This window comes from Apium graveolens, chromosome 9 (genome assembly GCF_009905375.1).
Source record: "Apium graveolens cultivar Ventura chromosome 9, ASM990537v1, whole genome shotgun sequence".
Classification (NCBI taxonomy): Eukaryota; Viridiplantae; Streptophyta; class Magnoliopsida; order Apiales; family Apiaceae; genus Apium; species Apium graveolens.
Window position 1 is genome coordinate 271,484,765 of NC_133655.1, and position 72,089 is coordinate 271,556,853.

General features: G+C 35.1%; 1 protein-coding gene across 1 annotated transcript; it reads left to right on the forward strand.

The window, feature by feature from the left end:
* The first annotated feature begins 19,573 nt into the window (after nt 1–19,573).
* On the forward strand, nt 19,574–52,406 carry LOC141686338 (two-component response regulator 24-like). Its single transcript, XM_074491378.1, has 3 exons — nt 19,574–19,666; nt 51,932–52,174; nt 52,248–52,406. The coding sequence occupies exons 1-3, from the start codon at nt 19,574–19,576 to the stop codon at nt 52,404–52,406; spliced, it is 495 nt and encodes a 164-aa protein (XP_074347479.1).
* Nucleotides 52,407–72,089: the final 19,683 nt, after the last annotated feature.

Consider the following 72,089-nt stretch of genomic DNA (forward strand, 5'->3'; position numbering starts at 1 on the left):
TCTTGAGTTGCTCTCCTTATTTGAACTCTAGAAGACACATCACCAATGATGAGCTCAAAGGATGATCTTTTGTTCATTTCCTTTATTGAGGTAGATTAGCTCTAGATGAAGAGGCCTCATTGTTGTCTTGAGGTGTGACTGAGTTTTGATTATTAGAAACTCCCCCTGAGTTTGTGAATCTTTGATTTGAGAAAGGAGAATTTTCTGTAACTGATCTATTCTGACTTTCAGCTTCTTTTGAAGACCCGACGGATGGTGCATTTTGTGTTCCGATGGATGAGGCTGATTGTCTCCCAACGTACAAAGTAGATTGTCTCCCGACGGATGAAACATTTTACAACTCGACGAATGTTGAATTTTGTATCTTATTAGTAGTAGATTTTTCTGCACTATCCTTTGCCATTATTTCCTGATCACTTTCATCATCACTGTCATCACTAACCATCTCCACATTATCAAATTTGAGACCCTCATGAGAATCTTTATCTAACAGTCCTTCTATATTTTTATCATCAAACACAACATGTATTGATTCCATAACAATGTTGGTTCTTAGATTGTAGACTCTATATACTTTTCCCACATCATATCCAACAAAAATTCCTTCATCTACTTTAGCATCAAACTTCCCATGTTGATTAGTCTGATTTCTCAAGATAAAACATTTGCAGCCAAAGACATGAAGAAAATTTAGAGTTGGTTTCTTGTTCTTGAACAATTGATATGGTGTCATGCATTTTTCTTGATTAACCAAAGAAATATTCTGAGCGTAGTAGGCAGTATTCACAGCCTCAGCCCAGAAATATGTTGGTAACTTTGATTTTTCAAGCATTGTCCTTGCAACTTCAATAAGAGATCTGTTTTTCCTCTCTACCACTCCATTTTGTTGTGGAGTTCTCTCTGCAGAAAACTCATACATTATCCCATTTTTTTCACAAAATGATCTTATCACAGAATTTTTAAACTCAGTTCCATTATCACTCCTGATTCTTCTTACTTTGAAATTAGGATGATTGTTGACTTGCCTTATGTGATTGATGATGATTTCACTGGCCTCATCTTTAGACTTTAGGAAAAAAGTCCAAGAGAACTTTTAGAAATTTTCTACAATTACTAGGCAAAATCTTTTCCTAGAGATGGCACATTGACTGGTCCAAACAAATCCATGTGTAGCAATTGCAAAGATTCTTCAATTGTTGAATCAAGCTTCTTTCTGAATGATGCTTTAATCTGCTTTCCCTTTTGGCAGGCATCACACAGTCCATCCTTAGAAAACTCCACTTGAGGAATGCCTCTAACCTGTTCTTTCTTGACAAGTTCATTCATGGTCTTGAAGTTTAGATGGGATAACTTCTTGTGCCACAACCAACTTTCATCTTGACTTGCTTTACTGAGAAGGCAAGTAACAAATTCTGCATTTGATGAGTTGAAGTCAGCTAGATACACATTTCCTCTTCTCACACCAGTGAGAACCACTTTGTTGCTTCTTTTGTTAGTCACAACCCAGGCTTCTAAATTGAAGGTTACGGAATTGCCCTTATCACAAAGCTGGCTGATACTCAACAAATTATGCTTGAGACCATCCACTAGGGCAACCTCCTCAATGATGACATTGTCTTTTGAAATCAAGCCATATCCTACAGTATAACCCTTGCTGTCATCTCCAAAAGTAATACTTGGGCCAACTCTCTCCTTGAACTCTGTGAGCAGGGTAGAATCTCCAGTCATGTGCCTTGAACAACCACTATCCAGCTACCAAAGATTCTTTCTGTTTCCCTGCACACATCAAAACCAAATCAAGTTAATTTTGGTACCAAAGTTTCCTTGGGTCCTACCATGTTAGCTTTCTTCTTTTATTTCTTAGATTTGATCTCATTTGACTTGGGGATATCTGATTCATCTTTAGTCAGCTGAGTTGGACCTTTGAAACCAGTCATTAAAACAGAATTATCATGCATATTTTGATTAATAGGAAAAGGCATGCTATTTGCAAACATGTTATTCCAGTAAGGCATGCTAAATGGCATTTGAGGCATACTAAATGCAGCATAATAATGATTAGGTACAAATGGCATATTAGCAAATTGTGCATTCATATTCTGAGCATACATATCATTCATAGGTATAGAAGGCATGGCATTCATATTGGGAAAATAAGATGTTACATATATAGGAGTAGGCATGGCAAGTTTGAAATTAACAGACAAATGATTAATACTACCATACTTAACACGGATTTTTCTTGGAGCATACTTATCAGGTGCATAGTTGTTATGTTTGTTAATCCCTACTTTCCTATTTTTATTATTTTTCTTTTTAGTTTCTATTTTAACCTCAATCTTTTCTAATCTGTCATTCAATTGATTGATGGACAGATGACCAACATTCACTTTCTTCTCCTTATTCACTTGACTTGATTCTCCTCGAACAAAGTTTTTGGAAACTGATCCATATTTTTCATTTAACTTGGCAAGTTTGGCTTTGCTCACAGGTTTGCTCACAGCCGACGGATGAGGATTTATGTCACTCGACGAATAATCCTTTTGATTATCCGACGGATGACTCTCATCATCCGTCGAGTCTACATCTGTTAGCAATCCTTCAACCAAATTGGATTCCAGCTTCTTCTTACTCTTTTTCCAGGCTGCATCATAAAAGGACTCAATACCTTGAACTTTAGTGATTTGAGCATGGACATCTCTGGATGATTTTCATGCTTTAATCTTTTCATGTTCTCGTTCAAGCTGCTTCTTCAAAATCTCCTATTTCTTCAAGGACTCAGTTAATTCATCCTTAGCAATCTTATATTCAATTCTCAATTTTTCAAATTCAATGAACTGAGACTCTAGCACATTATTCTTTCACTTAAAAACAAATTATTTTCTTTAATTTTAGCATTTTCCTTAGTGAGGGACTTAAGTGTAATACGCAAGTGATATAATTCAGTAGACATTTCATTGATTACATCCTTACACTCAGCTTTAGATGAATGTGCTAGGTTAGTGGTGATTACCTGATTACTTAAAGAACTTGTTTCTGTTTCATCAACTTGGTCATTAGGGCTAGATTGACATAGCTGACATCTTCATCCTCATCCAATCCATCTTCTGCCCAGTCATTTTCTTGTATAATGAAAGCTCTTTCATTTTGCTTGATCAACTCAAAATACTTCTGTTTATAATCCACATGCTCAAACTTCTTTTTGCTGGAATCTGACTTTCTACACTCACTGGCAAAATGCCTTGCCAAACCACATTTGAAATATTTGAATTTTGATTTATCCACCATGTTTCTGTTTGGCTTAGCTGCTCCAAAGTTGTTCTTGAGCTTGAGCTTGGCAAATCTTCTGGAAAGAAATGCAAGATGTTTATCAATATCATCCATATCATCTTGGTTCAAATGATCTTCAGTTTCAGCTACCAGCCCCTTGCCCTTGTTCTCACAGACCCTTGAAGTAGACTCAACAGCTTCTACCTTCACCTCCTTCTCCTTTTCCAACTCAGCAACCAGTGCTATGGACCCTCCTTTCTTCCTTCATTCCTTCATCCTCTCATCTTGCTCTATTTTAAGCTCATAAGTTTTCAGGATGCCATACAGTCTCTCCAAGGTAAACTCCTTGTAATCCTGAGAATTTCTCAGTGAGATTGTCATTGGTTTCCACTCCTTTGGAAGAGATCTAAGGAACTTGAGATTTGAGTCTTTTGTCTGATAGACTTTTCCATGCAACTTCAAAATATTTAGTAGTTTTTGAAATCTACTAAAAATGTCAGTGAGAGACTCACTATCTTCACAATGAAAGTGCAAATATTGCTGAATTAGCAGCTGCATCTTATTCTCCCTTACTTGCTCAGTACTATCACAGATAATCTGAATTGTATCCCAAACCTCCTTGGATGTTTTGCAGTTAATGATGTTATCAAACATTTCACCATCAACTCTATTGAATAATATATTCATGGCCTTCTTGTCTTTCCTGACTTGCTCAATATCAGGATCTGACCATTCTTGCCTAGGGTTACATAGGCCTCATCTTGAGAATGAAGATGTAGGTGCATCTTCACCTGCCAGTGGTGATAATTGTCTTTGTCCAGAAATGGAATCTTCACTCCAACATCCTTCTTGTTCATCTTGCTGTTTTGTTGTGATCTTTAAACTCTTTGTACTTCAAGAGCTTGCTCTGATACCAATTGTTATTCCCTACCAATACAACAAGAATTACAGAAGGGGGGGGGGTTGAATGTAATTCTGGCTTTTTTTTTAGATTTATGAAAAATGGTTCTAACTCAATTTATATCTAACTGTTTGATTTGCAAAGTGCGGAATAAAGAGTTAAGTAAATAACACACAAAGTAATAAAAACTCAGGTCTTTAAAACTTTCTGGTGGATTTAAATATATATATATATATATATATATATATATAGTGAGAACCCTGTAAAGCTTAAATAGCTCACAGCTGCTTACAAATATGAACAACTAAACTTACAGAGAAATGCTACAGGATTCAACTTACAAATATTTCTCTGAGAATGTATTTGCTTAGTCTTGTTAGTTATTCTACTTGCTACTCTTGATTTATATATCACCAACTTTACATAGTAATAAGACAAGATAATAAAACAAAACCTATCAAGTCTAACTCCATGCTGCTTCACTACTCTATTCCATCATCTTTGAATATCTTCATAATAACATGGAAATGATAATGCTTCTTTGTTCTCAAAATCCTGCTAAACAGGCTTCCACAGTCCTTTTACAAATACTCGGCGCATATAACTGTGTTGTCAGTGTCAACATATATTTGAATTGATCATCCGTCGGGTACATGCTTGTTATCCGTCGGTTAGCCTTGTTGATCATCTGTCGGGTAGCTTTGTTGATCATCCGTCATGTAGCTATTTATCACTTGACTCCATTTCATTTGTTCAGAATTACAAGACATCTTATATTTACATTTAATCAACCTATTCTGCATGTCTACTAGCAGTCTACATGATTCATAAGCTACTACAGAATTTATACAAAGTTGTTTGCAGAAATGTGCTACAGTTACATAAGCTACTCACCCGGTGGATATCAATTAGTCATCCGTCGAGACTATATTTAATCATCCGTCGGGACTATAATTGATCATTCATCGGGTGCTATAAAATTCACTTAGTTAAATCTACTAAGGTGTTTTGTTTAGCTTATCATCAAGTACACAAAATATTCCTAACAATTACTCATAAGAGATGAATGGAGGAGGAAAGAAAAGAAGGAACATACGTCTCTAGGATCTGGGTCGAAATGGCAAGGCATAGAAGGACGTGGGGGACATGAAAAAATGTTAGGTAATGAATACAACATAGGGGGTGAATGTGTTTTAGATTATGTTTAAGCTTTTTGAATTATTATGGATGTGCTGAACAAAGTAGTCTAACTTGCAGAGATAAGTGTTTTAACAGGAATAATAAAAACATGTACAATAATACACTATCTTCAAAACCCACTTAATTTTATATTAAAATCAAGTATGTCTTGCTACAAATTTCTGGGTTCTTTGTTGATAAAGAACTCAGCTTCTTTCTTGAGAGAGTTACAAAATTTTCTAGATCTATTTATTAAAACTTAAACAAAGCATCCAATATTTACTTTATAGAACAAACACAGGTTTTACACAGTATGTAACATCATGTACTAAACCCCACTTTAAGTTAACTAAATCTTTCTATTTCTTACTTAGTGTATCTTTGCAAATCGTGCATGAATGTGACTTAACTTTGTTAGTTAATTTTGCCCTTTGATCTTGTAATCTTCAAGTTGCCTTTGTAGACTTTTCAAATCAGTGATTGATTTATTTATTGATTGATAATCTTGGATATTTAACTGGTCTGCACTTTGTACTTTGAGTTTTATATCAAGATCTCTAGTTTGTTATATAGAGAACTCGACATCTCGATAAGTATTATGATGTATCGAGATCTCTAAGTTCTTTATAAGTGTTTTGACTTGTCGAGGTCTCTGAGTTCTCTATAAGTGAACCTAGCTTGTCGATGTCTCTAAGTTTCTGCATGTAGAATTGACTTGTCGATATCTCTGAGATCTCTATAGGCATTTTGACTTGTTGATATCTCTGAGATCTCTAATGAGAAAATTGACTTGTCCATATCTCCAATCTTCATATCTTCAGTTTAACATGTCAATATCTCTGATTTCTCGAATTCAGGAATGACTTGTCGATATCTCCAATCTTCACATTCTCATTTGGCTTGTCGATATCTCTGAGACTTCTCGATAAGTTATTCTTGACTCCTCGATAAGTCATTCTGGAGTTCTCGAATGACTTCTCTATATCACTTGATCTGTGACTTGTAAATTTCTTGACTTAGAATATTTTTCCTGAAACAGATTTATTCAACTCCAAGTTTCTTCACAATGTCTATGAGGCATGATCTTCATGATCTTCTTCCAGAGTTTATTCTTAGTCTTGAGACTGTTTTCAGAAAAATACTCTAGTCTAATCTATTGACACTTTTACACACTCAAATAACACAATACACAATGCAAACTTAGATTATCATATAACTTACTTAGGGCTGTCACTTTGACTAAGTCTTGTTATAGTACATGCATGTCTTGCACAATAATCTCCCCTAATTTGTGAGGAGATTGCTTATCACAAATTCATGCCTGTTAACAAGACTAACCCCAAGCGATAATGAACAATAAAACATTACATACAAAATTGACAAAAATACAACATTTATACATTAGGTAATTTCTTGAGTTTGAAAGATATATTTATCAGACAAATGTCTCATCTCTTGTTTCTTCTTTAATGAGGTCCTTTAACTTTATAAGTATTTCCAGTTCCTCTATGATTAGTGTCCCTCTTAGAGCTTCTACATGTTGGAGTTTTTCAGGTATTGGATAACCACTCAATAAATCAATCCTAGATTTTGAGAATCTTCCAGCTTTGATGTTTAGAAATTGTCCATCCTTAGTAATTCTGCTCATCCCCTTTTCCTTGAGATCTTTAGATTTTTGTATATACATGTCTATCTCCTCAATATACTTTCTTTTTCTCCCCCCACTTTCAGCCTTGGTTCTTACTCTTCTTTCTTCCCTTTCTACCAACCATTCAGCCAAAACAGATCTCGATGCCTTATTTGCAGTATCTTTGTCCTTGAGTAAGCTTATCACTCTTTTGATCTGTGGGTGAAAATATGTCCATTAAGTTGCTACCAATAAATGTGAAGGATCCATCCTGATAGTAGATTCTTACTTCCCTTAGTGTTACAACACAAACTCTGACCATTTATTCAGCTAATTATTGAAAGTAGTCTTCGTCTAAGATGCATCAGTTCAGAGGTTAAAAATCACTTTGATTTAAACAGTTCCAGATGGCCTTCTCAGTTACTCGCAGTTTCTTTGATTTTCTCCCAACAATTTTTTAATGAATTTCGGTTGGTGGCTTTACAGAAGGTAGGTTTGAGATTTTCTTTAGATATATTTGTCTTGAGGTGATTGCTATTTTTAGTAAGGTATTGGCAATTTGTTTGTACAAGAATTTAGGCTTTGAGGTTTGAGGTGGTTTAATATTTGAGTTTGTTGGCTTAGAGGGTTGAACTTGATTGGTTGGGATATTTAGGGTTTGTTGTTGTGGTTCAGAGGTATCTTCCTTCTTCTTCCTTCTTTTCTTTTCCCCTATCTTTTTCTCATCTTGCTTTTTCTCATCCTGTTTCTTATCTTTGCTACCAGTTGTTCTAGAAGTTTGGCTTAAATTTGAGCCAGAAGGTGGTTGATTATCTTGCTTCTGCTCACCATCATCCTTGTCATCCTTTAAGTTATATTATGAGTTTGGAAATATGGTATCAGCATTCACAAGGTATCTTTCAAGGATTCTAATCATCTCTTCATCTTTAGTTTTCTTGTGCTTCTTATATTTCAGATCATATTGAAGAGTCATTTTCAGTGTCATGTTTCCTCTTACACAATCTTAGGAATATTGAAGATTTTGCATCTTTTAGACTGAGGACAGATGTAGGCCACCCCTTTGCTTGGATAGAGATAGGATTCAGGAAACACATCTATTGGAGCCTTCTTAAGTTCATGTAACAATTGGGTGTCCTCTGGAATAACTGCATGTACCTTGTCAATCACTACATCCAGCTCAGATGCTCTCAATTTTTGAATATTGGAGAGAGATACCTGTAGATACATCTTTCCAATCCACAATCATTCACATTAGCTACAATTCTCTTCTCCAGAAATTTATTAATCTTGACAATCACCACTCTAACAAAATTTATGTTGTTGGCCAATGCTCTTTTGTATGTGATGTAGTTGTTGCGGAGAGACACCCTCAAGCCTGCTAGAAGTTTATTGAATTCTTGATCTTGACAGGGTTCTTCTGCAGCTTTTAGAAGTCTGTCATTTCCAACATCTTTAGATAGTTGAGCTTTTGAAGAACTTTGACCAACTTGATTAGAAGATGTCAATTTTCTAGGCTCTTTTGATTTACCAGCATCCCTAAATTGTTGAATTCTTGTTTCTATCACCCCCATAGTCTTGGGAACATGCATGAGTAGGGGAGTTGAAATTTCTGGTCTCACAGTCTCAGGAAGTGCAGACAATGGAATGTTAAGTTTTCCCATGATGGCTCCCAAAGATACAGAGTTCTGTATTTGTAAGTGTTTGTGGGAGTCCACCAAGGTATGTATGTCTGCCTGTTGACTCTACACTAGAGTAGTGAGAGCTTGCACTTGAGCTGTGAGTGAGTCATTGGAAGACCGCAAAGTTGAAACTTGTTCTTGAAGAGCTTGAATTTGGAGATTTGGAGTTGTAGAAGTGGGTTGTTGAGAGCTTGAGGGTACTGAGGACCCAAAGGTTGCTTCCATAGCTTCCCTTATTCCTTCCATTAGCAGTGCAAAAGGCTCATATCTACTTTGATGAAGCTCGTTTTGTTTGAGCTTTGTAACATTTGAGCTTGTAATTTGTTATTGAACCACCTCATGCAAAGCTATGAAAGACTGTCTGAGATTTTTGACATCCTTTTGTACATTGGTCTCATCAAATCTTGCCATTTGGTCAGCAAAATATTGAAATTTTGAAGTGGTCTTGAATTGAGAAGGAATATAAGTTGCATACTCTATTCAAGTACAAAAAGACCTACTCTATTCAAGTGCAGGAACAAGTACAATTTATCAACTTCTTAAACATTAAGTTGTGTATGCATTGACAATATAAAATTAGGATGTTAAACTCCAAAAAGACCTATTCTATTCAAGTGCAAGAAAAAGATTCTAAATAATGGTAATGGAATTCGAAATCTATTATTGCAGAACCATCAAATTACAAGATTAACGAGTGTTCGTTACTAGGGAGCAGTCCAAATTCATTTTTTTTTTATCATTTTTATTAGATTTTTTAATTTTTTTTAATATTTAATTGCTAAAAATTAATATTCCAGGCTTTAATCTTTTAATGTCCAATTTATACTCATATAATTATAAATAAAATTAAATTTAACTCAAAAAATGAAAAATTTACTAACATTAAAGGGATCCTAATCTTTTTTAAGAAGATATTTTATAATATATATATATATATATATATTTATATATACACTTATACTTTAAAATAATAGTAAAAAGATACTATTTTTTATTTTCTTGGGAGCACGTGTAGTCCATAAGTGAATGGACCCATATTAAGAAAATGAACTAGCATTGTAAATTATTTTACTAAGGTTGTTTGTGTAACTTAATTGGCAATCAATATAGTGTATATAAATTATACTGATAAACAAATCAGAGATGGGTTTAGGTTTTTAATTTAAAAAAATTTAAAATAGATAATTGAAGAATAAATAAATAAATAAAATGCAAACTTTAAACTTACCCCGTGCTTACAACAATATTTTACCGTAGAAGGACGTGGATTTATAAAATCCAAAGATTTGGATTCATTGGAATATCAATATCTACTATCTTATAATTTTCTATAGAAAACCAGTCACAAATATAGATATATTTTGACGTTAAAAAGATCCAAATGCATTTATTATGTTATGCAAAATCCTCATTTATCCTAAAATATATAAAATCCTGAATAAAATCCTCATTAATTTAGAGATTTTAATATGTTATGCATTTATAAAATATTATATCAGGATTTTCTTAATTCACAATCTCAAAATATCCAAATCCTCATCTCTAAGCCTAAAAAACGGAAATTCCTCCATTGCTATTCCTCCAAATCCTGAGTACCATGGAGTTTGAAGTTTCCTCGGTTAAAGATGGAGTGGAAGTTGTAGCTATGTATGAAGCTGGAAAGGGGCATTTCGATGTTATAGTTATGGATTTGGAAATGCCGGTGGTGAATGGTATCCAGGTTAGTTCTTCAAATTATCGAATAATATTTGCCAATATAAATAAATTTAGATGTCTATATTGTTTGATTTCAGGCCACTGCAGAGTTACGGGCCATGGGAGTGGACTGCAAGATAATAGGAGCCACTGCCTGCAATGATGCATCTCTAAAGCAAAGTTTTATGGAGGCCGGGTTGGATCACCTCTTTGATAAACCTCTGGACGTTGCTAAACTCAAAAGCTGCTTCCAGTGAAAAATTAATCAATAGATTAAAATTTAAATATTGATTTTCTAATAACATAGAGTTGTGTTATGTGTGGTAATACAGTGTTATTGTATATTAAATTGTTAAGTTTGTGGTCAATCATAGTGAATATGGACTTGGATAATAGTCATTTGGAATAACAATTTCTTAATATTCAATAAAATATTTTAACTTATAGTTGCATATTTGGATATTTTAATATTTACGTAATTTGTCCTATTTTACCTGACTGTCTTTGATATTTTTAAATTTTCTATCCTACTAGTTAAGAAAGTCATATAAATTGACTGTTTTTTATGTTAAAATAAAATAAATTATTAAAGTAATATTAGTGAAAGTTGTCGATGAAAATTTAAAATAACAATCATATGACCTAAATAATTATTCTTTCGTACTTTTAGCAAAAACTTTTTTAACTTTGTAACTTTTAACCAAATATTGTTAACATATCACTACCACATAAATGGCCTATAGCAACATCAAAAAAAATGTGAAAAATGCTAAAAAATGTTGCCACAAAGCTTAAGGCAACACTTTGGTCAATTTTGAGGGTGTTGGAAATTTGCATGTGACCTTTGATGTTTTACGAACACATTTTACAGAACAATGCCAACACCAAAAATGTGTTGATGTAGACCACTATGGCAACATTATAATGTCAATAGTAACATGTGAACCGGTGTTGACTTTAAGTTTATGGCAACACTCGGTTTTTAAAGGCAACACAAATTTGATGTTGCCTTCATTCTTATGGCAACACAGTCTCAGTCTATAACAACACCAATTTTATTAACATTTCTTATCATTGCCAACACTTACCTGGCTATAGCAACATCTTTTAATTTAATTTTGCCAACATTATTTTAGGTTAAGCCAACATGTTTGGTAAAAAAATTGACAGATTCTTGCCTAAATTATAACATCCCAATATAGTTCAAATCCAACCACAACAACACAAAAACCAAATCCCCAGATGCAAGCCAAGTCAATAACTACTTAGAAAACTTGAATACATACTTTCATTCATACAAGCACTACATAATGTCAATATCAATTCCAACATTCCGACTTGATTCTACTTAAATAAAATGAAGTACTTCATTTACAGTCTACGGCCACAAGAACATTTTTAAAAAAAGTACCATATATGGTCTAATATCGTAAAAGGCATCATTATAACTACAATATACAAGATCAAGGACTGGAATTGCTTGCTCCGGTTGCATCACTTGGTGGCTGCTTACTTGTTCCAGTTGCATCACTTGGTGGCTGCTCACTTGGCGGTTGCAGCTTGCTCAGCTCTTCAATATCAATCTGCAGCTCCGGATTCTTTTTCGCCAACTTGGACAACATCACCTTGATACTGTCTCGAAGCTCTCGAACATTCCGATCCATTTTCTCTTCCATCTCCTGCTTAAGTTCATCCCTGATCTTTTCAGTCAAGCTTGCCAAGTACTGATCAGACACACGTGTTGGGGAATTACCTTTTGACTCCTTTTTTCGAATAAGCCTCCCTACTAAATAAGAGCGGCCGTGTTCCTTCCCAGCACGAACTAATTCATTAGCAGCATCAATATTGCCATCCTTGAGATTTTTCTTAACATCCTCCTGCAAAAAGAAAAGTTAAAATAATAATATATAAAAAATGTAGCAAATATATACATCCTCCTGCAAAAAGAAAAGTTAAAATAATAATATTTAAAAAATGCAGCAAATATATTTAATTACGGAAAGATAACATACAATCTTCTTTTCAACCACATTAGTAGGTAACTTATATTCTCGTTTGGCTTCTCTTTTGCGTGTTTTAACGTAAACATCAGCATCCGATATTGGTACAATTTGTTCAACGGGTTTAGCAAGGCGCTCCCTCTCAATTGCCTTGCATAAATGACAAAGATTTTGATTTAAAAATTGCGGAATTGCGGAAATTATAATAAACAGCGGAAATAAATATTTTGACTTACCATTTTATGGCAGACTTGCGCCAAACTCCTAGGCCCAACAATATGTGCTTCTGTTATCTTGTTTCGGGCCTCTGCATTTTTTCTGGCACTTTCCTATATGACACAATAACAAATTTAATTGGATGATTTGATTAATTATGCGATATTAATTATAAAATTAAAAAGTATTGGATGAATATATTTGTTACCTGGACTTTTTCATCACCCCAATAATTCAAAAGTATCTTAAAATATTTCAAAGGAACCTCCCTAGGCATGTTTTGTAACCTTAACTCATCGGTATCATACTTACTGTAATGATCCTTCTTGATGGAAGCTTTATACCCTTAAACTGATCACGCATTATTATCATTACATATTTATACCCCTCCTTGGAAATTATGTACTTGTCCTAAACACGAAACAAATCAAGTAAAATCAAGTAAGAACCTGATTCAAGAAATTCAAAAAAATCAAGTAAACTGATCCCAATATTTTTCTGATGTGAAATGATGTACTTGTCCAATATTTGCATTTTCACTTGCAACTTTGTAGTTTCATTTTGATCAAAATAAAGCTAAATTCTACGCTTAATTACCATAATTAGTTTTCCACGCAAGGATCCCTTTTCCTAAATAAAGTACTATGATTAATCTTGATTATTTAAATTTCAGTTTGAATTGATCACATTAGATGCTTAATTATGTTTTACGAAGGTGTTTGAAAACTTTCACAATTTATCAATCCTGCCAGAAATTATACGAAGAAATGTAATCTGAAAGTAAATAATGATAACAAGTAATTATCAGAAGATTATTTGAACATATGATATAATAATTTACCTTGACATATTTCCATAAGATTTCTTTATCAGGAACTTCTGACCACGTACGACATGTCAGAGAAACAAACTCCCTTACCGTTGTTCCCAAAAAATTACTAAACTCAGATAGCAAGCGATCATCATCTGATATTGGTTGGCCCAGCTTTGATAGCACGATCTCTCTCTTCTCACCTCGTGTATGGACATGCTTCATTTTTGACTTCCCTCGAGGCTTTTTATTTTTTTCTGCAGGTGCATCTGCTAAAAATTAAGAAAACTGTAAGCATACAATTAATTACCAAGGCGTACAAAATAAGATTGAAATGGACAATATTACCCTGAGCTTGTTGAGACTGAAATATATCATGAAGGGACTCTATTTGACCCTCCATTTCAACCTCCAGTTCAGCCTCCAATTCAGCCTCCTTTTCACGCTTACGTAATTCTAAATATCTCTCCATCGTACCAGGACCGCGATTTTTTAGTTGCTTCAGCTTCTCCACAATAGGAACAATAGGAACTTCAGAAGCATCATTCTCCTGAAAGAGACATTAATTACTAAGTTCAATTTTTTATTTTAGAAAAAATAAAAAATTGAATATTGGTTTACCTCAGGCTCTACTGTGTTCACCGGTTTGTCACATGGAAGTGACATTTTAGATGTCCGAGAACGTGTTTTTGGGCCATCAGTCTTAACCACAACCTTCTCAACCTTTTTCTCACCCTAAACAAAATATATGTTAATAATATAATCGTAATTAAGCATGATGTTGATAATAAACATCATTTAATTCTGAATTATACCTTTGGCTTAACAATATGCTCTTCCTCATTACTTTCTCAGTCCAAATCCTTTTCTGGGCAGCGATATTCACTTTCATCTTCATCATTCTCTATGTTGGGCCTTACATCTTTCTTTTTGATCAATTTTCCAGTCAATGGTTTTATCCCAAGTTCCTTTAATTTCTTCATATTTTCCTCGACATTTTTATTTCTTTGCATTTCATAAGCCTTAGCATTGCCTCCATCAGGTCCTTCCCCAGCCCCTTCCCCCAAATTCTTGTTCGTATCAGGAATTTCAATTCTTTTCATATACTCTGACATTCCCATAAGGTCAGACTTATCAGATTTCCTCTCTATCGCAACTGCTTTTAAAACTTTGTCAGTAGATTGTGTTTTCTTCCGGGACTTGTTCATTTTCCTGGTCTTCTCTTCATTGATATCCTTTAATGTCACAAACTGACGCTTTTTAGGATTATCCTCTTTCGGATTAACGGGGCTTCTTTTGGGCCTTACAATGACATGAGGTTGCATTTGACGCATTGCCAACATATTTTTATCGACATCGCAGTCGATAAATAAGTCCAGTTCAGAAGCCCCGCTTTTGAAAGTATACTCAGTTAAGGTAGCGTCATCAGTAATCAATTCCCAGCCATCACTGTTTTCCTCTTTTTGCACATAAATTCCTCCAATTTACTTATAGCCAAGTTGGTTGACCCACTCCATCAGTTCCGAATATGAGAAGACATCAAGCTCGAAGTTCTTCACTGTATTTACTGTTCCGCCATCATATTTACTTTTGTGGAACTCACCCTTGTGATGTAAATTGAAGGTCATAAAGTCACCTCCCATCCTGCAATTACAAATTTCAAAAATGATTAGTTTAACGCACACACTAAACTTGTAATCTAATTTACTTAAAAAAACAGGGACAAATAAAATTAAACAAAAAATAAACAAAAAAGTAAAACAAGGACAAACTGAACTTGTACTCTAATTTACTTAAAAAAAACAGGAACGAATAAAATTAAACAAAATAGTAAAATAAGGAGCAAGACCATTATACAATCAGACTTATTAAATTAAATAAAATATTAAACAAGGAGCAAGAAAATTAAATAACAATTAGAATCAAGTACAATTCTTAAATTAAACAAAAATAAAGATCATCCATTGCAAAAACAGGGAAAAAATCCATTTAAATCCAAACACAATCTAGAATAAACAATTCAGGTAAAAAACCCTAAATTTTACAAGCTAATATATGTTAATTTTCACTTCTGGAATTCTCCAATCGGAATTTGTTTTGTCGGGACATCATCCCTGAACCAGTTTGCCTTATCATCTTGGTTTTCAACAACTGGAAACCTCCTATCATGTGCAAACTGCCCATTTATGTCATCTTCACTTGGACTATTCTCGGTGTGTGAATCATCAAAGTATGTTGGCAGCTTCTTAATAGGATAATAAATATGATTTTCAACATGATCTTCAATGTAAAACACTTGATGGACTTGTGTTGACATGACAAAAGGGTCTTTTTTTTGGCAAGCCCTGTTAAAGTTTACTCGGGTAAAACCTAAATGATCCTTCTCATCAGCATACCAGGTACACCTAAACAAAACCATATTAAGACAGCCCCAATAGTCAACCTCGATTATTTTCTCAATCAAACCATAATTACTGGTGGTTAAGGCGGTTAGATAAATGCCGCTATTTTGTGTTATGCACTTCTTATCTCTACTTTTCGTATGGAACCTATACCCATTTACTATATATCCTCTGAACCGTCTAGCAACTCGTTTAGGACCTATCGCCAATGACGCAATTTCCCTCTAAACATTCAGTTTTTTTTCCAATTTCAGTCTTGAACCACTCGCACACTTCATCTGTGTGTGTTCTTGCTCTTTTGTACTTGTTCAACTTTGCATTTACATCAAATAATGAACGATGTTGCCTACAATATATAAATATACAGTATGTTAAATAATTTAAATTAAGTTAGCAATAAATACTTAAATTAACATAATTAAACTAGGATTCTAGGACTTACTCAATTAGCGCCTCTACTTCCTTATAATCATAGTTAAACAATATGTATCGATGAGCCGCAGTCCATACATCATCAGACAACTGATAAGCTTTCCCTTTCTGGTTCCTCCCTGAAAGAATTGGATATTCACTGGTTTCATGAATTCTGGTTCCTAACTCATTCACTGAACTGATCTCGTTATCTCGTAGAAATCTTGCACAAAATGTTACACATTCATCTGCCAAGTATCCTTCCGCTATTGACCCTTCTGGCTGACTCTTATTACGAACATATCATTTTAATTTACCCAGGTACCTCTCAATTGAGTACATCCATCTCTGGTGGACTGGACCACCAAGTTCAATTTTATTACATAAATGAACTGGTAAATGCACCATGATGTCGAAAAAGGCAAGTGGAAAATTAATTTCAAGTCGGCATAATATTTCAATAATTTCCTTTTGTAGTTTCTTTACATCATCCACCTCAATTATCTTGGAACATATATCTCTAAAAAACTCACCAAGTCTTATTAATGGAATCGCAGCTTCAGGCTTCAATGCTTTTTTCACAGCGATTTGTAACAAGTATTGCATAATGATGTGTGCAACTCTTGTACCCGAAAACTTTCCTATCTTGGACACATTTGCTAATATTGGAAGCGAAACCATGTGGGAATTTCACATTTTCCAAAACTGAACAAAATATGTCTTTTTCTTTATTTGTCATGCCGAAGTTTGCAGCCCTGATTTCAAGGTACTTCCCATTAGTAGAGGTGGTCGGGTGCAGGATCTTCCTTATACCCATTTCTTGCAAATCTAACCGAGCATTTACATGATCTTTTATCTTACCACTGATATTTAATAAAGTACCGAGAATACTATCATATATATTCTTTTCTATATGCATGACATTAAGATTATGTCGTATTGAATTTTCACTCCAATAAGGTAACTGAAAAAATATCGACTTCTTATTCCAAGGATTAAAGTCACAACTGACTTTCCGTTTCCCCTTCACCTTACCAAAAGTATTCTGTTAACCATCCAACAGCCTCTTGATCATTCTTCCTGATAAAACTGCAGGGGCCTGCCCAACCTCAATTTGGCCATTAAATCTTTTCTTATGTGATCTCCACTTATGATTGGAATCTAGGAATCGTCGATGATTCATATAACACACCTTCCTACTATGTTTCAAATAAGTTGATGATATCTTGTAATTGCATATAGGGCAAGCCAAATATCCTTTAGTACTCCATCCCGATAACATTACGTAACCAGGGATGTCGCTTATTATCCACAATACACTTGCCCTTAATATAAAATTCTGATTCGTCGCTGCATCAAAAGTGGTTACACCTACAACCCAATAACTCTTTCAGCTCCTCCACCAAAGGTTACAAATAGACGTCAATACTATTTCCGGAATGAGTTGGACCTGGTATAAGTGTGGACAAAATTAAATTCCCTGGTTTCATATTTAGCCAGGGAGGTAAGTTGTAGTTCACCACAACAACTGGCCAGGTACTATGACTGCCACTCATTGTATTGAATCCATCAGAAGCTATATCTAATCTAATGTTTCGATTTTCGGATGAAAAATTTGGATATTTGTCATCCATTGTCTTCCAAGCTACACCATTAGCCGGGTGCCGTAACATTCCGCCCTTCTTCCAAGCTACATGCCAAGTCATTAATTTTGTGAACTCTTTAGACATATACATCCTCTGTAGCCTTAGTTTTAAAGGAAAATATCTCATGACTTTTGCCGGTATCTTATCCTTCTTATGTTCTTCTTCCGTATCCCTCCACCTAGAGACACCACAAGTTTTGCATGACACTTCATTCTGATTTTTACCCCAATATAACATGCAGTCATTAGGACATGTATGTATTTTTTGGTAGTCAAGTCCTAAATCCCTAATTATGTATTTAGCGGGATTAAATGAAGTAGGTATCTCAATATCAGGAAATGCCTCCTTTAATAACTGTAACATTTCACCAAATACAGTTTGCCTCACCCCATTAAGACACTTCCAGTGGTACAACCTAACAAGAAAACTTAATCTAGAAATTTTTTTGGAACCAGGATACAAGGGCTGTTTCCCATCTTCGATAAGGCGATAAAATTTCCTAGCATCTGAATTAGGTTCCCTATTGGTGTAAGTAAGGTTCAACATCTGACTAAGATCATCTTCAAACCCTATATTTGTTTCGTAATCCCTCACATCAGTATCACCCAAATTCGAGACGTCGTATATCCATTTTACAACATCCAGGGAAGGACCCTTGCAAACAAGGTGATTAAAAACATCATCTGGACCCCACCATATCTTACTGTTACAATTACCACAAGGGCACTTCAATTCAGCGCCAAATGCATATTTAGCCATCGCATTTTTGACGAAATTTTTGACCCTATTAATATACTCGTCACTTGATCTTGGTAGATTTATCCAGATTTCCTCTACGTCACTCATTACTACAGGTGAAACATTTACTAACTTTAGTTGTTAATTCTATACGTAACAAACATATATACACATATAAATATATTTACACTTACCTATATTATATTATCTAATCATAACAAACTTATTCATAATAATTGTATCTCTAATTATTTATGAATAAATATCCATAATCTGTAAAAATAATATTAACTAAAATTCTTGTCCGAATAGACTAAGTCGTATGTTCAGCTACCATCGTTTCTTAATTAAACAAGGTTAAGTATATAATATATATAATATACTAAAATTTTAATAGCCAAGCTCTGTCCGTATAAGTAAACAGAATATACGACATCAAATTAAACACTTCAATCAAATTTTCAAACACAACACAAAATATCAAACATTATTAACACAGATGGAAAAAATACATATCATAATCCCAATAAATTGCAAAATACATACAAAGAGAAGAAATAGTACTATATGTTCTGTACTATATAAAACAGGGCACACATGTACAAAAAACAGAAAAACGAAAAACATAATCCCCAAAAAATAGGGCACACGTGTAAGCCCAAAATTAACAAATCCCCCAAGAATAAATATAGCACACAACAATTAAAATCCCCAAAAATTAGGGTTTAAACCCCCTCCCAAAATTAACAAATTAAAAACCCCCAAAAATTAAGGTTTAGACCCCCTCCCAAAATTAACAAATCAAAAACCCCCAAAGATTAGGGTTTGTAAACAAATTATAAAAACCCCAAAAATTAGGGTTTATTAACAAATTAAAATTAAGATTTGCACCTTTAATTAGAGAGGAAGAGTTGCGAAACAGAGAACAAACGGAGACTCAGAGCTTTCAAACGGCGAGAGGAAGAGTTTCTACGAACAAATGGTGACCCGAAGCTTCGATGGCGAGAGGAAGTGTTTACGTGCAGAGCTTCGATGGCGAGAGGTTGAACGGAGAGGTTGCGAGTATTTGTGAGAGAGGAAGAGCTTTGACGGTGATAGGAAGAGTTGAACGTAGAGGTTGAACAGAGAGATTTGTGAGTGAGAGAGTGTGTGAGAGTTTGTGTTTGTGAATTTTAGGATAATGATTTTGTGAGAGTGTTCGAGCAGGAGTTTTTGTTTGTTCAGAGTAAACGACATCGTTCTGTCATAAAACGACATCGTTTTTATCACTAACTGAGTGGGTCTTTTTTATTTTGTTTAGCGGGCTTGCTATTTTTGTGATGGTGGGCTTTTTGCCCCGCTTTTTTATACAATTTTTCATTTGTCTAAGGCAACATCACTAAAGATGTTGGCATGGAGAATCTAAGGCAACATAATTGGCAACATTCGACTATGTTGTTGCCATATATCTCCTTTAAAAAATGACAGGTATTTTTATAAAAATATTTTTAAACTGAGATATTTTTGAAAAAGCCCTTTCTTTAACTCATTTATAAGTCAGGCTATTATGTCTATCTCTAGCATGATTTTGTTACCTTTAAAACAAAATATGTAAAAAACACAAATACGGCACTTGCAACTACCAACTAAATTAGTCTAAAGTAAAAAATTAAAATGATAATATTTAATATTTTAGTATTGCAAAACATATTATTTCCGTTCATATAATTGAATGAAAACTTTAAAAATTCTATTTAGGGTCAGATATGCTAAGTAAAGATTTTAAATACTATGTTCGGGCTCGATAATCATCGGGAATGAGAGTGATCTAGTGGTAACATGATTTACAAATCAATTAGTAGCCTCGAGTTCAATATTTTCGAAACCAATATTTTTTATCATTAGTATAAGAGTTCTCATTTATTTACCATAATCTAGCTGTCATTAACTTTGTAAGGTTTTGATCATAAGCTAAGCCGTCCATTTATCTCACAAGCTAAAGCAAATTTTATTTAAAAAATTGCTCAAATTATCCTAAACTTACATTATAAGGAAAAGAGTTTTTTTTAAGTTGTAACAGACCTAAAATCCGTAGGACACCGTACATCAGTTGGAAAATATGAAATTTTGATCATAAAGTTGGACTATCCATTTGAGATCAAATTAGATATGAAATTTCTTAACAGGCTGAAAAGTGAAAACCTATTTCGTAACACCATCTTCCAACATGCCAAATTAGATTATTTATGTGGTCGTATATATCATATAGAGGAGTTGTAACACAATTTTAATATTTAAAATTATATACCACACGCATAAGGAAGGGTTACTTGACCCCTTTGATTTTGAATCATATCCTACATGCGAGTCTTGTCTATTGGGTAAAATGACCAAATCTCCATTTAGTGGACATGGAGAGAGGGCTGCAGATTTGCTAGGATTGGTACACACAGATGTATATGGACCAATGTCTACGCAAGCCATGGGTGGATTTTCATACTTCATTACTTTCATAGATGATAGATCTAGATTCGGATATGTGTATTTAATGAAACACAATTCTGAAGCCTTTGAAAAGTTCAAAGAATATAAACATGAAGTGGAGAAACAAACCAAACACAGTATTATAACTCTTCGATCAGATCGAGGTGGTGAATACTTGAATGGAGAGTTTCTAGATTATCTCAAAGAAAATGGTATAGTCTCCTAGTGGACTCCTCCATATACTCCACAGTTAAATGGGGTATCTGAAAGGAGAAATCAAACTTTGTTAGACATGGTTCGGTCCATGATGAGCTATGCGAATCTTTCAGTATTCCTATGGGGTTATGCATTGGAAACCTCAGCATATTTACTGAATAAGCTGCCTTCCAAATCTGTTCCTCAAACTCCATATGAGATATGGAAAGAAAGGAAACCGAGTTTTAAACACGTTAAGATTTGGGGATGTCCAGCTTATGTCAAGAAAGTTGACCCAGATAAACTGAAATCTCGATCCGTAAAACGTAATTTTGTGGGATATCCTAAAGAGACTTTGGGGTATTACTTTTACACCGATCATCGGGTGCTTGTCTCCAGAGATGCTACCTTCTTGGAAAAGAAGTTTATCCTTGAAGGAAACAGTGGGAGCAAAATTGAACTTGATGAAGTTCAAGAAGCACAAACTACTACGGATCAAGTGGAAACACCTGTTCAGACCGAACAACCTTCTGTGGAACAACCCATTCGTAGGACAGGGAGAGTGTAATATCCCATATATTTTCAAATATTATTATTATTATTTAGAATTGTTTATGTGATTTTATGTGAATTATGGTGAATTATCTGAAAAGTGGAATTGATATCTGAATGTTTATATGTGACATTATTTGAATATTTGAATTTTTATATGTCCAGAATAAAATATAGATAATTGTGGTATTTTTCTGGTAATTTTTGGAGTGTTATATGATTTTATAATGATTTATGAATTATTAATTATTTTCAGAATAATTATAAAATTATTTTATAGAGCCGGGAATCTTCCAACTTCAACCGTTTTGCGTTTTTACCACCCGAAACTCTTCCGAAAACTCCTTCCTAACCTAATCTGGTAATTCCGGACATTTTCCGTGTTCTGACTTTTTCGATCCAGATTACGTTTGACCCGTGCACGGCCCGACACAATATTTTCAATACGCTAATCATTTCGGTAATCAACAAAACCCGTATTCTTAAAAGACGGGATATTTTTACGTTATTTTCGTATATGGTATTTTATAAAAAGCCCAGTTTTGATAATTATCCAATTCTAGTATTAAATTGTATCGTTTTTACAGTTACATAGCGGCTAAGCAACTAATTTAACGATCCAAAATGATCCAGAACGATCCAATATTTCATAAATATAAATAGCCTATTTATTATTTCGTTTATTCCGTTTATTCATTTGCAACCAGTTAAAATACCGTAAATACAGAGAAAAACCCGAGAAACCGATACGTTCACGAGAATCAAAACACGAACGAAGGCGTTATCGAACTCCGATTCGGGCGTGCAGCATATCAAAACGAAGCTCTCGAAATCTTCTTTCTGAATCAATCATCAGTTTCTGCCCAGAAATCACAGTAATTTTCTTATTTAATTATTTATATTCGAATTATTTGATAATTAAATTATGAAAATTTGTTCTTGATGTTTTTGATGTGATTTGATGCTTCCATGTTGTAGAGTATATTTTTCTGGTCAATTTGGTATATAATATGTCAGATTTTGAGTTCTGCATCATGTAGAAAAGTGACTTTGATTCTCGGATATGAAAATTAGGGTTTTGAAGCTTTGAATGTTCTTAATTGGATTTAGACGTTTTTGCTGTGGGGGTTATTTGTTTAAATTGATTGCATGGTTAAGTAGATCGTTGTGCAACGAATCGAATGGTACCACTGGTTTTAACAGACGGTGTCGGGAATGTGGTGATCGGAAAACGGGTCGAAACGGCGGCGGAATTTTCAGGCAATGATTCCGGCTGTTTCGTTGATGTATTGAAAATTCTGGCTGTGTAAATGAGTTTTGGCTCGCCGGAAAAGCTCGGGATCGCCGTTAATGGCGATCGCCGGCAACCGGCGACGGGGACGGGGAAGATGGCAAAAATGCAGGTCGGTACTTGTATTTTTGCTAATCTTGCAAAGAATGGATTTCTGTTTTAAAATATTACAAAAATTAGATTTCTGTTTAAAAATATTTAAGAAATGATAGTTTATTATTTTAAAAATTAGAAAAAAATTTTGTTTATTTAATTCAGAAAATAATTTTTATTATTTATTTATTCAAAAATAAATCGAAAATATTTTATTAATTAATTTTAATTAGTTTTTAATTATTTTAATTAATCGATTAATTTATAATTAATTGATTAATTAATTAAATTAATTATTAATTGATCTTAATTGATTTAATAATTAGATTAAATTTTTTAAAATTGATTTAAAAATTCCGAAAAATAAATTCGAGCTTTAAAATATTATTTTAAATTATTTTCCAAGCTCGATAATTTTTATAAAACTATTTTCGAGTGTTCGAGCCTTATTATTTAATTATTAAATGATTCAGAGACCCGTTTTATTCCGAAAAATGTTCAAAAATTCATAATAAATCAACCGTTTGTCCGTTTTATACGAAGCAAACGCGTACAGACTCAGAAAAATGTTGCGCTTCCAATAAAAATACTTTTAAGACCTAATTTCTTTTGTATTGCAATGTCATTTGATTTGTGCATCAGTTTGAGTCGGTATTTGATCGATAAATGCTAATATTGACCTGATTTTAATTCTGAAGGCCTTAGAATGTATCTTTTAATGATCTGACTTATGTGTAACATGAAATATGTGATTATGTGTTATATGAATGCCATGACTAGGTGTTGCATGATATGCATGCTATCTGTTTACAGTTTTAAAATGCCATGCTAGTTATAAACGATCAGATAGATGTCCAGACGTATAGTTACGTCGATTGAGTTTGGTTCTGTCAATTAAGATAGTTCTTTTGTTTATAGAATTGAGTAGCAAGGAGTGAAGTCAAGTGTTAGACGGAGATAGTAGCCATCAGTTATAAGCTGAGTTATAGTAAGAAGTTATCAAGCATACCAGGCAAGTACCCCTAACTTCACTTATTGTTCAAGTGACGGTTATTTTGAATCATATTATGCAAGTATCTCTATCTTCATTTATCATTCCATTGGTATTGACTCTAAACTTTATTCTTTCAATTTCCATACTATTCTAAGTTCAGAATAGTTCAACGTTTTATATTTTGCTATAAATTACTCTATAAAGTAGAACATTGAATTGAGATTAGCGAATAACTAATTGTTCTAGTTATTTCTCCATCGATTGTCGAGATAACTCTGGACCATGAGAAATGGGGATTTATATGGTTAATGATGTCCTTTGATTCGGCTCCTTTGATCAAAATGTTTTATGGGTTGGATGAATGCGTAAGTGACCGGGACGGACGGTCCAGCGGAGGGCTATGTCTATGTGTTGTATAAAATATTATGACACCATTTTTGCCACAGGCAGGTATATTGCCTTTTTATTTGAGTACTCGTATTTTAGGGACATGTTTCTATGAATCATGACCTTGTGCTATCACACAGGCTGATCAGCATGTGATAGTACGTCCGTCGGAGTTAGATTACAATCTAAAAATTATCATTTATTGTTGATAGCTTGTAAAGCTTTATATTACTGCTTTCATCCCTTTTGTTCAGTTATTATCAGAATACGATTTATCATTTCAAGTACATTTTATATTGCTTACTGAGCATTTCTTTCGCTCATACTTGTTTATCAATCTAATCTTTCAGCTAAGCCAGAGCAGGCTTGAGATCCAGGTTTGCTCAGAAGTCGAGTGCTTGTAAATAGTGGTGTGTATTCCAGATAGACTGTTTTGGGACGCTTGGATAGTCTAGAGGTTTGTAATAAAATTTGAATAATTTGTAAAACTAATTAGACTTATGGTCTGTAATAACACTTGGTTTGTATTAGTGCTTGTTCCATACTATAACCTGTGATCGATCCAGTACAGGTAAAGGGGTCGTATTTATTATATTATTCCGCTATGATTATTTTATTACAGTTTAGTGGCAAGTGACCCCCAAATCTAGACCCCGGGTTTGGAGGGCATCACAGGTTGGTATCAGAGCTACAGGTTATGGTCACTGAAAAAGGCTCAGGATTGTCATAAATGAGTCATAGGAAGATTACATAAGATAGGCACGTGTAGTTTAGCTTTTATAGGATTAAATTTAGGTTATTGGGTTAGATTATAGTTAAGTTATTTAAGTTTCCTGTTTTGCGTTTAGCTTTAGGCCTTGTGTCATTGCCCTGCTATTTTGTTGGTTTAGTTAAGATTTTAAGCAAGGATTTAAAAGGTTTGGATAATTCAGAGTAATTTTCTTTATGCTATTATTCTTGAGATAATAAGCAGGATTATGTGATAATCATGTCGCTTGTGTTAATATGGTAGCAAGTTCATGATATTTTGGGAAGAGATACTGTTTGCAAATTCTGATATGCTAAGAAATTGCTACATATTTGACACAATGCTTGACAGATTATTATATATGTTGCTTGTTTCTTACCAAAGTAATGGCACCAAAGAGAAGGAATAATTCAGGAGAGGATAGTACCGAGAGCCGTACAAATCCAGCGATTATCCAGATATTGGGACTAATGCAGCAGGAGATGTTACATCTTATGCAGCAACAACAACAGCAGCATCAGCAAGCAGCAGCACCACCTGCAGTGACTTTTAAGCAGTTTCAAGCTGTGAAGCCACCTGAGTTCAAGGGAAGTGCTGATCCTGTGGAAGCCAATGCATGGCTCAAGGAAATGGAAAAGGCTTTTGAATTAGTCGGAGCAGGAGCTGAGCAGAAGACAAAGTTTGCAAGTTACTTTCTGAAGGGTAAGGCGAACTATTGGTGGGAATCCACACGAGCATTGGAAGGAGGTGAGTTTATAACCTGGGAGCGATTCACAGAGCTGTTTCTGGAAAAATATTTCCTGAGGTATATGAAGAACCAAATGGAGATCAAATTTTTGAATCTGACCCAGGGTGATCTTACTGTGGCTGAGTACGAGGCTAAGTTTACTGAATTGGCAAGGTTTGTGGCAGACCAGGTTGATACAGATGAAAAGAAAGCAAGAAGGTTTGAGCAGGGATTGAAATTTTGGATTCAGAACAGAGTGGCCATGTTTGAGTTGACTTCATATGTGGCAGTGGTTCAGAAAGCAATGGTGATCGAAAGTTAGAGTGACATGTCTCAGAAAAGAAAAGATGGGAAGAAAAGAAAGATAGAAACCTCAGAAGGAGGTCAGCAGCTATGTAATTTCCAGAGCCGTTTTAACAGAAGGCCATAATTTTAGGGTAATAGGAATATGGGATTCAGAAGACCACAATCAGGAAATGGAGGACAAGGCAACCATTTTCAGAATTCAAATCAGCAGAGGCCCAATCGTTCACCAATACTAGATTGCCAGTTTTGTGGTAGGAAGAACTTTGGGAATTGTAATGCTAATGTGACGTGTTTCAAGTGCGGCAGGAAGGGACACTTTGCTAATGTGTGTCAGAATCAGACTCAAGGTCAAAATATGGGAACTGGATGTTATAAGTGTGGAAAGCCAGGACATATCACCAGGAATTGCCCAGCACAAGGTATGACGAGTAAAACCCCAAGGCTTACAGGTGCTCCATCTCAGAATGTGCCAAGGAATGAAGGACCACTAGCAAAGGACCAGCCAAAGGCCAGAATATTCAACATGACTATGAAAGATGCTGTTCAGAGTTCAGACGTGGTTGCAGGTACGCTTCCAGTCAACTCCGTAGATGCTAAAGTTTTATTTGATTCTGGAGCTACAAGGTCATTTATTTCTCAAGATTTTGTCGATAAACTGCATTGTGAAGTTAAATTGTTAGAACAAGCATTAATAATAGAGTTAGCTAATAAGGACCAAGTTTTTGTCGACCGAGTATGCCCGAGGTGTGATGTTGAGATATGAGGACATCATTTCTATGCCAACTTGATACCTTTTAAGTTGGGAGAATTTGATGTTATTTTAGGAATGGATTGGTTGTCAGAAAATAACGCTCAGATTGATTGTAAGAATATGAAAGTAAGACTTCATACCTTGGATAGTAAGAAGAAGGTGATATTTTGAGGAAATAGGCAAGAGACGAAGTTCTTAACGATAGCTCAAGTGAAAAAGTTATTGCGTCAGAATTGCGAAGCATATTTGGCCCATGTGGTAGACACCAGCAAAGAAGTTCCAGCACTAGAAGTGATTCCAGTTGTCAACGAATTTTCAGATGTCTTTCCAGAAGATCTACCAGGATTACCTCCCGACAGAGAAATTGAATTTGCGATTGACTTAGCACCCGGAACAGAACCAGTCTCTAAAGCTCCATACCGGATGGCACCAGTGGAGATGAAGGAATTGGCAACTCAGCTGCAAGATCTTTTGGAAAAAGGAGTTATAAGACCCAGTGTATCCCCATGGGGGGCACCAGTACTGTTTGTCAAGAAAAAAGACGGGAGTATGCGACTGTGTATTGACTATCGAGAATTAAATAAGCTGACCATTAAGAACAAATACCCATTGTCGAGGATCGATGATTTGTTTGACCAATTGCGAGGCGCTGTATGGTTTTCTAAAATAGATTTAAGATCCGGATATCATCAACTGAAGATCAAGCCTGAAGACATTCCGAAGACCGCATTTAGAACCAGATATGAGCATTATGAGTTTTTAGTGATGGCATTTGGATTAACCAACGCACCAGCAGCTTTCATGGATCTGATGAATCGAGTATTTAAGAAGTATTTGGATAAATTCGTGATCGTGTTCATAGATGATATTCTGATCTATTCCAAAAAAGAAGAGGAGCATGCACAACATTTGAAGATAGTTTTGGAGATACTACGACAGGAGAAATTGTACGCAAAGTTTTCTAAGTGTTAATTTTGGTTAAAAGAAGTACGATTTCTTGGGCACGTGATTAGAAATAAAGGAGTGGAAGTGGATCCAGCAAAGATTGAAGCCATAATCAACTGGGAGAGGCCAAAAACACCAACGAAAGTAAGAAGTTTCCTGGGATTGGCAGGTTACTACAGAAGATTTGTACAAGATTTTGCAAAGATAGCTACGCCATTGACAAAGCTTACCAGGAAGAACCAGCAATTTGAATGGGATGAGAAATGCGAAGAGAGTTTCCAGGAATTAAAGAATAGATTAGTATATTCTCCAGTGTTAGTCTTGCCAGATGATCAAGGAAATTTTGTGATTTATAGTGATGCATCGTAAAAAGGATTGGGATGTGTTTTGATGCAGCATAACAAGGTGATAGCCTACGCTTCAAGACAGTTGAAACCACATGAAGAGAAGTATCGAACTCATGATCTTGAATTGGAAGCTATAGTGTTTACATTGAAGATTGGGAGGCATTATCTTTATGGGGAAAAGTGTGAGATCTACACGGACCACAAGAGTTTGAAATATATTTTTACCCAGAAGGAATTAAACATGAGACAACGAAGATGGTTAGAACTAATCAAGGATTACGACTGTACTATTAACTATCATCCAGGTAAAGCAAATGTGGTGGCCGACGCTCTGAGCAGAAAAGAAAGGTTAAATATGATAACTTCATCAAAGGAGTTGATCAAGGAATTTGAGAAGCTAGAAATAGAGGTTAGTATCCCAAGTTTGTCTACAGAGGTATTGTGTGCAATGTCTTTTCAACCAGAATTATTGGAGAAGATAAGAAGATGTCAGGAGGAAGTAATGAGCCATGAACGAGACAGTTTGACAGGAGAAGAGATAGGGAGTCAAAAGGATGATAAAGGGATATTAAGATTTTCTTCCAGAATAAGGATACCCAACGTAGCCGAGCTGAAAGATGAAATTCTTCGAGACACTCACAACTCCAAATATTCTATTCATCCCGGAAGTACGAAGATGTACTGAGATTTAAGAGAAAACTATTGGTGGCCAAGCATGAAGAAGGAAATTACAGAATGGGTAAGTAAATGGTATACTTGCCAGCGAGTTAAAGCAGAACATCAAAGGCCCAGTGGACTGATACAACCGTTGGACATTCCAGAATGGAAGTGGGAACATATCGCGATGGATTTCGTAGTTGGATTACCGAGAACCAGGGCAAATCATGATGCTATTTGGGTTATTATCGACAGATTGACGAAGTCAGCGCTTTTTCTTCCTATCAACGAAAGATTCTCAATGGATAAATTGGTTGGATTATATCTTAAGGAAATTGTGACACGACATGGAGTTCCAGTATCCATAGTTTCAGATAGAGATCCTCGATTTAATTCAAGATTTTGGAGAAGTTTTCAAGATTGTCTCGGAACAAAGCTGGATATGAGTACCGCGTATCATCCGCAGACGGATGGTCAAAGTGAAAGGACGATTCAGACTATTGAGGATATGCTAAGGGTATGTGCGCTAGATTTTGAAGGAAGTTGGGACGAACATTTGCCATTGGTTGAATTCTCCTACAACAACAGTTATCATGCCAGTATTGGAATGCCGCCTTATGAAGCTTTGTACGGGAGAAGATGCAGATCTCCAATATGTTGGGAGGAAGTTGGTGAGAGAAAGATTTTGGGTCCAGAATTGATCCAGCAGACGAAGGAGAAGATAAAACTCATTCGGAAAAGATTAACAGCAGCTCAAGACCGTCAATGTAAATATGCAGATCCTACCGAAAAAGATATGGAATTTGAAATTGGAGAAGCAGTGTTATTGAAGGTTTTACCTTGGAAGGGTTTATAGAGATTTGGAAAGAAAGGAAAGCTGAGTTCGCGTTATGTTGGCCCTTTTGAGATTTTGAGGCGTGTGGGAAAAGTTGCGTACGAGTTAGCGTTACCACCTCACATGCAACATATTCACAATGTGTTCCATGTGTTAATGTTGAAGCGTTATTTTCCTGATTTGAACCATGTGATAGAATACGAGCCAATCGAAATCCAGCCAGATTTATCTTTTGTAGAGCAACCAGTGCAGATTTTAGATAAGAAAGAAAGAGTACTTAGGAATAAGTCTGTATCTTTAGTGCGAGTCTTGTGGAGGAATCCCAAGGTTGAAGAATCGACTTGGGAATTGGAAAGCGAAATGCGATCCAAGTATCCTCATTTATTTTCCTAGACTGATTCTGAGGACAGATTCCTGTTAAGGGGGGTAGATTGTAATATCCCATATATTTTCAAATATTATTATTATTATTCGGAATTGTTTATATGATTTTATGTGAATTTTGGTGAATTATCTGAAAAGTGGAATTGATATTTGAATGTTTATATATGACATTATTTGAATATTTGAATTTTTATATGTCCAGAATAAAATATAGATAATTGTGAAATTTTTCTGGTAATTTTTGGAGTGTTATATGATTTTATAATGATTTATGAATTATTAATTATTTTCAGAATAATTATAAAATTATTTTATAGAGCCGGGAATCTTCCAACTTCAACCGTTTTGCGTTTTTACCACCCGAAACTCTTCCGAAAACTCCTTCCTAACCTAATCTGGTAATTCCGGACATTTTCCGTGTTTTGACTTTTTCGATCCGGATTACGGTTTGACCCGTGCACGACCCGACGCAATATTTTCAATACGCTAATCATTTCGGTAATCAACAAAACCCGTATTCTTAAAAGACGGGATATTTTTATGTTATTTTTGTATATGGTGTTTTATAAAAAGCCCAGTTTTCATAATTATCCAATTCTCGTATTGAATTGTATCGTTTTTACAGTTACTTAGCGGCTAAGCAACTAATTTAACGATCCAAAACGATCCAGAACGATCCAATATTTCATAAATATAAATAGCCTATTTATTATTTCGTTTATTCCGTTTATTCATTTGTAACCAGTTAAAATACCGTAAATACAGAGAAAAACCCGAGAAACCGATACGTTCACGAGAATCAAACACACGAACGAAGGCGTTATCGAACTCCGATTCGGGCGTGCAGCATATCAAAACGAAGCTCTCGAAATCTTCTTTCTGAATCAATCATCAGTTTCTACCCAGAAATCACGGTAATTTTCTTATTTAATTATTTATATTCAAATTATTTGATAATTAAATTATGAAAATTTGTTCTTGATGTTGTTGATGTGATTTGATGCTTCCATGTTGTAGAGTATGTTTTTCTGGTCAATTTGGTATATAATATGTCAGATTTTGAGTTCTGCATTATGTAGAAAAGTGACTTTGATTCTCGGATATGAAAATTAGGGTTTTGAAGCTTTGAATGTTCTTAATTGGATTTAGGCATTTTTGCTGTGGGGGTAATTTGTCTAAATTGATTGCATGGTGAAGTAGATCGTTGTGCAACGAATCGAATGGTACCACTGGTTTTAACAGACGGTGTCGGGAAGGTGGTGATCGGAAAACGGGTCGAAACGGTGGCGGAATTTTCAGGTAATGATTCCGGCTGTTTCGTTGATGTATTGAAAATTCTGGCTGTGTAAATGATTTCCTGGCAACGTAGTGAACAATCCCTGTTGATTTGGTGTATTTCTGGGTCGGTTTTGGCTCGCCAGAAAAGCTCGGGATCGCCGTTAATGGCGATCGCCCGCAACCGGCGACGGGGACAGGGAAGATGGCAAAAATGCAGGTTGGTACCTGTATTTTTGCTAATCTTGCAAAGCATGGATTTCTGTTTTAAAATATTACAAAAATTAGATTTCTGTTTAAAAATAATTAAGAAATGATAGTTTATTATTTTAAAAATTAGAAAAAAATTATTTATTTAATTCAGAAAATTATTTTAATTATTTATTTATTCAAAAATAAATCAAAAATATTTTATTAATTAATTTGAATTAGTTTTTAATTATTTTAATTAATCGATTAATTTATAATTAATTGATTAATTAATTAAATTAATTATTAATTGATCTTAATTGATTTAATAATTAGATTTAATTATTTAAAATTGATTTAAAAATTCCGAAAAATAAATTCGATCTTTAAAATATTATTTTAAATTATTTTCCAAGCTCGATAATTTTTATAAAACAATTTTCGAGTGTTTGAGCCTTATTATTTAATTATTAAATGATTCGGAGACCCGTTTTATTCCGAAAAATGTTCAAAAATTCATAATAAATCAACCGTTTGTTCGTTTAATATGAAGCAAACGCGTACAGACTCTGAAAAATATTGCGCTTCCAATGAAAATACTTTTAAGACCTAATTTCTTTTGTATTGCAATGTCATTTGATTTGTGCATCAGTTTGAGTCGGTATTTGATCGATAAATGCTAATATTGACCTGATTTTAATTCTGAACGCCTTATAATGTATCTTTTAATGATCTGACTTATGTGTTACATGAAATATGTGATTATGTGTTATATGAATGCCATGACTAGGTGTTGCATGATATGCATGCTATCTGTTTACAGTTTTAAAATGTCATGCTAGTTATAAATGATCGGATAGATGTCCAGACGTATAGTTACGTCGATTGAGTTTGGTTCTGTCAATTAAGATAGTTCTTTTGTTTATAGAATCGAGTAGCAAGGAGTGCAGTCAAATGTTAGACGAAGATAATAGCCATCAGTTATAAGCTGAGTTATAGTAAGAAGTTTTCAAGCATACCAGGCAAATACCCCTAACTTCACTTATTGTTCAAGTGACGGTTATTTTGAATCATATTATGCAAGTATCTATATCTTCATTTATCATTCCATTGGTATTGACTCTAAACTTTATTCTTTCAATTTCCATACCATTCTAAGTTCAGAATAGTTCAACGTTTTATATTTCGCTATAAATTACTCTATACAGTAGAACCTTGAATTGAGATTAGCGAATAACTAATTGTTGTAGTTATTTCGCCATCGATTGTCGAGATAACTCCGGACCATGAGAAATGGGGAGTTATATGGTTAAGGATGTCCTTTGATTCGGCTCCTTTAATCAAAATGTTTTATGGGTTGGATGAATGCGTAAGTGACCGGGACGGACGGTCCAGCGGAGGGCTATTTCTATGTGTTGTATGAAATATTATGACTCCATTTTTACCACAGGCAGGTATATTGCCTTTTTATTTGAGTACTCGTATTTTGGGGACATGTTTCTATGAATCATGACCTTGTGCTATCACACGGGCTGATCAGCATGTGATAGTACGTCCGTCGGAGTTAGATTCCAATCTAAAAATTATCATTTATTGTTGATAGCTTGTGAAGCTTTATATTACTGCTTTCATCCCTTTTGTTCAGTTATTATCAGAATGTGGTTTATCATTTCAAGTACATTTTATATTGCTTGCTGAGCATTTCTTTCGCTCATACTTGTTTATCAATCTAATCTTTCAGCTAAGCCAGAGCAGGCTTGAGATCCAGGTTTGGTCAGAAGTCGAGTGCTTGTAAATAGTGGTGTGTATTCCAGATAGACTGTTTTGGGACGCTTGGATAGTCTAGAGGTTTGTAATAAAATTTGAATAATTTGTAAAACTAATTAGACTTATGGTCTGTAATAACAGTTGGTTTGTATTAGTGCTTGTTCCATACTATAACCTGTGATCGATCCAGTGCAGGTAAAGGGGTCGTATTTATTATATTATTCCGCTGTGATTATTTTATTACAGTTTAGTTGCAAGTGACCCCCAAATCTAGACCCCGGGTTTGGAGGGCGTCACAGAGAGTGTCTCGCCAACCTGAGAGGTATTATGGCCTTGTCATTGAGAATGACAATGAGTTGCCAATCATTGATGATAATGACCCTGTGACCTATAATGTGGCTATGTGTAGTGTTGATTCAGAGAAATGGCATAGTGCCATGAAATCCGAAATGGAATCTATGTATACCAACCAAGTATGGACTCTGGTTGAGGCGCCTGAAGGTGTTAAGCCCATTGGGTGCAAGTGGGTATACAAAAGAAAGATTGGAGCAGATAGCCAGGTGGAGACCTAGAAGGCCAGGCTCGTGGCAAAAGGATTCAAACAAAGGCAAGGGATTGACTTCGATGAAACTTTTTCGCCTGTAGCCCTGTTAAAATCAATTCGGATTTTGCTTGCGATTGTTGCTTACTACGACTATGTGATCTGGCAAATGGACGTGAAAACGGCCTTCATCAATTGGGAAGTTGAGGAGGAAGTGTATATGACACAACCAGAGAGTTTTCTTTCCAAGGGAAATGAACACCTAGTGTGTAAGCTGCTGCGAACCATATATGGTTTAAGGCAAGCGTCTCGTAGATGGAACATCCATTTTGATGAGACAATCAAAGAGTTTGGTTTTATCAAAAACATAGATGAACCATGTATCTACAAGAAGGTTACTGAGAGCGCGGTAACATTTCTTGTATTGTATGTAGATGACATACATATTATAGGAAATGATATACCGATGCTGCAATCAGTCAAAGTATGGCTATCAAAGAACTTCACCATGAAGGACTTGGGAGAAGCATCCTACATTCTCGGTATGAAGATCTATAGAGATAGATCTAGAAGAATTATATTTCTTACCCAGGGTACATACATCCAGAAAGTGCTTAAAAGGTTTAGCATGGAAAACTCCAGAAGAGGTCTCATACCGATGAGCCATGGAGTGTCCCATTCCGAAAAAATGTCTCCTAAGACACCTGAGGAAAGAGAGCGTATGAGTATGATTCCTTATGCTTCAGCAATAGGATCTATCATGTACGCGATGTTGTATACTAGGCTTGATGTTGCTTATTCAATTAGTGTGACGAGCAGATATTAGTCCAATCCAGGTGAAGACCACTGGAAAGTAGTGAAAAACATCCTTAAGTACTTACGAAGGACTCGGGACATTTTTCATGTTTTTGGTGGTGAATCTGAGTTAAAAATAGAGGGTTATACTGACTCTAGTTTTCAATCAGAAAGTGATAAAAAATCTATGTCAGGGTACGTGTATACTCTGAATGGTGGTGCGATTAGTTGGAAGAGTTTCAAACAGTCTACAACGGCTGACTCCACAGCTGAAGCAGAATATATAGCTGCAAGTGAGGCTAAAAAGAAGCCGTTTGGATGAGGAAATTTGTTTCTGAGTTGGGAGTTGTTCCTAGCGTTAAAGAGCCTATTGTGTTGTATTGTGATAACAACGCAGCAATAGCACAAGCCAAGGAACCTAGGTCTCATAAAAATTCCAAACATGTCATGCGGCGCTTTCATCTGATTAGGGAGATTGTTGAAAGAGGAGATGTCAACGTCGAGAGAGTTGACACACATAACAACATAGCAGACCTTTTAACAAAGCTACTTTCTCAAAGTCACTTTGATCGTCATAAAGACAATATGGGTATTAGATACCAGAGTGATTGGCTTTAGTACAAGTGGGAGATTGAAAGAGATATGTCCTAAGTCCAATCATGTATGAGGATTTAGGAATAACTTTTATGTAATCTATTTTGATTTCATTGATATTAATAAAAGACTTGTTTTGTTTTTATTACGGGCTCTATCTATTTTAAGTGTTTAAATAAGATATACCACAGTTTAGAGTAAAGCTTTTTATGGATTGTGATGAGATCATAATAATGAGACCTAAAAGATGATAACTCTAAACTTAAATAGTTCTTGGTCGTAGGATTACTAACTGGTAATTAATAATCCGCAAAGATCGGTGCATACTATGCTTGCTTCATTATGAAGGATGTCTGTTCTCATAGACATTTGTGTGGTGACACTATAGCTAGTATGTAGGTGCTTATTTTAGAATAAGTTCACTGAACATGACTCACACAGCTGAACAACTGATGGAGTTCACTCACGTGTCAGCAGTTGTTCACATAGTGATAGTTGTACAAGTATCCTTAGATTTGAGGTCATCATAGTCATCTTGTGTACACCGAACTATGCTTTGGTTTAGTTCTTAGTCTCCAGGGACAATTATAAGGGCTCTACTGGGTATAGAAATTTGTACACGAAGATAGTGTATGATCAATAAAGGATCTACCCCTTCCAGTGAAGGAAGATAATGTTCAATGCTGATCCACTTATGCTAGTTCAGGAATCTCTGGCCAGAGTGAATGAAATTAGAAAGGAGTTTCTAATTTACATTAAATAGAACTAAGTATAGTGAATGGGAAAATAAGTGATTAAATAAGATAGGCTTGACACAAGTTCCATGCATTGTATTTATTCGTGACATTGCAGGGTAGAAGGAATTGATTGTACGGTAACTACTCACTGAATAGGTTCTTGGTATTCTAAGCAGTGAATTCGTATTATCCGGATAGTCGCGATATGCTGAGAAGTATCCCTCATGATGTACAATAAATATGATTAATTAATTAATCATATTTAATGAATTAGAGAATTTATATAAATAATGATAAAATAGTTTTATTATTATTTATTTCTACTACCGGCTTAATATTGAATCTACAGGGTCACACCATAAAAGAGAATGATTTAATGGTGGATGAATTAATTAATAATGGCTGATAATTATTTATTTATGAAATAAATAATTAATTGGCAAATTTAATAATTGATTAAATAAGATTTAATTGATTATAAATCAATTAAGAAAAAGTTCTTAATATTATTAATTAAGAATTTAATTTTTGGAAATTAAATCAAGTGAGAAAATTATTTCTAAAGTATTTAGAAAAATGATTAATAATTAAAAGATGTTTTAATTATTAGTGAGAATAATAAAGGGTTAATAATAATATTTTATGGGAAAATTTTCAGCTGAAAATTTTGCATATAAATATACTATTATAAACCCTATTTTTGCCTCAACCTAAAAATTTGCGTAACCCTAATTCTCTCCACCTCGTCCTCCTTTATTAAATCAATTTCTTGGTGGATACCGGTGGAGTGCTTCACACTTGAGGAGAAGCTGCTAGGGATTTCCGTTCATCATTCTTGGATCGCTATTAAAGACCTCCATTTTTCCATTAACGTAAAGCTTCTTAAGGTAAACATACTGAACTACGAATTAAATATTATTTTTTGCATGGATCCTGCGAAGGTTTTCGGTTTTTTAAGATTTAAATTTATGTTTTCGTTGCGTTTATGTGCTAAAAACCCTTCACAAGTGCAAAGATAAGTGATGAGACGTAGCTAATTCCAAACTTTGAACTCTGCATGAGGAAACAAATTACAACAAACTTGATTTTCAAGACCCCTATCAAGTCTTTCTTGAATTTAATTCGGCTTCCCGCTAGATTTTTCCCGAGTATATTTATCACCCACAAAACCTAAATCCCTTAACCCACATTCATTCACCATATCTACAAAACCTTGAAGTAAATGAAATGGATAAGGTCTCCTACCTCTTTTTTTCGTCTGCACTCATCATATCGTTAAAATCCCCGATAATGCACCATGGAAGATTTGACCTAGCTGCCAACTCCTTCAATATATCCCATGATTCTTGTCTCTTCCCTCGCTCTGGGCACCCATAAAAACCAGTATACCGCCATCTCCCTATTTGATCATTAACAACCTCGAAATTAATATAATGCGTACCGCCTCCTTTTATTTCACATCCTCCATCATTCTTCCAAAATAGAGCCCAACCTCCACTATGACCTTGGGCATCAATCGACCATCAACCTGCATAATTTATGGTTTTACAAACTTTAACTATTTTATTCTGCTTTGATAGAGTTTCGGACATGAAAATAATATTAGGCTTTATTTGATGGGTAAGTTCTTTTAAGAAACGAATTATACGTGGTTTACCTAACCTACGATAAGTTCTTTTCACATATCGAGCTCAGTTGAGTTTACTTCCGAGTCCACCTTTAAGTCCACATTATTTTCCTCGTTTTCCCGCCTACGTCTTGAATCAATAATAACAATTTCACTTTCATTTTTTTTTCCGCTCATTTTTATGCCTTCCTTAATTATAGAACCAATATCCTGTAATTTACTCCTTCAATTTTCTTGACTGAACTGAACTACACCTGTCTCTCCTATAATCTTGGCTATACGTCCATCTATCTCCATGAATCTCTCACCCGAGGCCCATTATTCATGGCGGTTGTTGACTGGAAGTCGCCAGAATTCGATCACCAGCTCTATCCTCCCTCACCTCCATTACGCAACCAAGGTGCTCCAATATTTTGACTTTTCCCACCTCTAACAGGAACTTCTAACCATGTCCCATACGATCTTTCAATAACTTTATCAAAATTTGCATAGACAATCCCACAATCTCTATCAGAATGACCTATCAAGCCACACACAAAGCAGAAACTACTCAATCGTTCATATTTAAAATTCACCCATGTCCACTCATCACCCTCCCTTTTAACTTTCATTCTTCATTTTGGTGACTTCTCAACATCCATTATAACCCGAATACGGTAGAACATTTTCCATCCTGCATTTAAATTCTGAGGATCTGTTTTAACAAACGCACCCACATAGTTCCTATACTCCCCAGTAATTTACTTGATAGCATAACTATGGGTATATCATAAACTTGAACCCATATCTCCATTTTGTTCAACTTAGCCAGATGAGCGTCTTCACCATTTTCTAATATATGATGCAACAGTAAACTTTGTTCAAAAGTTCAAGTTCCTCCGTCAATCATTTTTTGAAGATCCAGACTCTGAAAGAATACAAATAAGTACCGCCATCTACTAAAGTCATGAACCTCCACACCCTCCCTTGGTCGCCCACCATAGATGCAAGAACATTCTACATAGCCTGGAAATTATTGTTTTTCTTCGATGAAAATCTCCCAATCAATATAAACGTTAGTTGTTGCTGCACATTCTCCGTTTCCCCTACAATTACTATGGCGCCCTCCAAACCCGGGTCAGAAGTTTGGGGTCCCCACACACACACCTTATTAATAACATGCTTATGCCAATGATAAAAATAATAATAATATGCAGTGACCCTACTTACCAACTACCACGGACCACAACAGGTTAAAGTATGCACACAAGCCAAACATACCTAATTATATTACAAACGTTCAAATCCCAACTATTCCAAACTCAGAACTGAGTATTAAACATTATTACAAACTTTTACAAACTTAAATTATTCCAAAAGAGGCCTACTAGCTTAGATCGATCAACCCGAACCCCTAGTTCTCGCGCTGGACTGGGGATCCTCGGTACCAACCGGTTCCTTTTTAACTGGAAAGAACGTAAACAATATCGCATAAATGAGCTAACTAGCTCAGCAAGTCACAATGACAAAACTGAGAATAATGATCATCAGGTAAATATGGTTATGATATCAAGTGAACTATTGATTATGATTTAGAATTGGATATTATATTTTTATTTTAAAAACCAAGGTTAGGTTGCTGATCAGTCACGCACTAACCCCCGAGCAAAACACACATCACTGCTCTAACAACTGGATCCAAGACACACATTGGCCTAACTTGACCATTATATGGTCTGACCACGAATCTGGTGCACAATTTTATTAAAATAATCCAATTCTACCATAATAAAGGAATAAGCAGTAATAAACCATGAACAGGATCATTAACAAGAGTGAAAGTTCAATAATGAAAATGGTTCCAATCTGTAAAAGGATCAATATGGCATTTCCAAAGCTTGGCTACTAGGTAGTAAAAGAATTGGATAACAAAGGAATCAATATTTCAGGGTTCCAAGGATTTTTTCTTTCAAAGCATAAGATACAGTGGTTTGATTGTGTATGCAATTTGGTTCAGTGTTTAATATTTAGTTTGTATGTATTTGTGGATTAGTATCGTAAATTTGAGGTTCGTATTTGGGTATACAACAATTAATGGTCTAGAAAGAATCAGGTTTACGGCTCAAGATCAATAACTGGAATCAAGGTTTAGGGTTCAGTGCTTCAAAGCACTCGCAATATAAAACCACAATATCAATCAATACAATATCTCGAGAAATTTCAGAACACTTGCCTGGTACTACCTTACTACACTGCACTCGCTTCCAATCACAACCGTCTTATTCCTAAACTACCTGTTTCCCTTTCCTACGTCTTGCCACTTCTGCTCACATATCATATGCATCTATCAATATTTAACTCATACGATTCTATTCAACACATACTTCTATTTACCCTTCGTTTCACCCAAATCCGATTAATGGATTGAAAGTTACGCAATAAACAAGTAAATTTCGAATATACAGACCGACAGTCAATCAACAAGTCACATATAACATATAGCACGTCACATAATCAATAATATATCATTTATAAATAAGTCTCGGGTCATAAGCAAGCTTTCTGGTATTTAAAATGATTTTAAAAACATTTTTCGGAAGTAAAACGGGCCGTTGGATCAATTTCAGAATAATAAACAGGGTTCGGTTAGTCAATTCTGGCTTTGAAACTATTTTATAATAATTATCGAGCCTTGGAAATAATTTTAAATAATATTTTAAAGCTCGAAACTATTTTTTGGAATTTTTAAATCATTTTTAAATAATTAAATCCAATTAAATAATTAATTAAAATCAATTAATAATTAATTAAATCAATTAACCAATTAATTTCTGAATTAAATAACCAATTAATCAATTAAAAATTAACTGAAATTAATTAACTAACTAATTCAGATTTATTTTTGAATTAAAAATAATTTTTAGAATTAAAATAATAATTTTTTGGAATTTCAGAAATTAAAATCGAATTTTTATAATAAAAATAAATAGGAAATAAGATTTTTGAATAATTTTAAAACAGGAATCCTATTTTTGAAAACTCTGGAAAGTTCAGGGACTGAACTTCATCGTTTTCAAAAGATGAGGTACTAAACTGCAATTTTAACAAGGGTTGCCCGAAAAACTTCGGGGATGGACGGAGAATGCGTTCCCAGCATCCTCACCCCACTACAAGCTCCAGATAACATCTACAGACAACCAGGAATCGATTCATGCAATCAAAACATATCAATAACCCCAGACATGGCCGGAAATTGGCCAAGAACATCGCCGGTTTCCGGCGAAACAAATAAAACTTAAAAAGACAACTCCCTACGATTCAAGCATCCTCTGTTAACGAGCTATATACCAATCGATTGCAAATTTCATAAGGAACATAATCCACTATAAATCAACAGCTAATAACCCCTAAATCAAAAAGCCCCAAATTTCAATTGAAAACATTCATACAGGTTATAAACCCTAATTTCAAAATTCGAAAATCAAACTCAATTTTGAACATGTTATTGAACTCCAAATTAGACGTATGACATATGAAAATCATCAGAAAAACAAGCTCTACAACATGCAAGCATCAAATCATACAAATAATCATCCGAACAAAAAATCATATTTTTAATAAAATTAATTCGAAAATAAATATTTTTTCAGAAAATAAACCTTGATTTCTGCAGTGATTTGGAACACAGAATCTGATAGAACACCTCAAGACCTTTGGATTGAGTACTCGAGCTTTGAAAACAAAGATCAATAACATCTTCCTTTTGCTGTTTGATTCTTGAAAGATTATATGAATATAGGGTTTTTCTCTGGAAAATTATATAACTAACTGTCTGCAAATGATTTTTGATACGAAATAAAATACGGGGAAAGGATTTTTATAATTATGGAAAATTAGTATCCCGTTGGATCATTACGGATATAAAACGATACGTTTATTTGTAAAACTGATCCAAACGATATCAGTTTTCGGGATAATTATCTAGATCAATACAATTTGTACTCGGTCTTGGTCTCAGCGCCTGGTTACATGTACTACGAGGTGATAATTGGGATAGTTTAATAAAAAGCTTCCGTTTATCGAAAATATGAGTTTTATTGATTTATCGAAACGAATATTTTATCGAAAATATTGCGCCGGGACCCGCGCAAGACAAACCGTACTCCAGATCGAAAAAGTCGAAACATGAAATATGCTCGGAATATTACAATTAGGTTAGGTAGGAGTTCTCGGAAGAGTTTCGGATTTCAAAAACGTAACAACGGATGATGTCAGTTGGTTCCCTTTTTTATAAAATAGATTTTAAATACCCGGAAAAAGATTTTATAAATTTTATATGATCCTTATAAATCCATAAATCAACATAAAAATAATTAGGAAGATATGACAATCATCCATATTTTATTTGGAAATATAAAAATTAAAATACTCAATTAATAATATTTTTAAACATCCAAACGCATCTAACACTTAACAATTAGTTCAAAGAATAGATACTGAACACATATATTAAGCAAAAATAATTACACGATATATCCCGGGTATTACAATTAATCCCTCTCCATCTTCCTCTTCTAATGCTAGTCGTGCATACATTTCCTACAAACACATAATGTTAGGCTTTGTTGGTTTTTGAAAATAAACTGAGAAATATACAAGATTTTGATAATACCCTTGTCAACTAAACAAGACACTTGCAATGATGCAAGACATTACTTTATCTATATAAGTTTATTTATATGAACATGAGAGAGTATATTTTATATTTTATTTCATACAATAAGTTATTGAGTTGGTGGCCTTAAATATATTTGTAATTCTAATTATATCAAATCAACCTCAACTCCATTATAAAATGGCACGGTTCATATAAGAACAAAGTGCCAATTTGTGTTACCATTTAAGCCGCCTTAAATGGGTAAAACCTTATTTGTTTAGTTATACTGTTTGGCTAATATATTAAAATGGCCCAGTCACCTTAAAAATGCTGATAATATGAAAGTGGGCCGAAGGTACATTATTATTTAATTTTTACTCACTTGTGCTAGGAGCATAATTCTACTTCATATTTTATTTTATTTTGGCGTTCTTGTAATTTTTTATTTTTAATAAAAAACTTTCTTCATATGATCCACCTTGCATGTTAGTGTTACGATAAGGAATGCTCTTATTAGTTTTAAAAATGTTTTTGGTAAATTATAATTTTCTTTATATTTTTTATTCAAAAAACAATATTCTAAATATAATGAAATACTCAAAAGATTTTAAAATGTGTACAAAGTCGAAACAATCATATAAAATCATATAATTTTCATGTTTAAAATTTTATTTTCTGGAATTTATATTTATGTATTAAATTATTACAATAAAATTTTGATTTTTTTAATAAAAATAACTTATAAGTTATAATTACCAAACACATCATCACTTATAAGTAAAATTATCCAAACGGAAAAATAACTTATAAGTTATGATAAATTATATGACATTTTTTAACTTTAAATTACAAGTTAAATTTTTTAAGTAACCCGGGCCCAAGTGTTGAGTTGCATGAAAAAAGCTTGGCTTTCGGTTCATTTAGGTACATCTATATTTTTAGTTTATTGAAATTCTTGTTAGGCTATCTAGGTTGAGTGGGCCGTCAACTCTTGGACCATGTCCATGTTGGACAAACTTAGTATTTTAGACTAAGTTGTGAATTATTTTGAGACTCTATATGAGTGAGACATATTATGTGTTAGTGGTGTGTATTTATTGGAACGTATTCTCCTCTTCGAGGGGATTCCAACTCATATTTACACGCTCAAAATGAGTAAAAGGTAAATGAGAACTGATGTTCCAAAGTTTTACCTTTTAATATGAAAAGTGGTTTTGTACCACATCGAGAGTAGCACAAACCTATTCCCTAGTTTTTCTTATAAATACCATGTACCACATCGAAAAGAAACACAAGTCCTTTCAAGCCTCTCTTTATAAATAGAATCCTAGGGCATCAGGTTTATTAAGTCAAGGGAACAAGAATCATCTCTTTCATTCTCGGTCTCCTTAGTCTTAAATTTTTCCAATATTCCGGTAATAGTTCTCGGGCTTAGTTCAAGTTCGATGAGAGTATATTCGATCTATCGATTATACTGGTATCTCCTTTTGTCCTGGGAGGCTATCGACTCGCACATACGGTGAGAGGAGAAATAGCTTTAAGGAGACAGTTTCAAGTGGACTCGAGGATCTCCATTTGGTTATATCCTTTCTTTCTCTGTTTGATTTCGTTTACTCACGCACACACTTATTTGATTTATATGTATTAATCGCAGATTGTATTCAAAATCTTAAAGCTATTATATTTTATACATCTGTGACTGATACATCTATATCTGCTTGTTTTGTTGAGCAACAGATCGATGGAGAACCAAACTGTGAACGATCCGATGAACATGACGGCTAATCCCAACGCACAGATCACTGGATCTGATGGGGTTCACCAGCAGCCGATTAACCCTAACACACGGATCGTACGATCTGATGGGGGTCAAACGCCTATTGAACATGTGCCTTCGGGACATGTGCCTGTGGGACACACTGTCATTGGACAGTTTAGTGTTCCTCTTGGACATATATCGACAGGATTCACTCTTCCGATCATACCTGCGGTGCCTACTGGTGTGCATATACCTGTAGTACAGACGCACGTACCATCTGTTCCACCTGTGGTGCCTGCTGCACCTGTTATGCATACTGTGCCTGCTGCACATGCTGAAAAACCTGAGAAGTTCAACGGAACAAACTTCAAACGTTGGCAATAAAAGATGCACTTTTATCTAACCACGTTGCATATGGATCGCTTCCTTAAGGAAGGACCACCGTTGCTCACTGCTGAGAGTAACATGCAGACTGTGTATGCTGCTGATGCTTGGAAGCACTCCGACTACATCTGTCGGAACTATGTGTTAAATTGTTTGTCTGACTCGTTGTATAACGTATACAGCGCGAAGCCAACAACTAAGGTCTTATGGGAGTCACTTGACCATAAGTATAAAACCGAGGACGCTGGGGCAAAGAAGTGGATTGTTGGCCGCTTTCTTGATTATAAGATGACAGACTCTAAGACTGTGGTCAGTCAGGTGCAGGAACTGCAGGTGATCATTCATGACATTCATGCTGAGGGAATGGTCATAATTGAGTCTTTCCAAGTTGCTGCTGTTATTGAAAAGCTTCCACCTGGATGGAATGATTTCAAGAACTACCTTAAGCACAAGCGAAAGGAGATGTCAATGGAGGATCTTATTGTTAGACTTCGTATTGAAGAAGACAATATAGGGTCCGAGAAGAAAGTTAATGTTACCACTGCGAAGGTAAATATGGTGGAGCATGCTCAAATCTCCAAGCCTAATAAGACTAATTCTAGTAAAGGGGCAAAGCTGGCACCCAAAGGAGGGATTTCGAAGTTGAAATTTCAGGGGAAGTGCTACAACTGTGATAAAGTTGGTCATAGGTCTTCTAACTGCAAGAAGCCCAAGAAGCCCAACAAGAAGAAAGAAGCAAACATGGTAGAGAATATCTCCAAGGAGATGGGTGATATAGACCTCTGTGCTACGGTCTCTAAAGTGAACCTGGTCGGTTCTAATCCCCGTGAATGGTGGATTGATACTGGTGCTACTAGGCATGTTTGCTCAGACAAGGTGATTTTCTCTAGCCTCAAAGCTTCCGATGCTGGTGAGAAGCTCTACATGGGGAATTCAGCAACTTCTACCATTGAGGGTGAAGGCATGGTGATCCTGAAGATGACCTCTGGGAAGAATCTGACTTTGAAGAATGTACTTTATGTGCCTGATATTTGCAAGAACCTTGTGTCTGCTTCTCTATTGAGTAAGCATGGCTTTCGCATTGTAATAAAGTCAGATGAAGTTATTTTGTCTAAGAGTGGTATATTTGTAGGCAAGGGTTATTTAACTGATGGGCTTTTTAAGCTCAATGTAATGTCCGTTATTGACGATAATGAAATGAAAAATTCTTCTGCTTACTTGCTTGATTCTCCTAATTTATGGAATGCTAGATTAGGACATGTAAATTATGACACTTTACGACGTTTAAGTGCAAAAGAATACATACCTAAACTTACTATCGATTCAAAACATAAGTGTGAGACTTGTATTGAGGCAAAATTAACGAGATCATCATTTAAACGTGTGGAAAGGAACACCAAAGTGCTAGACCTAATACATAGCGACATATGTGATTTAAAATTCGCTCCAACAAGAGGAGGAAACAAGTATTTTATTACATTCATTGATGATTGTACAAAATACTGCTATGTATATTTGTTGAAAAGCAAAGACGAAGTTATAGATAAATTTAAAATCTATAAGGAAGAAGTTGAGACACAACAGACTGAGAAAATCAAAACGATACGAAATGATCGTGGAGGTGAATATGTTGAACCATTTGGAGAATTCTGTTCATAACATGGTATAATCCATGAGGTCACTGCACCATACTCCCCTCAGTCAAATGGTGTGGCTGAAAGGAAGAATCGCACTCTGAAAGAAATGATGAATGCGATGTTGTTAAGCTCTGGGCTTCCACAATCGATGTGGGGAGAAGCCATCTTAAGCGCAAATAATATTTTAAATATTACGATGCGCAAGAATAAGGATGTAAGTCCTTATGAAATGTGGAAGAAAAAGAAACCAAGTTACCAACACCTGAAAGTGTGGGGGTGCCTTGCAAAGGTACTGATCCCTACACTAAAGAAGGTGAAGATAGGTCCTAAGACTGTGGATTGTATCTTCATCGGATATCCTCCACACAGTACTGCATATCGGTTTCTTGTTCATGAATTCAAGATTTTTGATATTCAAAAGAATACCATTATGGAATCAAGGAATGCCTCGTTCTTTGAGACGGTGTTTCCCTGTAATCCAAGAAACCAACAACCTACGACGTCTAAACGAACTCATGAGTCTGTAGATGACAATAATGAGAGTGACGAAAGTGAAGACGAAGATGTGGGGTAGTGAGAAGGAGCAAAAGACAATGAACAGAGAAATCCTATGGGTCTGATTTTATGACCTATTTGCCCGAAGAAGGTGACCCAAAAACCTATAAGGAGGCGGTTACCTCACCTGATGGACCTATGTGGAAAGAGGCCATCAAGAATGAAGTTGATTCAATTATGCATAATCATACTTGGGAACTAGTGGACTTGCCAACTGGTTGCAAACCATTAGGTAGCAAGTGGGATTTCAAGAAAAAGTTGAAAACTGATGGCGTAAGTATAAGGCCAGACTTGTGATTAAAGGATACAAGCAATAAAAAAGCCTTTATTATTTTGATACATATTCTCCTGTAACGAGAATAACGTCCATAAGGATGATGTTTGCTATTGCTGCAATGCGTAATCTAACTGTACATCAAATGGATGTGAAAACAACCTTTCTAAATGGGGACATAGATGAGGAAATCTATATGGAACAACCCGAAGGGTTTGTTGTCCCAGGACAAGAAAAGAAAGTTTGTAGGTGAAATCATTGTATGGTTTGAAGCAAGCGCCTATGAAATGGCATGAAAAATTTGACGAGGTCGTGCTGGCTAATGGCTTCAAAATCAATGAATGTGATAGTGTGCCTATTACAAGGATAACGAGAGTGGCTATATGTAGATGATCTACTTATTACCGGAAGCAATTATAAAGTGATCAAATCTACCAATGACATGTTGAAATTAAGATTCGACATGAAAGGCATGGGACTAGCAAATGTAATTCTGGGAATTCAAATTTCTAGAACATCAGAGGGTCTTGCATTAAGTCAACCACATTATGTTGACAAGATCCTTGAGAAGTTTCTTAAGGATGACTTTGAGAAAGCTAGGACACCTGTGGATATGACTTTGCACCTATCCAAGAACAAAGGTGTAACTGTTTCCCAATTGGAATACTCGAGGATAATTGGTAGTCTGATGTAACTCATGAGCTGTACAAGACCAGACATTGCATACTCAATTAGCAAGTTGAGTAGGTTTACGAGTAATCCGGGAGCTGATCACTGGAAAGCGATCATAAGGGTACTAAGGTACTTGAGGGGAACTCGAGACTATGGACTGCACTATGGCAGATACCCAGCAGTATTAGAAGGATATACTGACGCAAATTGGATATCTAGCAAGAAAGTACTTAAGTCTATGAGCGACTATGTGTTTACATTAGCTGGAGCGGCAATATCATGGAAATCCTCAAAATAAACGGTGATAACTCATTCCACGATGAAAGCTGAGTTTGTGGCACTAGATAAATGCGCCTAAGAGGCTGAATATCTACGTCAGTTTCTGGAGGATATTCGAAGATGGTCAAATCCTATAACTGTAATAGGGATTCATTGTGATAGTCAGTCCGCTATTGGCAGAGCACAGAGCACGATGTATAATGGAAAGTCTCATCATATACGACGACGACATAGTTCCATTAGACAATTAATCTCAACCGAAATTATCACTATTGACTATATACCGTCAAAAGATAATATCGCGGATCCACTAACCAAAGGGTTATCAAAAGAAGTGGTTGAGAAATCATCGAGAGGGATGGGGCTTAAGCCTACTGCTTAACGGCATCATGGTGGACACCCAACCATTGCTGACTGGAGATCCTAAGAACTTGGTTCAATGGGACAACTAAATCATGATGACCAAATCACTGTGGGGGTAACCCCTAGCCTGTTCCTATGATGAGGAAACAGTGAGACCCGTAAGGTACGAGGTTAAGCTTTGAGCTTTTAATGATCTTTGATGAATACATGGAGTTCAGGCGTGAACGCATGGAATTCAGTTGAGTAAACGCGGGTTACTCTATAAGATAAAGATCACCTATGTGGGAGAGAAGTGGGACCGCTTCAAAGGAGAATTGCGAGGCACAATTCTTTAAAAACTCCTGCAGAACCATGACGATATTCCATGGCCAAAATGGACATAATCATGAGAACTGAATGAGTCAGGAAAGATATAGTGATGAGTATGTCATCGTTTACACAAACGGTCGAACAGTTCAAGGACATCGCGTCATACTGTCTACCAGTAAAGTCGATATACTTATTCGAGCGAAGGTTCAATGAGCATTCTCTACCTATTGTATGCTATATCTGACCGCCGGAACTATCACCAAGTCAAGCTCCGCATCTGTCTGTCTATGTGGTGTGTGCGACTGGACCATCAATCTCATTTGTGGGGGATTGTTGGACAAACTTAGTATTTTAGACTAAGTTGTGAATCATTTTGAGACTCTATATGAGTGAGACACAATATGTGTTAGTGGTATGTATTTATTGGAACGTATTCTCCTCTTCGAGGGGATTCCAACGCATATTTACACGCTCAAAATGAGTAAAAGGTAAATGAGAACTGATGTTCCAAAATTTTACCTTTTAATATGAAAAGTGGTTTTGTACCACATCGAGAGTAGCACAAACCTATTCCTTAGTTTTTCTGATAAATACCATGTACCACATCGAAAAGAAAAACAAGTCTTTTCAAGCCTCTCTTTATAAATAGAGTCTTAGGGCATCAGTTTATTAAGTTAAGGGAATAAGAGTCATCTCTTTCATTTTCGCTCTCCTTAGTCTTAAATTTTTCCAATATTCCGGTGATAGTTCTCGGGCTTAGTTGAAGTTCGCTGAGAGTATATTCGATCTATCGATTATACTGTTATCTCGTTTTATCCTGGGAGGCTATTGACTCGCACATACGGTGAGAGGCGAAATAGCTTTAAGGAGACAGTTTCAACTGGACTCGAGGATCTCCATTTGGTTATATCCTTTCTTTCTCTGTTTGATTTCGTTTACTCACGCACACACTTATTTGATTTATATGTATTAATCGCAGATTGTATTCACAGTCTATGCATACCAAACTATAACATACAATTGACATGCATGAGAAATGTAGGGAAATATAATTTTTGCTCACATCTGTAACAAATTAAATTAGTTTGATTATTTTCAAATTATATATTAGATGTTTTTTCTTGGGAAAATGACTGAGTAACATCTTTTGCCTTATATTTTTTTCTAACTTATTTTCATTTTTATTGGGCTGGCTGATAACAAAAACTTTAATATCGAAGGGCACAGTACCTGATTAAGATTCATGATCTTTGGTAATTAAGGACCATTGGTATCAGAGGGGTACTACTACAATAATTGCACTTAATTAAATCAATGATTTAATGGGATAAGAAACAAATGACAATGTTGTTTGCTAATTTTGGTATCGCCACCTTGGTTTGTCTTTTCTAAATTCAAATTTGAGACAAACATTTAACCTTTTTTGATATAACTCTGAGAAACAAAGATCTTATCGTATTTAAATGTAGGACCGATATATTTTAATTGATAGCAACGATTTTATATAAAGCTAAATCCAATTTTTGTTTCCCTGAACTCATTCTAAATTTCCTAGGATATGTCATATCAATTGCCGTTAATGGTATATGTAAGCTCAAGAAAATCATGGATTAAGTTATTATCCTGATTATTTTTATATACTTTTATTTTTATGTATTATTATATATTAATTTGTACGAGCACACACAAGCAGGGTATTTTGAGAAAACAACTTATCCATTCTTTTAAATGAGGGAAAAAGTAGTAGATATATCTTTCCACATGGGTACCGTTAATTGATTGATTAATATCAATTGTTACTTTGGACTATGTCTTTAAGGGTGAAATTTTTAACCCTCCTCATTTGTACATTAAAAATGATAAACAAATCAACAAAATATCAGGATGAACTACAAGCAAATAACGGGAAAAAAGATCAACTCTTGATTTATCTCATCAGACTCGGTTTAGATGAATTAATTCTAAAAATATCAAAATAATTGTTAAAAGTAAGCAATAGAATGTTATTGTTGACTATTAGACTGCTGCATGGTTGTTTAGAAAGAGAGGGAAAATGTATTTAACCGTAAAAAGACCTACTCTATTCAAGTACAGGAACAATATTCAAAATAATAGTAGTGGAATTAGAAATCTATTATTGCAGAACCATCAAATTACAAGAGACAGTACAATTTCTCAGCTTCTTAAACATTAAGTTGTGCATTGCATTGACTATATAAAGTTAGGATGTAATTAAGCTGCAGTGGATGTAGAGTCTAACTTTTCTCTGCTTCATGTGCTTAATGAGAGTATGTTAAGACGGTCCAAATTCAATTTCTTTATCATTTTTATTAAAATTTTCAATTTTTTTTAATATTTAATTTTTTATTTCACGCTTTAGTCATTTAATGTCCAAGTTATACTCATATAACTATAAATAAAATTAAAGTTGATGCAAAATATGAAAATTCACCTACAATAAAGGGTACTTAATCTTTTTTAAAAAGGCACTTTATAGAATATATATACATTTATACTATAAAATAATAAATAAATAATTACTAATTTTTATATTCTTGGAAGTACGTGTAATCCATAAATAAATGAGTCCACGTTAAGAAAATGAACAACCAATGTAAATTATTTCACTAGGAGCCATTTGTTTGCGTAATTTAATTGACAACCAATGCGGTGTATATAAATTAAATTAAAAAAAACTAGAGGCTCAGGTTTTTAATTTAAAAATTCAAAACAAATAGTTGAAGAAAAAAATAAATAAAAACATATATCTAAAAAAATATTTACATTATCTCACAATATGCTGCATAATGTAAATGTGCTTACAACAATAATTTATCATATTTATAAAACCCAAAGATTTAGATTCAGTGTAATATCAATATCTACTATTTTATATTTTTTTATAGAAAACCAGTCACAAATATAGATAGATTTTGATGTTAAAAAGATCCAAATGCACCTAAAATATATAAAATTCTGAATAAAATCCCCATTAATTTAGAGATTTTAATAAGTTATGCATTTATAAAATATTATATCAGGATTTTCTTAATTCACAATCTCAAAATATCCAAATACTCATCTCTAAGCCTATAAAACCTATAAAACGGAAATTCCTCCATTGCTATTGTCATCAGTTTAGCAGCTATCAATCACCAGATAGGTAATGTTACTCTCTATTCTTCTCGGGTTATTGCATGAATGCATGAACATCTGAAATTGTCACTTCCCTGTTCTTTATAGTATTTTGTAAGAATTTAATATCTATGTTCTGTTTCTTGATCACAGATTATTGTACGCATGGCCACTGAAGCAGGAAGCTCGACGATTGCTAAGAGAAGAGCATCTGCTCTTATTGTTGATGATAGTTCCATAGTTAGAATGATCACCACAAAACACCTGAGTACCATGGAGTTTGAAGTTTCCTCGGTTAAAGATGGAGTGGAAGTTGTAGCTATGTATGAAGCTGGAAAGGGGCATTTCGATGTTATAGTTATGGATTTGGAAATGCCGGTGGTGAATGGTATCCAGGTTAGTTCTTCAATTTAACTAATAATATTTGCCAATATAAATAAATTTAGATGTCTATATTGTTTGATTTCAGGCCACCGCAGAGTTACGGGCCATGGGAGTGGACTGCAAGATAATAGGAGCCACTGCCTGCAATGATGCATCTCTAAAGCAAAGTTTTATGGAGGCCGGGTTGGATCACCTCTTTGATAAACCTCTGAACCTTGCTAAACTCAAAAGCTGCTTCCAGTGAAAAATTAATCAATAGATTAAAATTTAAATATTGATTTTCTGATAACATAGAGTTGTGTTATGTGTGGGAATACAGCGTTATTGTATGTTAAATTGTTAAGTTTGTGGTCAATCTTAGTGAATATGAACTTGGATAATAGCCATTTAGAATAACAATTTCTTAATATTTAATAGAATATTTTAACTTATAGTTGCATATTTGGATATTTTAATATTTACCTAATTTGTCCTATTTTACGTGACTGTTTTTGAGGTTTTTAAATTTTATATCCTACGAGTTAAGAAAGTCATATAAATTGACTGTTCTTTATGTTAAAAAAATAAATTATTAAAGTAATATTAGTGAAAGTTGTCCATCAAAATTTAAAATAACAATCATATGACCTAAATAATTATTCTTTCGTACTTTTAGCAAAAACATTTTTCCCTTTGTAACTTTTAACCAAATATTGTTAACATATCACTACCAGATAAATGGCCTACACCAACATCAAAAAAAATGTGCTAAAAAATATTGCCACAAAGCTTAAGGCAACACTTTGGTCAATTTTGAGGGTGTTGGAAATTTGCATGTGACCTTTGGTCAATTTTAAGGCAACTCATTTACAGAACAATGCCAACACCAAAAATGTGTTGATGTAGACCTCTATGACAACATTATAATGTCAATAGTAAAATGTGAACTCATGTTGACTTTAAGCTTATGGCAACACTCGGTGTTTATAGGCAACACAAGTTTGATGTTGCCTTCATTCTTATGGCAACACAGTCCGAGTCTATAGCAACACCAATTTTATTAACATTTCTTATCATTGCCAACACTTACCTGGCTATAGCAACATCTTTTAATTTATTTTTGCCAACATTATTTTAGGTTAAGGCAACATGTTTGGTAAAAAAAATTGACAGGTTCTTGCTTAAATTATAACATCCCAATATAGTTCCAATCCAACCACAACAACACAAAAACCAAATCCCCAGATGCAAGCCAAGTCAATAACTACTTAGAAAACTTGAATACATACTTTCAGTCATACAAGCACTACATAATGCCAATATCAATTCCAACATTCCGACTTGATTCTATTTAAATAAAACGAAGTACTTCATTTACAGTCTACGACCACAAGAACATTTTTAAAAAAAGTACCATATATGGTCTAATATCGTAAAAGACATCATTATAACTACAATATGCAGGATCAAGGACTGGAATTGCTTGCTCCGGTTGCATCACTTGGTGGCTGCTTACTTGTTCCAGTTGCATCACTTGGTGGCTGCTCACTTGGCTGTTGCAGCTTGCTCAGCTCTTCAATATCAATCTGCAGCTCCAGATTCTTTTTCGCCAACTTGGACAACATCACCTTGATACTATCTCGAAGCTCTCGAACATTCCGATCCATTTTCTCTTCCGTCTCCTGCTTAAGTTCATCCCTGATCTTTTCAGCAAATATATACATCCTCCTGCAAAAATAAAAGTTAAAACAATAATATTTAAAAAATGCAGCAAATATATTTAATTACGGAAAGATAACTTATAATCTTCTTTTCAACCACATCAGTAGGTAACTTATATTCTCGTTTGGCATCTCTTTTGCGTGTTTTAACGTAAAATTCAGCATCTGATATTGGTACAATTTGTTCAACAGGTTTAGCAAGGCGCTCCCTCTCAATTGCCTTGCATATATGACAAAAATTTTGATTTAAAAATTGCGGAATTGCGGAAATTATAATAAACAACGGAAACAAATATTTTGACTTACCATTTTATGGCAGACTTGCGCGAAACTCCTAGCCCAACAGTATGTGTTTCTGTTATCTTGTTTCGGGCCTCTACATTTTTTCTGGCACTTTCTTATATGACACAATAACAAATTTAATTGGATGATTTGATTAATTATGCGATATTAATTATAAAATTAAAAAGTATTGGATGAATATATTTGTTACCTGGACTTTTTCATTACCCCAATAATTCAAAAGTATCTTAAAATATTTCCAAGGAACCTCCCTAGGCATGTTTTGCAACCTTAACTCATCGGTATCATACTTACTGTAATGATCCTTCTTGATGGAAGCTTTATACCCCCTAAACTGATCACGCATTATTGTCATTACATATTTATACCCCTCCTCGGAAATGATGTACTTGTCCTAAACACGAAACAAATCAAGTAAAATCAGGTAAGAACCTGATTCAAGAAATTCAAAAAAATCAAGTAAACTAATCCCAATATTTTTCTGATGTGAAATGATGTACTTGTCCAATAATTGCATTTTCACTTGCAATTTTGTAGTTTCATTTTGATCAAAACAAAACTAAATTCGACGCTTAATTACCATAATTAGTTTTCCACGCAAGGATCCCTTTTCCTAAATAAAGTACTATGATTAATCTTGATTATTCAAATTTCAGTTTGAATTGATCATATTAGATGCTTAATTATGTTTTACGAAGGTGGTTGAAAACTTTCACAATTTATCAATCCTGCCAGAAATTATACGAAGAAATGTAATCTGAAAGTAAATAATGATAACAAGTAATTATCAGAAGATTATTTGAGCAGATGATATAATAATTTACCTTGACATATTTGCATAAGATTTTTTTATCAGGAACTTCAGACCACGTACGACATGTCAGAGAAACAAACTCCCTTACCATTGTTCCAAAAAAATTACTAAACTAAGATAGCAAGCGATCATCATCTGATATTGGTTGGCCCAACTTTGACAACATGATCTCTCTCTTCTCACCTCGTGTATGGACATGCTTCATTTTTGACTTCCCTCGAGGCTTTTTAATTTTTTCTGCAGGTGCATCTGCTAAAAAATAAGAAAACTGTAAGCATACAATTAATTACCAAGGCGTACGAAATACGAGTGAAATGGAGAATATTACCCTGAGCTTGTTGAGACTGAAATATATCATATAGGGACTCTATTTGACCCTCCATTTTAGCCTCCAGTTCAGCCTCCATTTCAGCCTCATTTTCACGCTTACGTAATTCTAAATATCTCTCCATCGTACCAGGACCGCGATTTTTTAGTTGCTTCAGCTTCTCCACAATAGGAACTTCAGAAGCATCATTCTCCTGAAAGAGACATTAATTACTAAGTTCAATTTTTTATTTTTTTACCTCAGACTCTACCGTGTTCACCGGTTTGTCACATGGAAGTGACATTTTAGATGTCCGAGAACGTGTTTTTGGGCCATCAGTCTTAACCACAACCTTCTCAGCCTTTTTCTCACCCTAAACAAAATATATGTTAATAATATAATCGTAATTAAACATGATGTTGATAATAAACATCATTTAATTCTGAATTATACCTTTGGCTTAACAATATGCTCTTCCTCATTACTTTCTCGGTCCAAATCCTTTTCTGGGCAGCGATATTCACTTTCATCTTCATCACTCTCTATGTTGGGCCTTACATCTTTCTTTTTGATCAATTTTCCAGTCAACGTTTTTATCCCAAGTTCCTTTAATGTTTTCATATTTTCCTCGACATTTTTATTTCTTTGCATTTCATAAGCATTAGCATTGCCTCCATCAGGTCCTTCCCCAGCCCCTTCCCCCAAATTCTTGTTCGTATCAGGAATTTCAAATCTTTTCATATACTCTGACATTCCCATCAGGTCAGAGTTATCAGATTTCCTCTCTATCGCAACTGCTTTTGAAACTTTGTCAGTAGATTGTGTTTTCTTCCGGGACTTGTTCCTTTTCCTGGTCTTCTCTTCATTGATATCCTTTAATGTCAGAAACTGAGTCTTTTTAGGATTATCCTCTTTCGGATTAACGGGGCTTCTTTTGGGCCTTACAATGACATGAGGTTGCATTTGACGCATTGCCAGCATATTTTTATCGACATCGTAGTCAATAAATAAGTCCAGTTCAGAAGCCCCGCTTTTGAAAGTATACTCATTTAAGGCAGCATCATCTGTAATCAATTCCCAGCCATCACTATTTTCCTCTTTTTGCACATAAATTCCTCCAATTTCCTTATAGCCAAGTTGGTTGACCCACTCCATCAGTTTCGAATATGAGAAGACATCAAGCTCGAAGTCCTTCACTGTATTTACTGTTCCGCCAGCATATTTACTTTTGTGGAACTCACCCTTGTGATGCAAATTGAAGGTCATAAAGTCACCTCCCATCGTACAATTACAAATTTCAAAAATGATTAGTTTAACGCACACACTAAACTTGTAATCTAATTTACTTACAAAAACAAAGACAAATAAAATTAAACAAAAAATTAAACAAAAAAGTAAAACAAGGACAAACTGAACTTGTACTCTAATTCACTTAAAAAAACAGGAACGAATAAAATTAAACAAAATAGTAAAATAAGGAGCAAGACCATTATACAATCAGACTTATTAAATTAAACAAAGTATTAAACAAAGAGCAAGAAAATTAAATAACAATTAGAATCAAGCACAATTCTTAAATTAAACAAAAATAAAGATCATCCATTGCAAAAATAGGGAAAAAATCCATTTAAATCCAAGCACAATCTAGAATAAACAATTCAGGTAAAAAACCCTAAATTTTACAAGCTAATATATGTTAATTTTCACTTCTGGAATTCTCCAATCGGAATTTGTTTTGTCAGGACATCATCCCTGAACCAGTTCGCTTCATCATCTTGGTTTTCAACAACTGGAAACCTCCTATCATGTGCAAACTGCCCATTTATGTCATCTTCACTTGGACTATTCTCGGCGTGTGAATCATCAAAGTATGTTGGCAGCTTCTTAATAGGATAATAAATATGATTTTCAACATGATCTTCAATGTAAAACACTTGATGGACTTGTGTTGACATGACAAAAGGGTCTTTTTTTTGGCAAGCCCTGTTAAAGTTTACTCGGATAAAACCTAAATGATCCTTCTCATCAGCATACCAGGTACACCTAAACAAAACCGTATTAAGACAGCCCCAATAGTCAACCTCGATTATTTTCTCAATCGAACCATAATAAGTAACCTCCCCGGTTGTTGGTTTTTGGTCCTTTACACTAGCGAAACTGGTGGTTAAGGCGGTTAGATAAACGTTGCTATTTTGTGTTATGCACTTCTTATCTCTACTTTTGGTACGGAACCTATACCCATTTTCCAATTTCAGTCTTGAACCACTCGCATACTTCATCTGTGTGTGTTCTTGCTCTTTTGTACTTATTCAACTTTGCATTTACGTCAAATAATGAACGATGTTGCCTACAATATATAAATATACAGTATGTTAAATAATTTAAATTAAGTTAGCAATAAATACTTAAATTAACATAATTAAACTAGGATTCTAGGACTTACTCAATTAGCGCCTCATTTCAAGTACATTTTATATTGCTTACTGAGCATTTCTTTCGCTCATACTTGTTTATCAATCTAATCTTTCAGCTAAGCCAGAGCAGGCTTGAGATCCAGGTTTGGTCAGAAGTCGAGTGCTTGTAAATAGTGGTGTGTATTCCAGATAGATTGTTTTGGGACGCTTGGATAGTCTAGAGGTTTGTAATAAAATTTGAATAATTTGTAAAACTAATTAGACTTATGGTCTGTAATAACAGTTGGTTTGTATTAGTGCTTGTTCCATACTATAACCTGTGATCGATCCAGTGCAGGTAAAGGGGTCGTATTTATTATATTATTCCGCTGTGATTATTTTATTACAGTTTAGTGGCAAGTGACCCCCAAATCTAGACCCCGGGTTTGGAGGGCGTCACAGGTTGGTATCAGAGCTACAGGTTATGGTCACTGAAAAAGGCTTAGGATTGTCATAAATGAGTCATAGGAAGATTACATAAGATAGGCACGTGTAGTTTAGCTTTTATAGGATTAAATTTAGGTTATTGGGTTAGATTATAGTTAAGTTATTTAAGTTTCCTGTTTTGCGTTTAGCTTTAGGCCTTGTGTCATTGCCCTGCTATTTTGTTGGTTTAGTTAAGATTTTAAGCAAGGATTTAAAAGGTTTGGATAATTCAGAGTAATTTTCTTTGTGTTATTATTCTTGAGATAATAAGCAGGATTATGTGATAATCATGTCGCTTGCGTTAATATGGTAGCAAGTTCATGATATTTTGGGAAGAGATACTGTTTGCAAATTCTGATATGCTAAGAAATTGCTACATATTTGACACAATGCTTGACAGGTTATTATATATGTTGCTTGTTTCTTACCAAAGTAATGGCACCAAAGAGAAGGAATAATTCAGGAGAGGATAGTACCGAGAGCCGTACAGATCCAGCGATTATCCAGATGTTGGGACTAATGCAGCAGCAGATGTTACATCTTACGCAGCAACAACAACAGCAGCATCAGCAAGCAGCAGCACCACCTGCAGTGACTTTTAAGCAGTTTCAAGCTGTGAAGCCACCTGAGTTCAAGGGAAGTGCTGATCTTGTGGAAGCCAATGCATGGCTCAAGGAAATGGAAAAGGCTTTTGAATTAGTCGGAGCAGGAGCTGAGCAGAAGACAAAGTTTGCAAGTTACTTTCTGAAGGGTAAGGCGAACTATTGGTGGGAATCCACACGAGCATTGGAAGGAGGTGAGTTTATAACCTGGGAGCGATTCACAGAGCTGTTTCTGGAAAAATATTTCCCGAGGTATATGAAGAACCAAATGGAGATCAAATTTTTGAATCTGACCCAGGGTGATCTTACTGTGGCTGAGTACGAGGCTAAGTTTACTGAATTGGCAAGGTTTTTGGCAAACCAGGTTGATACAGATGAAAAGAAAGCAAGAAGGTTTGAGCAGGGATTGAAATTTTGGATTCAGAACAGAGTGGCCATGTTTGAGTTGACTTCATATGTGGCAGTGGTTCAGAAAGCAATGGTGATCGAAAGTAAGAGTGACATGTCTCAGAAAAGAAAAGATGGGAAGAAAAGAAAGATAGAAACCTCAGAAGGAGGTCAGCAGCTAAGTAATTTCCAGAGCCGTTTTAACAGAAGGCTAGAATTTCAGGGTAATAGGAATATGGGATTCAGAAGACCACAATCAGGAAATGGAGGACAAGGCAACCATTTTCAGAATTCAAATCAGCAGAGGCCCAATCGTTCACCAATACTAGATTTCCAGTTTTGTGGTAGGAAGCACTTTGGGAATTATAATGCTAATGTGACGTGTTTCAAGTGCGGAAGGAAGGGACACTTTGCTAATGTGTGTCAGAATCAGACTCAAGGTCAAAATATGGGAACTGGATGTTATAAGTGTGGAAATCCAGGACATATCACCAGGAATTGCCCAGCACAAGGTACGACGAGTAACACCCCAAGGCTTACAGGTGCTCCATCTCAGAATGTGCCAAGGATTGAAGGACCACTAGCAAAGGACCAGCCAAAGGCCAGAACATTCAACATGACTATGAAAGATGCTGTTCAGAGTTCAGACGTGGTTGCAGGTACGCTTCCAGTCAACTCCGTAGATGCTAAAGTTTTATTTGATTCTGGAGCTACAAGGTCATTTATTTCTCAAGATTTTGTCGATAAACTGCATTGTGAAGTTAAATTGTTAGAACAAGCATTAATAATAGAGTTAGCTAATAAGGACCAAGTTTTTGTCGACCGAGTATGCCCGAGGTGTGATGTTGAGATAGGAGGACATCATTTCTATGCCAACTTGATACCTTTTAAGTTGGGAGAATTTGATGTTATTTTAGGAATGGATTGGTTGTCAGAAAATAACGCTCAGATTGATTGTAAGAATATGAAAGTAAGACTTCATACCTTGGATAGTAAGAAGAAGGTGATATTTCGAGGAAATAGGCAAGAGACGAAGTTCTTAACGATAGCTTAAGTGAAAAAGTTATTGTGTCAGAATTGTGAAGCATATTTCGCCCATGTGGTAGACACCAGCAAAGAAGTTCCAGCACTAGAAGCGATTCCAGTTGTCAACGAATTTTCAGATGTCTTTCCAGAAGATCTACCAGGATTACCTCCCGACAGAGAAATTGAATTTGCGATTGACTTAGCACCCGGAACAGAACCAGTCTCTAAAGCTCCGTACCGGATGGCACCAGTGGAGATGAAGGAATTGGCAACTCAGCTGCAAGATCTTTTGGAAAAAGGAGTTATAAGACCCAGTGTATCCCCATGGGGGGCACCAGTACTGTTTGTCAAGAAAAAGGACGGGAGTATGCGACTGTGTATTGACTATCGAGAATTAAATAAGCTGACCATTAAGAACAAATACCCATTATCGAGGATCGATGATTTGTTTGACTAATTGCGAGGCGCTGTATGGTTTTCTAAAATAGATTTAAGAGCCGGATATCATCAACTGAAGATCAAGCCTGAAGACATTCCGAAGACCGCATTTAGAACCAGATATGAGCATTATGAGTTTCTAGTGATGGCATTTGGATTAACCAATACACCAACAGCTTTCATGGATCTGATGAATCGAGTATTTAAGAAGTATTTGGATAAATTCGTGATCGTGTTCATAGACGATATTCTGATCTATTCCAAAAAAGAAGAGGAGCATGCACAACATTTGAAGATAGTTTTGGAGATACTACGACAGGAGAAATTGTACGCAAAGTTTTCTAAGTGTTAATTTTGGTTAAAAGAAGTACGATTTCTTGGGCACGTGATTAGCAATAAAGGAGTGGAAGTGGATCCAGCAAAGATTAAAGCCATAATCAACTGGGAGAGGCCAAAAACACCAACGGAAGTAAGAAGTTTCCTGGGATTGGCAGGTTACTACAGAAGATTTGTACAAGATTTTGCAAAGATAGCTACGCCATTGACAAAGCTTACCAGGAAGAACCAGAAATTTGAATGGGATGAGAAATGCGAAGAGAGTTTCCAGGAATTAAAGAATAGATTAGTATCTTCTCCAGTGTTGGTCTTTCCAGATGATCAAGGAAATTTTGTGATTTATGGTGACGCGTCGTACAAAGGATTGGGATGTGTTTTGATGCAGCATAACAAGGTGATAGCCTACGCTTCAAGACAATTGAAACCACATGAAGAGAAGTATCGAACTCATGATCTTGAATTGGCAGCTATAGTGTTTGCATTGAAGATTGGGAGGCATTATCTTTATGGGGAAAAGTACGAGATCTACACGGACCACAAGAGTTTGAAATATATTTTTACCCAGAAGGAATTAAACATGAGACAACGAAGATGGTTAGAACTAATCAAGGATTACGACTGTACTATTAACTATCATCCAGGTAAAGCAAATATGGTGGCCGACGCTCTGAGCAGAAAAGAAAGGTTAAATATGATAACTTCATCAAAGGAGTTGATCAAGGAATTTGAGAAGCTAGAAATAGAGGTTAGTATCCCAAGTTTGTCTACAGAGTTATTGTGTGCAATGTCTTTTCAACCAGAATTATTGGAGAAGATAAGAAGATGTCAGGAGGAAGTAATGAGCCATGAACGAGACAGTTTGACAGGAGAAGAGATAGGGAGTCAAAAGGATGATAAAGGGATATTAAGATTTTCTTCCAGAATAAGGATACCCAACGTAGCCGAGCTGAAAGATGAAATTCTTCGAGACACTCACAACTCCAAATATTCTATTCATCCCGGAAGTACGAAGATGTACCGAGATTTAAGAGAAAACTATTGGTGGCCAAGCATGAAGAAGGAAATTACAGAATGGGTAAGTAAATGGTATACTTGCCAGCGAGTTAAAGCAGAACATCAAAGGCCCAGTGGACTGATACAACCGTTGGACATTCCAGAATGGAAGTGGGAACATATCGCGATGGATTTCGTAGTTGGATTACCGAGAACCAGGGAAAATCATGATGCTATTTGGGTTATTATCGACAGATTGACGAAGTCAGCGCTTTTTCTTCCTATCAACGAAAGATTCTCAATGGATAAATTGGTTGGATTATATCTTAAGGAAATTGTGACACGATATGGAGTTCCAGTATCCATAGTTTCAGATAGAGATCCTCGATTTAATTCAAGATTTTGGAGAAGTTTTCAAGATTGTCTCGGAACAAAGCTGGATATGAGTACCGCGTATCATCCGCAGACGGATGGTCAAAGTGAAAGGACGATTCAGACTATTGAGGATATGCTAAGGGTATGTGCGCTAGATTTTGAAGGAAGTTGGGACGAACATTTGCCATTGGTTGAATTCTCCTACAACAACAGTTATCATGCCAGTATTGGAATGCCGCCTTATGAAGCTTTGTACGGGAGAAGATGCAGATCTCCAATATGTTGGGAGGAAGTTGGTGAGAGAAAGATTTTGGGTCCAGAATTGATCCAGCAGACGAAGGATAAGATAAAACTCATTCGGAAAAGATTAACAGCAGCTCAAGACCGTCAACGTAAATATGCAGATCCTACCGGAAAAGATATGGAATTTGAAATTGGAGAAGCAGTGTTATTGAAGGTTTTACCTTGGAAGGGTTTATAGAGATTTGGAAAGAAAGGAAAGCTGAGTTCGCGTTATGTTGGCCCTTTTGAGATTTTGAGGCGTGTGGGAAAAGTTGCGTACGAGTTAGCGTTACCACCTCACATGCAACATATTCACAATGTGTTCCATGTGTTAATGTTGAAGCGTTATTTGCCTGATTCGAACCATGTGATAGAATACGAGCCAATCGAAATCCAGCCAGATTTATCTTTTGTAGAGCAACCAGTGCAGATTTTAGATAAGAAAGAAAGAGTACTTAGGAATAAGTCTGTATCTTTAGTGCGAGTCTTGTGGATGAATCCCAAGGTTGAAGAGTCGACTTGGGAATTGGAAAGCGAAATGCGATCCAGGTATCCTCATTTATTTTCCTAGACTGATTCTGAGGACAGAATCCTGTTAAGGGGGGTAGATTGTAATATCCCATATATTTTCAAATATTATTATTATTATTCGGAATTGTTTATGTGATTTTATGTGAATTTTGGTGAATTATCTGAAAAGTGGAATTGATATTTGAATGTTTATATGTGACATTATTTGAATATTTGAATTTTTATATGTCCAGAATAAAATATAGATAATTGTGGTATTTTTCTGGTAATTTTTGGAGTGTTATATGATTTTATAATGATTTATGAATTATTAATTATTTTCAGAATAATTATAAAATTATTTTATAGAGCCGGGAATCTTCCAACTTCAACCGTTTTGCGTTTTTACCACCCGAAACTCTTCCGAAAACTCCTTTCTAACCTAATCTGGTAATTCCGGACATTTTCCGTGTTTTGACTTTTTCGATCCGGATTACGGTTTGACCCGTGCACGGCCCGACACAATATTTTCAATACGCTAATCATTTCGGTAATCAACAAAACCCGTATTCTTAAAAGACGGGATATTTTTACGTTATTTTCGTACATGGTGTTTTATAAAAAGCCCAGTTTTGATAATTATCCAATTCTCGTATTGAATTGTATCGTTTTTACAGTTACTTAGCGGCTAAGCAACTAATTTAACGATCCAAAACGATCCAGAACGATCCAATATTTCATAAATATAAATAGCCTATTTATTATTTCGTTTATTCCGTTTATTCATTTGTAACCAGTTAAAATACCGTAAATACAGAGAAAAACCCGAGAAACCGATACGTTCACGAGAATCAAAGACACGAACGAAGGCGTTATCGAACTCCGATTCGGGCGTGCAGCATATCAAAACGAAGCTCTCGAAATCTTCTTTCTGAATCAATCATCAGTTTCTGCCCAGAAATCACGGTAATATTCTTATTTAATTATTTATATTCAAATTATTTGATAATTAAATTATGAAAATTTGTTCTTGATGTTGTTGATGTGATTTGATGCTTCCATGTTGTAGAGTATGTTTTTCTGGTCAATTTGGTATATAATATGTCAGATTTTGAGTTCTGCATCATGTAGAAAAGTGACTTTGATTCTCGGATATGAAAATTAGGGTTTTGAAGCTTTGAATGTTCTTAATTGGATTTAGGCATTTTTGCTGTGGGGGTAATTTGTTTAAATTGATTGCATGGTGAAGTAGATCGTTGTGCAATGAATCGAATGGTACCACTGGTTTTAACAGATGGTGTCGGGAAGGTGGTGATCGGAAAACGGGTCGAAACGGTGGCAGAATTTTCAGGCAATGATTCCGGCTGTTTCGTTGATGTATTAAAAATTCTGGCTGTGTAAATGATTTCCTGGCAACGTAGTGAACAATCCCTATTGATTTGGTGTATTTCTGGGTCGGTTTTGGCTCGCCGGAAAAGCTCGGGATCGCCGTTAATGGCGATCGCCCGCAACCGGCGACGGGGACAGGGAAGATGGCAAAAATGTAGGTTGGTACCTGTATTTTTGCTAATCTTGCAAAGCATGGATTTCTGTTTTAAAATATTACGAAAATTAGATTTCTGTTTAAAAATATTTAAGAAATGATAGTTTATTATTTTAAAAATTAGAAAAAAATTATTTATTTAATTCAGAAAATTATTTTAATTATTATTTATTTAAAAATAAATCAAAATTATTTTATTATTTAATTTTAATTAGTTTTTAATTATTTTAATTAATCGATTAATTTATAATTAATTGATTAATTAATTAAATTAATTATTAATTGATCTTAATTGATTTAATAATTAGATTTAATTATTTAAAATTGATTTAAAAATTCCGAAAAATAAATTCGATCTTTAAAATATTATTTTAAATTATTTTCCAAGCTCGATAATTTTTATAAAACAATTTTCGAGTGTTTGAGCCTTATTATTTAATTATTAAATGATTCGGAGACCCGTTTTATTCCGAAAAATGTTCAAAAATTCATAATAAATGAACCGTTTGTTCGTTTAATACGAAGCAAACGCGTACAGACTCAGAAAAATGTTGCGCTTCCAATGAAAATACTTTTAAGACCTAATTTCTTTTGTATTACAATGTCATTTGATTTGTGCATCAGTTTGAGTCGGTATTTGATCGATAAATGCTAATATTGACCTGATTTTAATTCTGAACGCCTTATAATGTATCTTTTAATGATCTGACTTATGTGTTACATGAAATATGTGATTATGTGTTATATGAATGCCATGACTAGGTGTTGCATGATATGCATGCTATCTGTTTACAGTTTTAAAATGTCATGCTAGTTATAAATGATCGGATAGATGTCCAGACGTATAGTTACGTCGATTGAGTTTGGTTCTGTCAATTAAGATAGTTCTTTTGTTTATAGAATCGAGTAGCAAGGAGTGCAGTCAAATGTTAGACGAAGATAGTAGCCATCAGTTATAAGCTGAGTTATAGTAAGAAGTTTTCAAGCATACCAGGCAAATACCCCTAACTTCACTTATTGTTCAAGTGACGGTTATTTTGAATCATATTATGCAAGTATCTCTATCTTCATTTATCATTCCATTGGTATTGACTCTAAACTTTATTCTTTCAATTTCCATACCATTCTAAGTTCAGAATAGTTCAACGTTTTATATTTCGCTATAAATTACTCTATACAGTAGAACCTTGAATTGAGATTAGCGAATAACTAATTGTTGTAGTTATTTCGCCATCGATTGTCGAGATAACTCCGGACCATGAGAAATGGGGAGTTATATGGTTAAGGATGTCCTTTGATTCGGCTCCTTTAATCAAAATATTTTATGGGTTGGATGAATGCGTAAGTGACCGGGACGGACGGTCCAGCGGAGGACTATTTCTATGTGTTGTATGAAATATTATGACACCATTTTTGCCACAGGCAGGTATATTGCCTTTTTATTTGAGTACTCGTATTTTGGGGACATGTTTCTATGAATCATGACCTTGTGCTATCACACGGGCTGATCAGCATGTGATAGTACGTCCGTCGGAGTTAGATTCCAATCTAAAAATTATCATTTATTGTTGATAACTTATGAAGCTTTATATTACTGCTTTTATCCCTTTTGTTCAGTTATTATCAGAATGTGCTTTATCATTTCAAGTACATTTTATATTGCTTGCTGAGCATTTCTTTCGCTCATACTTGTTTATCAATCTAATCTTTCAGCTAAGCCAGAGCAGGCTTGAGATCCAGGTTTGGTCAGAAGTCGAGTGCTTGTAAATAGTGGTGTGTATTCCAGATAGACTGTTTTGGGACGCTTGGATAGTCTAGAGGTTTGTAATAAAATTTGAATAATTTGTAAAACTAATTAGACTTATGGTCTGTAATAACAGTTGGTTTGTATTAGTGCTTGTTCCATACTATAACCTGTGATCGATCCAGTGCAGGTAAAGGGGTCGTATTTATTATATTATTCCGCTGTGATTATTTTATTACATTTTAGTGGCAAGTGACCCCCAAATCTAGACCCCGGGTTTGGAGGGCGTCACAGAGAGTGTCTCGCCAACCTGAGAGGTATTATGGCCTTGTCATTGAGAATGACAATGAGTTGCCAATCATTGATGATGATGACCCTGTGACCTATAATGAGGCTATGTGTAGTGTTGATTCAGAGAAATGGCATAGTGCCATGAAATCCGAAATGGAATCTATGTATACCAACCAAGTATGGACTCTGGTTGAGGCGCCTGAAGGTGTTAAGCCCATTGGGTGCAAGTGGGTATACAAAAGAAAGATTGGAGCAGATAGCCAGGTGGAGACCTAAAAGGCCAGGCTCGTGGCAAAAGGATTCAAACAAAGGCAAGGGATTGACTTCGATGAAACTTTTTCGCCTGTAGCCCTGTTAAAATCAATTCGGATTTTGCTTGCGATTGTTGCTTACTACGACTATGTGATCTGGCAAATGGACGTGAAAACGGCCTTCATCAATTGGGAAGTTGAGGAGGAAGTGTATATGACACAACCAGAGAGTTTTCTTTCCAAGGGAAATGAACACCTAGTGTGTAAGCTGCTGCGAACCATATATGGTTTAAGGCAAGCGTCTCGTAGATGGAACATCCATTTTGATGAGACGATCAAAGAGTTTGGTCTTATCAAAAACATAGATGAACCATGTGTCTACAAGAAGGTTACTGAGAGCGCGGTAACATTTCTTGTATTGTATGTAGATGATATACATCTTATAGGAAATGATATACCGATGCTGCAATCAGTCAAAGTATGGCTATCAAAGAACTTCACCATGAAGGACTTGGGAGAAGCATCCTACATTCTCGGTATGAAGATCTATAGAGATAGATCTAGAAGAATTATATTTCTTACCCAGGTTACATACATCCAGAAAGTGCTTAAAAGGTTTAGCATGGAAAACTCCAGAAGAGGTCTCATACCGATGAGCCATGGAGTGTCCCTTTCCGAAAAAAATGTCTCCTAAGACATCTGAGGAAAGAGAGCGTATGAGTATGATTCCTTATGCTTCAGCAATAGGATCTATCATGTACGCGATGTTGTATACTAGGCCTGATGTTGCTTATTCAATTAGTGTGACGAGCAGATATTAGTCCAATCCAGGTGAAGACCACTGGAAAGTAGTGAAAAACATCCTTAAGTACTTACGAAGGACTCAGGACATTTTTCATGTTTTTGGTGGTGAATCTGAGTTAAAAATAGAGGGTTATACTGACTCTAGTTTTCAATCAGAAAGTGATAAAAAATCTATGTCAGGGTACGTGTATACTCTGAATGGTGGTGCGATTAGTTGGAAGAGTTTCAAACAGTCTACAACGGCTGACTCCACAGCTGAAGCAGAATATATAGCTGCAAGTGAGGCTAAAAAGAAGCCGTTTGGATGAGGAAATTTGTTTCTGAGTTGGGAGTTGTTCCTAGCATTGAAGAGCCTATTGTGTTGTATTGTGATAACAACGCAGCAATAGCACAAGCCAAGGAACCTAGGTCTCATAAAAATTCCAAACATGTCATGCGGCGCTTTCATCTGATTAGGGAGATTGTTGAAAGAGGAGATGTCAACGTCGAGAGAGTTGACACATATAACAATATAGCAGACCTTTTAACAAAGCTACTTTCTCAAAGTCACTTTGATCGTCATAAAGACAATATGGGTATTAGATACCAGAGTGATTGGCTTTAGTACAAGTGGGAGATTGAAAGAGATATGTCCTAAGTCCAATCATGTATGAGGATTTAGGAATAACTTTTATGTAATCTATTTTGATTTCATTGATATTAATAAAAGACTTGTTTTGTTTTTATTACGGCCTCTATCTATTTTAAGTGTTTAAATAAGATATATCACAGTTTAGAGTAAAGCTTTTTATGGATTGTGATGAGATCATAATAATGAGACCTAAAAGATGATAACTCTAAACTTAAATAGTTCTTGGTCGTAGGATTACTAACTGGTAATTAATAATCCGCAAAGATCGGTGCATACTATACTTGCTTCATTATAAAGGATGTCTGTTCTCATAGACATTTGTGTGGTGACACTATAGCTAGTATGTAGGTGCTTATTTTAGAATAAGTTCACTGAACATGACTCACACAGCTGAACAACTGATGGAGTTCACTCACGTGTCAGCAGTTGTTCACATAGTGATAGTTGTACAAGTATCCTTAGATTTGAGGTCATCATAGTCATCTTGTGTACACTGAACTATGCTTTGGTTTAGTTCTTAGTCTCTAGGGACAATTATAAGGGCTCTACTGGGTATAGAAATTTGTACACGAAGATAGTGTATGATCAATAAAGGATCTACCCCTTCCAGTGAAGGAAGATAATGTTCAATGCTGATCCACTTATGCTAGTTCAGGAATCTCTGGCCAAAGTGAATGAAATTAGAAAGGAGTTTCTAATTTACATTAAATAGAACTAAGTATAGTGAATGGGAAAATAAATGATTAAATAAGATAGGCTTGACACAAGTTCCATGCATTGTATTTAATCGTGACATTGCAGGGTAGAAGGAATTGATTGTACGGTAACTACTCACTGAATAGGTTCTTGGAATTCTAAGCAGTGAATTCGTATTATCCGGATAGTCGCGATATGCTGAGAAGTATCCCTCACGATATACAATAAATATGATTAATTAATTAATCATATTTAATAAATTAGAGAATTTATATAAATAATGATAAAATAGTTTTATTATTATTTATTTCTACTACCGGCTTAATATTGAATCTACAGGGTCACACCATAAAAGAGAATGATTTAATGGTGGATGAATTAATTAATAATGGCTGATAATTATTTATTTATGAAATAAATAATTAATTGGCAAATTTAATAATTGATTAAATAAGATTTAATTGATTATAAATCAATTAAGAAAAAGTTCTTAATATTATTAATTAAGAATTTAATTTTTGGAAATTAAATCAAGTGAGAAAATTATTTCTAAAGTATTTAGAAAAATGATTAATAATTAAAATATGTTTTAATTATTAGTGAGAATAATAAAGGGTTAATAATAATATTTTATGGGAAAATTTTCAGCTGAAAATTTTGCCTATAAATATACTATTATAAACCCTATTTTTGCCTCAACCTAAAAATTTGCGTAACCCTAATTCTCTCCACCTCGTCCTCCTTTATTAAATTAATTTCTTGGTGGATACCGGTGGAGTGCTTCACACTTGAGGAGAAGCTGCTAGGGATTTCCGTTCATCATTCTTGGATCGCTATTAAAGACCTCCATTTTTCCATTAACGTAAAGCTTCTTAAGGTAAACATACTGAACTACGAATTAAATATTATTTTTTGCATGGATCCTGCGAAGGGTTTCGGTTTTTTAAGATTTAAATTTATGTTTTCGTTGCGTTTATGTGCTAAAAACCCTTCACAAGTGCAAAGATAAGTGATGAGACATAGCTAATTCCAAACTTTGAACTCTGCATGAGGAAACAAATTACAACAAACTTGATTTTCAAGACCCCTATCAGGTCTTTCTTGAATTTAATTCGGCTTCCCGCTAGATTTTTCCCGAGTATATTTATCACCCACAAAACCTAAATCCCTTAACCCACATTCATTCACCATATCTACAAAACCTTGAAGTAAATGAAATGGATAAGGTCTCCTACCTCTTTTTTTCGTCTGCACTCATCATATCGTTAAAATCCCCGATAACGCACCATAGAAGATTTGACCTAGCTGCCAACTCCTTCAATATATTCCATGATTCTTGTCTCTTCCCTCGCTCTGGGCACCCATAAAAACCAGTATACCGCCATCTCCCTATTTGATCATTAACAACCTCGAAATTAATATAATGCGTACCTCCTCCTTTTATTTCACATCCTCCATCATTCTTCCAAAATAGAGCCCAACCTCCACTATGACCTTGGGCATCAATAGACCATCAACCTGCATAATTTATGGTTTTACAAACTTCAACTATTTTATTCTTCTTTGATAGAGTTTCAGACATGAAAATAATATTAGGCTTTATTTGATGGGTAAGTTCTTTTAAGAAACGAATTGTACGTGGTTTACCTAACCTACGATAAGTTCTTTTCTTTTCACATATCGAGCTCAGTTGAGTTTACTTCCGAGTCCACCTTTAAGTCCACATTATTTTCCTCATTTTCCCGCCTACGTCTTGAATCAATAATAACAATTTCACTTTCATTTTTTTTCCGCTCATTTTTATGCCTTCCTTAATTATAGAACCAATATCCTGTAATTTACTCCTTCAATTTTCTTGACTGAACTGAACTACACCTGTCTCTCCTATAATCTTGGCTATACGTCCATCTATCTCCATGAATCTCTCACCCGAGGCCCATTATTCATAGCGGTTGTTGACTGGAAGTCGCCAGAATTCGATCACCAGCTCTGTCCTCCCTCACCTCCATTACGCAACCAAGGTGCTCCAATATTTTGACTTTTCCCACCTCTAACAGGAACTTCTAACCATGTCCCATACGATCTTTCAATAACTTTATCAAAATTTGCATAGACAATCCCACAATCTCTATTAGAATGACCTATCAAGCCACACACAAAGCAGAAACTACTCAATCGTTCATATTTAAAATTCACCCATGTCCACTCATCACCCTCCCTTTTAACTTTCATTCTTCATTTTGGTGACTTCTCAACATCCATTATAACCCGAATACGGTAGAACATTTTCCATCCTGCATTTAAATTCCGAGGATCTGTTTTAACAAACGCACCCACATAGTTCCTATACTCCCCAGTAATTTACTTGATAGCATAACTATGGGTATATCATAAACTTGAACCCATATCTCCATTTTGTTCAACTTAGCCAGATGAGCGTCTTCACCATTTTCCAATATATGATGCAACAGTAAACTTTGTTCAAAAGTTCAAGTTCCTCCGTCAATCATTTTTTGAAGATCCAGACTCTGAAAGAATACAAATAAGTACCGCCATCTACCAAAGTCATGAACCTCCATACCCTCCCTTGGTCGCCCACCATAGATGCAATAACATTCTGCATAGCCTGGAAATTATTGTTTTTCTTCGATGAAAATCTCCCAATCAATATAAACGTTAGTTGTTGCTGCACATTCTCCGTTTCCCCTACAATTACTATGGCGCCCTCCAAACCCGGGTCAGAAGTTTGGGGTCCCCACACACACACCTTATTAATAACATGCTTATGCCAATGATAAAAATAATAATAATATGCAGCGACCCTACTTACCAACTACCACGGACCACAACAGGTTAAAGTATGCACACAAGCCAAACACACCTAATTATATTACAAACGTTCAAATCCCAACTATTCCAAACTCAGAACTGAGTATTAAACATTATTACAAACTCTTACAAACTTAAATTATTCCAAAAGAGGCCAACTAGCTTAGATCGATCAACCCGAACCCC

Coding starts and splice junctions, on each gene's coding strand:
- LOC141686338 (XM_074491378.1), top strand. CDS start 19,574: ATGGCGAGAGGAAGTGTTTACGTGCAGAGCTTCGATGGCGAGAGGTTG. Junction 19,667..51,931: donor AGAGAGGAAGAGCTTTGACG/GTGATAGGAAGA, acceptor TCTTGATCACAG/ATTATTGTACGCATGGCCAC. Junction 52,175..52,247: donor CGGTGGTGAATGGTATCCAG/GTTAGTTCTTCA, acceptor GTTTGATTTCAG/GCCACCGCAGAGTTACGGGC.